Source organism: Cucurbita pepo, chromosome 5, assembly GCF_057944985.1.
Source record: "Cucurbita pepo subsp. pepo isolate OVF chromosome 5, ASM5794498v1, whole genome shotgun sequence".
NCBI classification, from domain to species: Eukaryota; Viridiplantae; Streptophyta; class Magnoliopsida; order Cucurbitales; family Cucurbitaceae; genus Cucurbita; species Cucurbita pepo.
In genome coordinates, this window is record NC_141802.1 from 2,464,026 (window position 1) to 2,533,534 (window position 69,509).

Sequence of the window (69,509 nt, forward strand, 5' to 3'; positions counted from 1 at the left end):
ATATATATATACACGACCATACCTTGTCGTCATTTCTATCGAGATTAAAATAATAATAATATATTATAGTATAATAAAATTGTCAGACCTATTTTGACTGACCAAGAAACACTTAACCGACAGTCTTTTTAGCTTTGCTTATGTATTAGGGTATAAAATTGTATATAATATAATTTAAACATCATTAGTCAACACAATTATAATATTAATCTGTTCGCTAATTTACTTAATCACTCCATTAACATAGGAATTAAAAAATTAGGATAATGATAGTGCAATCCACATGCGCCCGTAGCAGCAAAGCCACACGCTTACGCTTTTTTCTTTTTAAAAAAAACAAAAATTTGCATATATTCTTCCTATGCCCATTTGGGCTATCGAATAATTTATTTATAAATAATTATAATAAGAATTTTGGATTCCTCGAGTTGCTTTATAAATAGTTCATCCAGTTGTACTGCGATATAAATATACTCCAAAAATAAATTAATATGAATTAATACTTAATTTCCTAATTAATTAGTGACGTGGAGTCCTGAGGTTCTATCTTCAATTTGGATTGTAGGCTGTAACTCGCCTGTAGTGATAATTATTTAACGACTATAATTACTTTTTCATTTAAATGTAATGAATTGTAATTGTTGGTAAGCAAGTATTAATTAAATAAATTGAATTACTTAATCAAATATTAAAAATAAATAAATAATAAAATAAAATAGTGTTGTAGAGACCGTAGAATAGAGGACAGTGGATATTGTTTGTTGTGTCCGGTCTGCCACAACGTCTCTCTCTCCTCGAATTGCGCCAAACCCCTCAACCACATTTTATATTTAAAAAATTAAATATTTAAATATTTATTTTAAATTCCCTTTAATTTTTTAATTAATATCTTCCGTCTATTTTAAAAAGTTTAAAAATACTTTTATCGTTATTAATATATTTAAAAAAAATAGTTTTATCATTAACATATAGAAAAAAACGTGATGATTTTATAAATTATCTCTAAATTTTTTAATATTATTTTCGAAGGTTAAATATAAACCACGAATTATTTAATTAAATTCAAAGTTTAGGGTTTATAATTTAGAGGAGCTAATTATCGGTTTTTTTTTTTTTCTTTTTTTAGTTTTTTTTTCGAGAAAAATATTGCCATAAATTTTATGCTAAAAGACAAAGGGTAGATTGGTAATTTCACAACTGAGCTGGAACAATATTGACCATTTTAATTGTAATATTAAAATTATTATTATTATTATTAGACGGCTATACGCGTCCGTTAAATAATTATTGATGTCCAATAAAATATTATTCACATTTTAAATAATATTTATAAAAATAAATTACACAAAAATGGTAATATATATATATATATATATATAATATTCTTTTAATCTATATAGTTTTAGTTTTTAATTAAATAATTAAATTAAACCTTTTAATTAATTGAATTAGCTTGTATTTCTTTTCGAGATGTGTCGGTTCGTTAACTCCCGTGGAACTATGGTGTAGAAGAATTTTAAGGTTATCGAGTCAATTTTGAGTTCTAGTACTCGTCTGGTGGGGCAGCTAATCAACATCTAAATTAAGGGATCGGTGATCATAAGAATTGAAATTAAAGATGTCTATTTAATCTGTAATGGCGGGACCAAGTCGGGACCCACGAGCACCGAGGATGCTGGAAGTCATTTTTTTCCCCTACAAATACCCTCTTCCCCGTCCTCTACTCTTTGCTAAGCCTCCTCTGCTTCAGCCTTCATTTTTTTGTTTTATTTATCGTCTCATCTTCTTCTTCCTCTGTTTCGAACAATGGCGGACTCTGTTCCATTGATGAACTCCTTCAACCATTGCAAGTCCTTTCAGAAACAGGGCATCCTTACCATTCTCCCCTCCCATAATACTCAGTTACCCATTGACCCACCTCCTTCCCTGAGGAGAACTCTCTCCGCCGACATGTCTTCTGCTAAGTGGATCACTCGCCATGGATCTCCGGCGATCAGCAAAACTGCCTCTTTTCAAGCTTTGTCGGCTGCTCATTCCTCTTCTTTTGAACAGAGAGTTGGGTTTTCGTGTTCTGTTCCACAAGATTATAAGAACAACGTGGAGTCTCGAAAACAAGAGGATTTGGATTCTTGGAGGTCGATTCTGTTTCAGAAGTCTGTTTCTGATGCTCCTAAATCCCCTGTTCTTCCTTATGTTCATCCTCTTGTTAAGAAATCAACTAACTCTCTTGGTGAAAATAGTCTTTTAATTTGTACTGAGAGTCTCGGGTCTGAGTCTGGCTCCGATGGGTTTTCGTCGTACTCGTCGTCGGAGGCTGGAGATTTTGACGGCGAGATGATGAAAACAGAGTACCCATTTCAATGGAAGCCGGTTAAATTTGGCCGGAAGAAAACGCCGCCGAGGTCTTTTCCTCCGATGATTTCTTCTCTCACTTCCTCTGACGGCGGCTCTGTTTCCATTCAGTCCCGCCGGGAAAATGGTCGGTTAATTCTCGACGCCTGCTCTGTTCCGTCTCAGAAAAACTTCCGAGCAGAACGCCGGGATGGGCGTCTGATTCTCTCTTTTGTTACTACTCCGGCGAAATTAAACGTTCAAGAGGAAGAAGACGAGTTTGAAGAATTAATTGCTGGGGATTTTGAGGAAGTGAAAGAATCGGAAGACGAGGAGAACGATTTGGAAGCCGAGGAATTGGAAATTCCGATGGAGAAGACTCCGATACTGTCGAGCTCTGTTATGAACTTCCACCGATTAGCAATGATGATGAAGAAACCTAATGGGTTGATCAATCGGAATCCGGCGTGGCCGGAGGAAAAAGATGCTCCACTGTCACAGTCACTCCCAACGCGTCCTCCGTCGCTTGCGGCGGCTTCTCTGAATCCATACGAGTACTACTGGCAATCAAAACCCACCGAAATTAAAAACCCAATTGGCCGACAAGAAAATCAGGTGATAGATGTTAGATTGAATGGCACGATGACCCATGGGTCACGACCTCATGTATTTATAGATGCGTATAATGAAGATTACATTCCAAATCTATGATTTGGTAACAAACCATAAAATCATAGATTTGGTAACAAACCATAAAATCATAGATTTGGTAACAAACCCTTCAAATCATAAACTAGTAAATCTTAGACTATTTTAGTATATAGAGTTATGATCTATTTTAGGTTTAACACCCCCCCTCAATCTGGACGATGTACTACTAAGTTCAGATTGCGCCTAAAATAGCTAAAAGAAGGAGCTGGCAGTGGCTTTGTCATGATATCGGCGAGCTGATCCTTGGAAGATATGAGTCGAACATCAAGCTGACGAGTCGATACTCGTTCACGAACGAAGTGATAATCAACCTCAACATGCTTCGTCCGTCGATGAAAGATTGGATTGGCGGATAGGTAGGTGGCACCAATGTTGTCACACCATAGGCTAGGCGCTCGCGCTTGCGAGATCCCGAGCTCACGCAAGAGAACTTGGATCCAAATTAATTCGGCAGTGGCATCAGCAACCGCCTTATATTCGGCTTCCGTACTAGAACGAGAAACTGTCGATTGTTTCCTCGAACTCCAAGAGATAAGATTGCCACCAAAGAAGATCACATAGCCTCCAGTGCTTCGACGATCATCAGGATTCCCAGCCCAATCAGCATCTGAAAAGGCACTCAACAAATCAGTGCTGGACTTTGTAAGACACAAACCCATATCAATAGTGTCATGTAGATAACGGAGAATTCGTTTGACTGCCGCCCAATGTATAGAAGTCGGAGAGGACATGAACTGACACACTCTGTTGACACAGAAGGATATATCAGGACGTGTCAGAGACAAATATTGGAGAGCACCAACGACACTTCGATAGCGAGTAGTATCCTCAGGTGAGAGCTTTTCACCACCATTCAATAACAACTTCTCACTGGGAAGCATAGGTGTGGGCACACCTTTGGAGGTGAGCATATTGGTTCTGGCTAATAAATCTCGAATGTATTTATGTTGTGTCAGAATAAGTCCACTAGAAGTATGGCGGACCTCAATCCCAAGAAAATAACTCAAAATACCAAGATCCTTGACGGCAAAATCATCCTGAAGCTGTGTAAGAAGTTTCTCAGTAGCCGTAGAAGATGAGCTGATGATAATAATATCATCAACGTAGATGAGAATATACATCTGAATGCCCGTTTTGTTAAAAATAAAAAGAGAGACATCAGCCTTTGAAGGTGTAAAATCCAGCTGTAATAGTTTGGAGCTAAGGCGAGAAAACCAGGCACGCGGAGCTTGTTTAAGGCCATAAAGCGACTTATCCAGCTTGCAGAGATAACCAGGGTGTTGAGAATCCACAAATCCAGGGGGCTGCTTCATATAAACATCTTCATTAAGAAGGCCATGAAGAAAAGCATTTTGAATATCAATCTGCCGAATAGCCCAACCACGAGAAATAGCAAGAGATAATAAGAGCCGAATGGTAGTGGGCTTAACAACTGGACTAAAGGTATCATCATAATCGACGCCATACTGCTGTTTAAAACCTTTAGCAACCAGGCGTGCTTTGTAGCGATCAATAGAGCCATCTGGCTTTTGTTTGAGTTTGAAAACCCATTTGCAATCAATAACGTTAAGACCAGCACGAGGAGGAACTAAGTGCCATGTCTTATTTTTTTGAAGTGCCTGAAATTCATCATTCATTGCCTGACGCCAGAGGGGATGCTCCATAGCAGTAATATGTGAAGTAGGTTCAGAGGCAGAAGACCGAGCTACAAGATATGTTACTGTTCCATCTGTACGCACCTTGGGTTTCTTGATATTGTGCTTCAATCGAGTACCATACGGATGAGTAGTAGGTGCAGAATCCACATTTGAGGGGACGGCCGTATCAGCCGTTGCGAGGGGAGCAACCGATGCTACAGCAGTTGGTTGACCAACGGCCGAGGATTCGACCGGGCATTGCGCAATATCATCTGCTGGCGGAGAAGCCGATGCCTCAATCATTGGCGGAACAACCAACGCCGATTCGAATGGCAGCGACGCGGAGGATTGTTGCGGCAATTCCGAAGCTGATGTAGACACCAAATTTTCTGCATCCAAAGAGTTAGTAGGCCCAGACATATGCATGTGATCATTCTCCAAATTAGTACTGCTATTACCCAAATGCAAGGTGCACAAATCAGGGGCATTATGCGTCGACTGCATGATTGGGGAAGAATTAGGTGAGGCTCTCTTGAATGGAAAAACATTTTCATCAAATATGACATCTCTAGACATATAGACACGACCAGAATCGGTGTCAAGACACTTATACCCTTTATGTGAAGAACTGTAGCCTAGAAAGACACATTCCTTTGATCGAAAAGAGAGCTTTTGTTTGTTATAAGGACGAAGATGAGGCCAACAAGCACACCCAAAAATTTTTAATAAGGAGTAATTTGGTGGGGTATGAAAAAGAAGCTCTAAGGGGCATTTTTTATCGATGACACGAGTAGGAAGACGATTGATGAGATATGTGGCTGTAAGAAACGCGTCGTCCCAAAATTTAATAGGTACATGAGCATGAGCTAGAAGGGCTAGGCCAGTTTCAACAATATGACGATGCTTGCGTTCAGCAGACCCATTTTGTTGATGTGTGTGAGGGCACGAAACACGATGACCAATTCCAAGGGAACGAAAAAATGTGTTGTGAATTTTCTGATATTCCCCACCCCAATCAGATTGAACCCACTTGATTTTAGTATCTAGGAGGCGCTCAACATGAGCTTGGAATTGCAAAAATATACGAGGAGCTTCTGTACGATCATGCATCAAATAGATCCACGAAAATTTACTGAAATCATCAATGAAACTAATATAATATTTAAAACCCCCAACAGATGGAGGTGCAGGGCCCCAAACATCCGAAAAAATAAGTTCCAAAGGTGACGAAGACCTATGGGAAAAAACTAGTATATGGTAATCGATGACTCTTTGCTAACTGACACGCATTACAAACTGACAAAGATGACTCACTAGCACACGAAATATTATTTAGACGCAAAATGGATTTTATTACTTGAGATGAAGGATGTCCAAGACGAGCATGCCATTGGGCGTGAGTAGTAGATCTGCTCACCAAGGCGTGCTTGAGATTATCGACATCGGATGGCTTAATAGGATAAAGACCAGATTCACACCTCCCATTTAGGAGACTTTTCCTCGACTGTCGATCCTTTATAGAAAAATGCCAAGGATGGAATTCAAAAAATACGTCATTATCACGAGAAAATTTATGAACAGAAAGAAGATGTTTGGAAATTTCAGGCACATGCAAAATATTACGCAACGCAAGAGGACGAGTAGCAGTATTAATTAGAGAATGACCAGTATGCAAAACACGCAAACCTGCTCCATTGCCGACTTGAACTTGTTCACCTCCATGATAACGTTCACGCACAGCGAGACGATCCAGGTCACTGGTGATATGGTCCGTAGCGCCTGTGTCGCTGTACCAATTTGGGTCAATCTTGTAAGAGGAAGTAGCCGCCAGTGCCGTAGGAGGAGCAGAAGAAGGTTCATCTTGATAGGACTCATCCATCCTATGCCAGCAGCGGATAGCAGTATGCCCCACTTTGCCGCAGATCTGGCAGGAAGGACGAGCAGAAGGGCCACGACGATCACCAGCAGGACGAGAGGGTGCATAACCTTGAGAACGACCACGACCGCGATCCCTACGCCCACGATTCTTCTGCTGACCACCACGACTAGCATAATTGGCAGAAGATCCAAGATTTAACTGAAGTTCAGCCTGGTGTTGTAGTTGGCGAGCTTCATACGTCATTAGATGTGCAAACACATCATCAAGGGTGAGGGCTTCACTCTTGGTAGTCATTGAGGTGACGAAGGGATCATAGTCAGGGCCAAGACCAGCGAGAAGATACGCGATCACATCATCATCCTGCAAGGCAGAGCCGGCGGCGGCCAGCTCGGTGGCTAGCCCTTTGATCTTGCAAAAATAATTTGCAGCAGATTGATCTCGTTTCTTGGACGTGGCAAGCTCAACACGAATCTGAGTAGTGCGAGCACGAGTTGACGATGAAAACATCCGCTGCAGGGTATCCCACGCCTCCTTGGACGTAGTAGCGGCAACCACATCATGAAGAATCTCCTCAGACATGGAGGAGAGAAGGCCGCTAAGGACTTGTTGATCCTGATCATACCACTGATTATAGGCCGGATTAGAGACCAGCTCAGCACCAGCAGCAGTTGAGGAAGGGATCAGCTTGGCAGGTGCAACATTGGTGCCATCGAGGTAGCCCATAAGCTTCGTACTCCGTAGGTAGGGGAGGAGCTGGGCACGCCATATGATGAAGTTGTTTTTGGTTAGACGAATTGTGACAACATGGTGTAGAGGGATTGGATATTGTTTAAGGCCAAAAGTCGCCATGGTAGTTGAGACGGTGTTGGAGATGGTGGATGGAGAGGAGGAAGAAGACATGGCGAGGAGTTTAAAAAATAAACCTTGGCTCTGATACCATGTTAGATTGAATGGCACGATGACCTATATGGGTCACGACCTCATGTATTTATAGATGCGTATAATGAAGATTACATTCCAAATCTATGATTTGGTAACAAACCATAAAATCATAGATTTGGTAACAAACCCTTCAAATCATAAACTAGTAAATCTTAGACTATTTTAGTATATACAGTTATGATCTATTTTAGGTTTAACAATAGACAATGAAACAGCGAATGAGAAACAGCAAATTAAGGTTGTGAGAGGGAACAGAGGAGAGTGTTTGGTTCCATTATCGAATTGCTGTAAAGTGCCAAGAAGGTCTCTTGTTCTTCTCCGGGAGCACTGCTGCATTGCCACCACTTGATCCACCGCCGCCGCCGCCGCCGCCGCAAATCTCCATACAAATTTATTTTGAATTGTTAAATCTCAGGCACCCAATAAGGAATAAGAGAGAGGGCCATCGAAGAAGACGATGGAAAATGAACTAAAATTAGGAATTCTAGAATTAAAAAAAATCAAAGGAGACTGATGTTGACCCATACATTTTCATGGGTTTTTTTGTCTTCTTTTAATAATTGATATAAATATTTTTTGGCCAATGGGGTTTGAATATGCGTCCAGTCTGTACGAATTGGTCTTCCATTTTTGCAACATCATAATCCAACACTCATTTGGAGTTTTTTTTTTTTTTTTTTTTTTTTTTTTTTTTTTTTTTTGCATTTATGGTGTTCATAGTTCATATATTTTTATTTTTATTAGCGATATCACGACGTCAATGTTGAAAAAACGAGAGAATATGGTAAATAGAGAGTTGAAGTTTAATTATGAATTTTCATAGCAAATAAAGCTTTGTTCATCGAGTCACAATAAGATTGTATCACTTGAATTAGCAATCTGTATGACTGTAATGACTTGAACGGATCGCTAGTAAATATTGTCTTCTTTGAGCTTTCACTTTCAAGAAGGGAAAAACGTGTTTCCTAGGAGGAGGTTTCCACACCTTTATAAAAACGCGTATGCTAGGAAGAGGTTTCCACACTCTTATAAAGAATGTTTTGTTCTTCCGAGCCCAACGTTCTCGCTGACACTCGATCCCTTCTCCAATTGATATGGGTCCCCTAATCCACCCTCATCTGATCTCAGCGTCCTTGTTGATACACTGTCACCCCATTTGGGACTTAGCCTCCTCGTTGTCACATCGCCCAATATCTGGCTCACAAATATTCTCCTTATGGACTTTCCCTTTCAAATTTTCCCTCAAGCTTTTTAAAATGCGTCTGAGAAGTTTTCACACTCTCATTAAAATGTTTCGATCTCCATCTGGGATCTCGCAATAACCCTTTTATAATATAATATATAAAATATAAAACGATACCTTTCACCTACGACTATTTTATAACATGATTTAATAAAATGTATAAATTGGGAGAAAAATAGAGTATTAATTGAGAACAAAACTTCCCATCTCTTGACATGACAACTCCACACAATTACATTGTACAAAGAAACAAAACAACAACCTCTATGATACAAGCAAAACCACACCCCACCACCATATCTAAACTTAAAATCTGCCCTCTAAAAATGGGGGAAAATAATAGACACCATAAAAAAAATTGTAATATTACCATTGGTAAAACCTATTGGAGCAAAAAACCACCTGCTTGTGATCCGATATCGAACGGTACGTGATGCACTACGTCTTGTAGCGTATCAAGCATTTTGAACACTGCCACCAGAAACCTGGTTCTCCAACCTATACAATCAATTTCATGGCTTATTGAAGATGTGTGAATATTGGAACTCCAGCCTTTGTGTATCCATTAGAGCAACGAACACAAGCTCTGGTACTCCGAGATGGGGGCGTCTGTTCTATACATTACACCAGAACAGCCATAGTGGTAGCAGCATGAGGCAAGACTTGATATAAATTAAGAGACGTGTCAGGCGATGCTCTATATCCATGCAAGGGAACCCCGGTCGTTGGTTACTTGAGGGCGGCCTCGAGTTGGTGTTGGAGGTCTGTTGGCATTCAGCTCCTGATCTCACAGAATACCAATATAATGGAATCAATATTGACAATGTACACATATAGGAGAAGAAGAAAATCGTTATGAATGAACATATCAACAGCACCTGCATCCAAGTATCTTCTAAATGACGTTCTGGTGATGCCTCTGGGGAAGTCATTGCAGGTGGTAAAGGATGAATTAACTTCGGTACAACAACAAGATCTCGACCGAGAACTAAAATAGCTCCAGCGTTATTTGCAGTGCCTGTAAGCGTGAACCGAAATAGTATCAACAAAATGTCCACAGATCCAAGAAATAAGATGGGTAGAGCAAGAAGAATACCGCAGTAATTTGTAGCCGAGAAAAGTGTAATCAAATGCCCCTGAGCAAAACGTTCAAAACCGTCCATGACGCATTCGTGAGCACGAACTATCAGCTGAAGATCATTATTGTTGCAAAATTCCATGACACGATCAGGCTGCAGTAACAATTCCATGAGAGCATTTTACAGTAATGATCAATTCATCCGTTGTAGTTCAAAAGAGATTCAATCAACATTTGTTAACAGAATTCCAAACTAAAGTGAATAGATATGTAGTTAAATTAGACATTAAGAAACTACTTCAAGTGACCTTAAAGCTGCAAATTTTCAAAAATAAATAATTAGCCGATGTGCTAACAAGTCAAACGATGATCCAGATGAGTTTCCTCCATATTAAGAACATTTAACACTCACCCCAAAAGTGACTAAACCTGGGCCTCTAGCATTTGGCCGCAGTCCTTCCACACTGTCATTTTCTGTAGGGTCAGACCTGTAGATTGTCATATTAATACATGAAATGAGTATACTAGCGTGTCCAAAGAGTTAAACAGAACAGCATTCCAGAGATATATTAGATCACTACTCAGCTAGTCAAAAGAGTTGAAAACAACTGCTTAGACAAGCACTAACCACAACAAATCCATGAGGACAATTGAACCTGCTTCCATTGTAATTGGGCGTTGAATATTCTCAATCTGCTCCACATGATTTATGGACCGACCGATACCACCATGCATACAAATTATCTTCTTTTCAATTAAAGCTGCTAGAGGAAGCCAGTTAAATAACCGGTTAATCCGATGCCATGCCCAGATTCCATCCCTCTCTCCCTGTTCAGTAAGAATGAAATTAATCGATATAAACAGTTTATATAATGAAACATTAAAGCATGCGGGTGTACGACGATAGTACCATCCGCTCAATACACTCAATCCGGAAGCCAAAAAGAGCATTGATATCTGCAGCTTCATGGTTCCCACGTATCAAATGCACATTTTGCTGATACTCAACCTGCAGTAAAAGTGTATAAAAAATCAGTCTATCAAGGTACAGTATGTGACAGATTGGTATTTGACTAACATAAGTGACATCACTGGAGTACCTTTAAAGCAAGTAGGAGGGTAATAGTTTCAAGGCTGTGTTGACCTCTGTCAACATAATCTCCTAAGAAGAGATAATCGATATATCTGACAGTTGTTCATCAAAGATATCACGAAAATAGATTGAATAAAAGATTATTGAAGATTCAAATTTGTCTTTACAGAATATTCCAAACAATCCTTTACTTACGCAATATCCCCAGCAGTTGAAGGTGCACCATACTCATCAAAGAGGCGCATTAGGTCCCCAAATTGACCGTGTAGATCACCAAATATTTTTATAGGAGCCCTAAGCTGTAGAACGCTAGGTTCACTTGAAAATATTTTCTCAGCACTATCGCAAAGATCAGCTATTTCATTGCAGTCTAAGAAAAATTGCCGGCGGACAGGAGGTTTCCAACCACGAGGCTTTAGAAGGTGCTCTATCACCTGGAAAAAGATAAGAGAAGAAAGCAAGCTATATTAAACCAAGAAGATCATATTAGGTCAAAAATGCATAATGGAGCTCTAGCAATTAAGTGAAAGTATAATCTTCTTCAACTAAAGGCTAAAAACAGCTATAGGCCTTTCTTGTAAGGAGACGAGGGGTTGAGAGTGTGAACTTTTCTCCCCTTTTCTCATTGAGATTGTGGGATACATGTTGAGTGGATGGAGTAGGATGTTGGATAAAGGAGATTTCAAGTTGTAGGAGAGGCTACTTATACAATTTACAGATGACAATTCATTATTTTGTAAAGATCATAAGTGAGCGATTGATAACCTAATTTAAAATTATGAAAATTTTCTAAACTGCATCGAGTTGAAAGATAAATATATAGAATCAAGTGGCATCGCAAGTTCACATTTAAGAGCAAAATTCACCATAAGCTCATAGCAAAGCTCTTCTACAAGTTATAGCAAATATGCTTGGAAGATATTAAATGTTTCACTGTAGCTATAATGCACACTCAACACAGAATAATTCAGTAATAATTTCAACAGGACCTAAATTATAATGAACCAATGCTTGAATACCTTCTTGGGCACGCTGTTGATGGACATCTGACGATCTAATAGTTTCCTTGCTGCAGTTGCATTCTCAGGTGTGCCATAGCTTACTCTCCGACCTTCATTTTCAAACTGATCGATTGAAAGTTGCCTGACCATGCCACCTAGTGCTCCACCAGTCTCAGCAGCAACAACCACCTAATAACACAAGTGATAAAATATATAGCACAGCATCTTTAGCTCACTACCACTTATATATCAAAAAAGACCGTCTAATATCCAGAGTAGTAATTGTAGTATATACTAACAGCTCTATGATGCAACCTAACTCCAGCAGGAACAATGCTATTTGATCCAATAGAATCAGGCTTTATCAAGCTAGAAATCTGTTTCCCACTTGGAGTAGCCTCAGCCCCTCGATCCCTATCAGGAAGTTCAACTTCCCCATTGACTTGCCTTGCCTTAGCTGCAGCAAATGTAGCACTGATAGCCTCAGCTTCTGCTGCTGCTGCCTCAACCAAATATTCAACACCTTTACTCGTTTGCCTGTGCAGTATTATTGTACTTCCAGTTTCAGGATTCTGAGTAGAGACATTTCGATATAAATTTAGAATTGAGAATCTCATCTAGAGAAGATTTACTAACCGCTGGCCTTGGAGCATTGCATTTTCAGTACTTATATCAGTGTACATGTCACCATTTACAGGGGGAGCGACAGGATTTCCCAGCACCACTGAACCATCAGAAGTAGCTTCTGGCATCGTCTGTCTAGCTCTTTCATCAGTGAACCCATACCTGGATGGTAACTGCCCAGATGCAGCTGCTGCTGCTGCTGCCGCTGCCTGTGAAGCTGCGCTTGTTGTTTCAGCAGCAGCAAGATCTTCAGCAACTAGAAGGTCGTCTAATAATACTCCTGTGGGATATGTGAAAAATATTACATGCCATGCATTAAGAATTTTGAGGTACAGAACCTCTGTGAAATCTCATGAACAAAATACTATATCAGTGTTCCAGCCCTTCAGACATTCGGAATCTACTGCTTCTATGAACAAATCGTTAACATGACAAATATTAAAAAGTTATAACCTTTTATAGAATAACACTCATAACAGTTTTTGCATCCAAAGCTAGAATCTCATCGGTCATCTCAGTGTCGATGGATGTGCAATAAGTGAACTCATAATGATGCATGTTACCAGATTTTCTGAGTCGCTGAGATCATGTCGCCCATTGGACTCATACTAAACCTATTCTTGCCGCTATGATCATCATAATTACATTATAATCCACTTTTTGTGTCAGTAAATCCTAATGACAAAATGCTAATGACAAAATGCACAACTGGAAAAATAATCTAGCTTAGGTTTCCATAAACATAAATATGTGAAATATTGAAGTTCAGCTCAGGAGACTTCTACATTCCTGATAGCATGTTTTGCCTCACTGCAACACTATTTAGTTGCTTTTTATTTTAAATAGTAATCAGCAAACTGTAAGTATTATACTTCTTTATCAGAAGAAGAAGGGTGTGTAAAATTTTCATTTATTTCATATCTTCCCTGGCTACGCCATTCGTCTTTCTATGAAAACCCTTATATGTTATCAATTTGAAAAACAAGAAGAATATGCATATGCAAATGGATAAATAAAAAGCTCCTATAACTTACCACCGCGTAAACCACCATAAATGAAAATTAGGTCACCCACAGCAGCAGCTGCATGCCTGCAACGCCTAGTTAATTCTACAGAAGCATCACCACCTGCTGCGTCAGCACTATATCTCCCTGTCCTGGGAGAGGTAACAACAGATTTTATGTCACACCAAACACCTGCTGCAGTGTCCAATACTGTAAACAGAATAAAATGAGAACCTTGTAAGACTTCCGAAGGCAAGAGGTCCTAGGACTAAAAGACACACATAAATAATCATGTTAACATAGAGAAGGAAGCAACAACAGTATGCCATGAAGAAAGGCCTAAACAACTTCAAAAAAGAAAGAGAGAAAAAAAAAACCAATGCTAACACGATTTAAATATAATAGAAACTTCTTTTTTTAAGCCAACATAAACCAAATTCTATTAAGATCTGTGGAAATGGAAGGCATTTGAACACAATTAAGTCAAAGATAAACAAAAGAATGACCTAAGCAATGAAGAAACTCTCCATGGAACATCATCATTAACAGAATCAGTATCTTCTTGAACCTCCCATTGTCGGTAAAACATTTCATGGACCAAAGCTTACTTGGATACAACCACAATAGAAGAGCAAGAATTCTTGGGAGACAGACAGAAGAAACAGTAAAGTATTCAAAGATGCCCAGAGGGAGAATGTTCAATGTTTTGAAATGGTTGTCTATACTACTTCCATCTGGACTGCTAACGCACCTTCTTTGTAAATTAGCTTCAGGTTTATAAAAATAGAAGCTCTTTTAGTAATCTCTAGTACCCTTAAGGGCACCTCTTTTGCTTTTTTGGATGATGAAAAGTCTTGTCATTGTTCCAAAAAAAAAAAAAAAAAACAGAAGCCTCCGACAATCAATTTGTAATAACTTAGGTAAATTAGATATAAAAAACGAACAAAGACAACAGCAGTAACTGCAGCTCATTTTTAATCAAGTCCAAATTTGAAGTGACGATAACACAACCACTCATGATGCTTTAGCTTCTCAACTAGAGCCCAATGTCAAGTAGTCTTCCCAACCTAGGTAGATTAATAAAGGCCGCTATTCATGCTAACATATCTTGCAATGGTAACAACAACCTCACAGTATACTTGCGGAAAGGGAAAAATACCTCATACTTAATACTACTGATTTACCTGCCACACTTGATGAGTCTTCTACCATGCGCCCACCACCAAGGGCCCCTCCAGACACATGGAGTCGTGCATTGACAAATACCTAAATAAGAGGAAGAGCAGAAAGTGAATTGAAATAGAGAGAGAGAGAGAGCAAGATGGAAAATAATAAATGATTGAACGCACAGCAGCATGCTGATATCTAGGAGATGGCGAGACACCAGGAGCAATTGCCCATTCCCAACGACCATCTCTGTGTTTAGCAAGTCCATATGCACTTGCCAATGGCTGCAGGAACGGAGACCAGAAGTAAGATGAAAGTTACCCACATTCAATACAAGTTCAAAATATTTTAAGAATAAAATAGCTTTAGCTAAGGCAAAGACTTCTTTCCCCTTTTCTTTCTTTAGAGAATCAAATAAACAAATGTCTCATACGAATTCCTTGCAGTGATATGAGTCTTCCAAGTCAAATAAAATAAATCGAGGCATTCTATGTCAAAGAAAATGCAACTCTGAGGTTGTGCTGGTGAAATATTTTATCCATTTCTGATAGCATCTAGCTTGCAAGTCAAACCTCTTTCTATTATAACCATGAATATTTGTGTCAACTTGTGCATACCTCAACTAATTTTATAAACAACATAAATGTAAATCATAGATATTAATAAGTAAAAGAATTTGATAAGAGATTACTAATAAATATTTTTGGTAAGAAAGGAAAACCTTTTATGATTTTAGGATCTTGTGATTTATGCATATTGATTAATTACATTAGGATTCACATCATAATATCTTGGCACCTTTAGTAAATACTTATCTTTAATGTATTTTTACCAGAGTTCCGAGTAATTTGGGATTTTCTATCTATTGATAGGTGCCAATGCTCTTATCTATTTTACCCACTGACTATGCTCTCTTCTGTTCCATCTATTTTTAGGTTTATCTTCTCTTGACCCATCGTATAGCAGGAGTTACAACCTAAACAAACCATGATATCAACTAATAATATTAATTTCAACCACTCACCCACAAGGAAAAGTTATTGCAAATTCAACCACATGAATCAATATTCAACTTAAATCTACAACTCCGTTACCACAGAAGAAGAATAGCATGGTAACAAGTGCTAAGGATCTACTCAAGACAAGACCAAATTGAAACCAAGAATAGGGATCTTTGACGAACGGGATCCATTTAACAAAGTCAAGTGCCACGCAACAAAGATTTTTTTTTCACTCACCACACTATTAGCATCTCTCCCTCCACATAGCAGAAGAAGACCATCAGACCGCGCACTAGCAGTTGCATACCTAGTGATATCGGAAGTGTCAAATGAGGGCCAAAACTAATAATGTTCCAAAACAGCGAACTACAGTTCAGCAAGGAAATAACATGATCCAGAGAAGAAAATGATGTATCTTGTGAGATTTAATAAATTTTTTTAAAAAAATTTAGATTATTGATGAATTTAATAACATGAATGTCCACACATTCTCTGTCGATATAAAGGCAATTGCTTCAGAACAAAAAAAAATAATAATGAGGAAATACACAACCAAAGCATGATCATGGAAAACTTGGAAACATCAACTATCATCAAAGAGCCTTCATGCTTCCTAGCAAGAGGATATAAAATCGGATAATGATATATCAGAACATCATATACAATTACAAACACACATCACACTCCAATAAAAGGTTATCACGCGTGATAACATAAAGAAGTAGAAATGTTGGGAAAAGCACACAATGAAAGAAGACAGACCACAACAAAGCCAAGAGGAAGGGGATTTACATGCACGGAGGTGGACCCTCTCCTTCTGGTTCCAACTTGCGCCATTCATAAGGTTTAGCAGCAGTGTCCAGTGCCCACACATCAGCCAAAGGCCGCTTTCCTAAAACACAGACCAATGTGTCGTTGAAAATTAAAATAGTAATATATATATTCAGAAAAATCAACAATTGGTTGCGTTAAATGAATATACAAAAAGTTACAAAGAAGTACGGCTTACCATCATTACCACCAATTGCCATCAGGTACCTCTGCCCCACTAGAGCCATTACATGTCCATAGCGTGGTCCTGGACCAGGGCCTTGCACAACTACTCTATAGGAAAATAGTCATACAAGGCATGTCATATAAAAATATCTAAAATTAAATAAAGCACATCATCAAAGTCTAACCTATGCCATCGTGGGCGCTGCTGTGTAAGGTCAAGAACATGAAGATCCTCAGCAGACAAACCAGCTGGTCCAATTCCACCCTGCATCATAACAAAGTTAAGAAATACATAATGAAGAACTAACAGAACCATGACCACGTAAATTATGCAAAATTAAATCAGAAACTTCATAATGCTAACCTGAATGACTACCATAGTTCCCACAGCAGTAGCCACATGTGCAGCCCTTGGCGTAGGTGGTTCTCCAAGTGGAGTAATTCTACAAGATATTTGACAAGGAAAGTTTTGTTAAATGAAGATAAGGGAGATGGAAGGATCGAAAGGATGAAGTCTGGACTTACCTGGACCATTTATTAGTTAAAACATCGTAACAATGCACATCAGCGGTGGCTCCTGCAAGCCCTGCAACACAGGAAATACAAAATAAGCATAGTTCACAGCGTTAAACATAAGCAAATTTCTGGTTCAAAACCCATGTGCAGAGTTGTTATACATTTGACCCCATGAGATCCAACTGCAGCTTAAAGAACTGAAGTGGAATTAAAGCTGCCTGCTCTGCTAACATAATTTATTGACCAAAAAACAGTTTGAATATCTTGAGCTGTACCTAGTCAAACATTGAATTCTTTGGCAAGCAGATAGCATACTTGCGAGACAAATTAGTTTCACTAGATTAAAGTATTTATCAGAGATTTAGACAACAGAATATTGGCCATAAGTGAAAAGAAACAACTTAAGCGCAACATGAACTAGTGTGTGTTAAAGAAAAGTCACAGAATGGCAGCATTGATCAATTTTCCGAAATAAGGTGAGGCAGCATTAGGTTTTATCCACTCTATTTGATACCCTAAACACAGGGAAATTACATGGTACGCACAGCATTAAAAAGTGACAAGCTTTGCCTCTTATGTAAACTACAAACTTGCTGAAACATATCAGTTGCACAACCAAGTCCAATAAGATCCAAAAGAACCACCGAAGCATCACTAACTCACATGGAAACTTATATCCTTAATTATATCCATCCTTGTGAACAAGAAACTTAGCACACTAAACCAACAGGAATTAAAATTCAACAATTACTTGGACGATAACTTCCCCATTGGGTCACAATTTTTTTTTATTTCTTTTTTGTATTTTGAATAATCACAAAGAAATTTTACAAAAGATTAAATTACAGGAAGAATGGATCAGAAATTCAAACATAACCAGCAACCTCACGCCCTTAATAAAACAGAAGGGTTTAACTTCCCGATTAGATATGTTTGAAATGGGAATTAGATTGCAAATTGCCCATATGCCAATGCAGATTTGAATTTCAAGAAACCACATCATTTAAATTCCAGAAGAATGCAACTCCAGTACAGGTGTGCTTCAAACGATAGACTCCTTGCGATACACCAATACACTAAATCTGGTTGGGGGAATGGTGAAACTAGGGTTTTAACAGAACAATCAACAAGGCAGCAACCCCCACCAACGCTACCAGTAGCTAGGAGAAATTTGAGCTTAAAAGACTCAGTGATATAATACATACCGACAAAAACCACTTTCCGAACATAACTTCAACAATTGAAGAGTATAATTAAGAGGAAAGAAAACGTACGGATTCCCGCACTTCCAGCTGATGATGGAGTTCCTGAGGCAGCAGAGTTGCCCTCGAGCGCAGTGGCACCACCAAACAATATTAACCTCGGTCCAACGTATCCCGGAGTCCCCTCCTCGCCAACAGACCCCACAGCCGTCAAGGTGTGGCCGCACCGGGGCCCCGGCCCGTCTTCCTTCTTTTCAATTATCGCGTTCACTACTGAGTACATAGGCGCAAGCCTTGGCCCTACAACCGTGCTCTGCTGTATCTGCACGGCGGTCTGTTGCTGCTGAAGCGATGACATAGACTGCGGCGGAGTTCCACCGCCAGCTTGAGGTTGCTCCCTAAGCTGATCCCTATCCACTCCAGCAGCAGCAGAAACAGTGGTGTGATTCTGCCCCGCCGGATCGTGATCGGCCTCCGGAACCATCGACGAATCAACGTCCATTTATTCAGCACTTCAATTGAAAGATGAAACCAAAAACTTCAAGATCGGAGTTAAATTTCCGACGAATTACACTTCCAAACAGGCATTTCAATTCGCTACAGAAGTCCAATACCAGACTTTCAAAAGTAGTCCGCAACACAACAATACCCAAAACCCTAGCAGAGATTCTCGATTCCTCGATTCTAAAAATAACTAAAAAGAAATTCCGAACAAAAAATTCACCAGTAGAAAGAAAAACTTCCTTTACCCAAACCAAAAACAACAACTTTTAGCCTTCTTTCCCTCAAAAAAGAAAAGAAAAGTATGAACAGTTCGAGACAATCTTCAAAGCTCCCTTAACAATCAAACAAAGCTCGAGGAGGAAAAAAACAAACCAGAAATAAAACTCCGCCCTCTCTCTCTCTACAAAAAAATCCAATCTCTCTCTAACAATGTAAAGCGATTTACGCGAAATGATATCTGAACGTTTATCTGTCTCTCTCCGACGAGCTTTTCTTTTCCCTCTTTTGTTTCAGTCTTTGAAGTTTGACGGCCCGGTTAAGCGTGTACGGATAATGCACGCTGGACCGTTAGATCTAAGTTCTGGCGGCGCATTGTAGAACATTGACACCGGGTTTACCGGCATTACCGGGAATATAGGTTTACCTATAAACGGTGATTCCCGGTTTTTTTTTTTTTCCCTCTAAAAGTTGAAGGAAACGCGCGATGGCGCGTGGATTGTGCCGTCCGGGATCCGAGCCGGCGGTTCGGTTGATGGGTAGGGATAGATTCACCAATGAATAATAATAATAATAATACAATCATTAGTTCCGTACTAATACAATTTTTATTATTATTATTTCCAAATTTTTATCTCTCTTAAAATCTATTTTAAAGTTTAAATATTATTAATTTATTTTAGTATTTGAAATTTTAATTCTAATTAATTGATCAATAAATGTAGATTATGAGTTAAAGTTAGTATAATTATTATAACTTATTTTATTTAAAAAAGTTTTTAAAAAATAAAGAAAAATTGGCGCGTGATGTCATGGATTGGAACGTGAGAGTGACCCTTGTTTGTCTAACACGTGAGGTTAGAGCTGGCTTTTACAAGATATTATATATTTATATATAAATATTTATTTATTTTTTTAATATTAAGATATTTAAAAATTAAATGTATTATTATTATTTTTTTTTTCAAACGAGGCAGTTTGAAAATTAGTGATTGGTTGAAGAAGGGACCATTTTCCATGAAATTAATTTAAATTCCAAAACGCGAACAAAAAACCTAGATATTATTTTTCGTAAAATAAATTAAAAATTATTCAATATTAAATACAGCTACTGTTGGAGATTCTTTTAAAAAAAGAGACCTATATATATATATATATATATAATTTCTTGATCCACTTTTTGTCTGGGCCAAATTACATATATACCCCTTCCTGCTACATTTTTCTTTTATTTCTTAGGAAGTGCATTTATGGAACAAATATTTAAAGCATTAATCTGATTAAATTTATCCTACCAATGTCTACGGTTGGATGATGAAAGTCCGATATTGGGTTAGACGAACACGACTCTCCACAATAGTATGATATTGTCCACTTTGAGCATAAGCTCTCACCCTAATGGAGATAGTATTCTTTGTTTATAAACCCATGATCATTCCCTAAATTAGCTGATGTGGGACTTTCATCATCCAACACCTCACCTCGAACAAAGCACGCCTCCCCTTAATCGAGGCTCTACTCCTTTGGAGTCTTGGTCCTTTTTTACTGCCTTCGAGGAGGTTCGACTCCTTTTTCTTTTGGAGTCATTTGTTCGACATTTGAGGATTTACCAATCTATTGGCACGACTAAGTATAGGGCATGGCTCTGAATACTATGTTAGACTAATTTGGACAATGATCATATGTTTATAATCAAATAATATTCTCTCTATTAATGAGGCATTTTAGAGAAGTCCAAAGTAAAGCCATGAGAGAGAACTTATGCTCAAAGTGGACAATATCATACTATTATGGAGAGTCGTGTTCATCTAACATGGTATCAGACGTTAAATATAATCTTCATCATCAATTGAGAAAGAAAAAAGTGGGAGATAAAAAAAATAATAATAAATAAATAAATAAAGGCCGGCGGACAGATAAATTGCCATAATTATTACCAAAATGTGATCTTAAAGAAGTGTTATGGGGTCCATGCATGCATTGCCATGCATGCCACCCATCTGTCCCCATGTCGTTCAACTTTTTTAAAGGGTTAATTTCGTAAATATGCGTAATGACATCGAATTTTTTTTTTTTTTTCTTAAAATTTGCATTTTGAAAAATAATTTCTATTATTTTTTTAGTTAAAAAAATGGTATATATTTAATTTATTATGAGAGCTTATGTACGGTGTACTTTAATCATAATATATTAACATCTTTAAAATTTGTAGAATTTATACTTGTATTATAACTATCATTAAATTAAATACATGTGAGTTAGGAAAATTATAACATAAAGCAATATGCTTCATATAGTAGCTTTATTAAATGCAAATGACAATATATAATGAAAAGTATGATATAAGTGTGACAATTTATGATTTAAATATTTCCATTCTTGAAAAGGTAGGCAGAGCAAATTATTTAATGAAAATAATAAGCTTGATGACAAATGTAACAATGTAGTATTTAATATTGTCATAAGAGTGAGAATCTTGCCATTTATTTTGGAAAATAGCATGAGAATCAATGTTTTATTTTTTGGTGCTTTATAGGTTGAACTGTCAGTTTTTATATTAATTAAAAATTATATTTTCAATCAAATAGATATTAAAATACATCTTAATACAATGGGTCGTATTTTAATGAACAAGGTTATCTTATATGAACTTTATAAATAAACAAAATAACAGATTTTTTCCTAATAAAATTAATCAATTTACGTGGATATAAAAATAAGTATTGAACAAAACAGAAGAAAGAAGAAGATACTAGCAGTTAGGCGCATATACTTTACTCTGCAGATACCGGAAAATTTGGGGAATGGAGAATCTTGGCTTTTCTCTGGACTTTATGCACAACTTTGCTACTGATAGAAGGTTTCTTGCATCTTTGTAGTCGAAACTGTTTCCGAGATCGGGGTCGATCATCTTGTTCATTGACATGGCAAAGTTCGTCCCTTCGATCCAGTTGATAAGGTCGGCGCTTGTTCCATCTAATGATTGTCCGGTAACGAGTTCCAGGATTAGAGCTCCAAGCTGGTAGATAAGGTTTCCACATTTCTGATCTTTAAAATCTGCAGTAATGGAAAGATAAGGAACAGTTATAATCTGGAGAGTGATGATGCCAATCTTGAGCAGTTCTTGTATTGGCTACACTAACCATCTGAATTTGATGCATCCGGACAGTCACTAATGTTTGCGGGGGTGCAGTGAAAGCCAATATCAGATATCTGAGCAAGTAAAAGGAAGAAAAACATTTTATGCTTCAAGTTCTACTTCGGTTTTACTGAAAATTGCGCGAAGGAAACTCGAAAAGATCATTTTGGTACCTTTGCAGTGAAATTTTCGTCTAAAATGATAGTGCTTGAACTGATGGATACGTGACACATTGGGGGATTGGTGAAAAGAAGCAAGTATTCCTGCATCAAAGATAATTTAACTGTCTTTTTGTAAATGTTTTGAGTGTGCGTAAACAAGAGGTTCTGAGGAGCTTGTGATATATCAAGTGACAATGTTGTTAAAGTTAGAGAACTCACCAGTGCAGCAGCTACACCTGCGGCTATTTGTAGCCTCAGCCTCCAACTCAAGGGAGTCCTGAGAGGATCTGTCACAGAAGACCATCGTGATTCAATCACATAAGACAAACGTGCACAAAGTATGCATTCAATCAACTCAGTTCTCGATGATACCATTAAGATGATCCCTCAAGCTTCCATGTCCAATCTCGTCAAACACGAGCAATCTGCATAGAATCAAAAGGGAAAAATGGAAATTTTGAAATGTCAAACGACAGGTATGAATTGTATTATATAATAGACGCACATGATAACTGAGACAGAACAAGTCCATATAAAAAATGCTTAAAGACTGCTTCCTGTATGTAGTAATGTTTTGATTAGACTAACTTTATTTGAGCCTTTGACAAATTCTTAAGTGGGGTTACTCTTCTTCTTCTTGATGATCGGACTTTGCACTTGCTCTACTCCGTACAACCTATCTTATGGCTCGAATTCTTTCACTTGATCAAAATATCCCAACATTTATTCAAATAATCCAACCTTCAGAATGATAGATTTATGTCATCGAGGCTTATTCTACTACATTGCATCCGGGTATGCATAAAGTAATAATGTCAGGTACGGGTAAACAATCATGTAACAAAGTGTCAAGATTATTGGCATCTGACACACTTTAAGCTGCATTGGGAATAGCAACACTATAATCGACACTTCTGCTCAAACTCTACAGACTTCTAGGGAAATGCAAGGTGACAGTCCATATACTCGGATGGTTGCATGGGCATTGGAGCCCCAATGTGACTAGCCAAAGTCAGTGTAAAGGTAGCCATATATACGAACAATGCGATGCTAAAGAGAGCACTATCCACTACTGCACGCTGCATTTGTTTTATTCAGTGTTATGTTCCTCAAACCATCCATGTCAGGGACAAGTCTCTGACAAACACAGTTGAAGCCAAGACTGTCCTCATTCAATTGAGGCTGTCAAGGCAACATCACCATATAATGCAAGAGGAGGGCGAGTGGAGGTTTCTCTAAATGGCCTAATGTGCATTATTTTTATATTACAGGATTCAAAACACAAATGCTTCTTCCAAAACTAGTTTAATGATACCAGTAACTTCTACAATTATGGGTAAAATTACGATTATATCAAGAGTCATCAAACCTTTTATGCCCTGTGGAGAAGCCTCTCAATGTAAGAAGATGGCGGTGGTGCAAGCGTCCAAGGAGCTGCACTTCTGTGATGAAGCCATTGCCACTCAAAGATCTCAATTCTTTTACCAACGCTACTCTGCCATCTTGAAATTTAGCATTATAAGCAGAACTCCGAGAATTGCTGTAGACAACTCTGTTGAACCCACTGGTTGCCCTCTTTATTTCCTTGTACCGAAAACGCTTCACATTTAATACTGGCACTGAAATGGAAAGCCAAAGAGAGTTATATTTAGGTACTTGTTTTCACATAGAAAAATAAGAGATCTTCACTGCAGAAAAACAGATGATAATGATATGATGATGATCTAAAGCAGAAGGATTTTAGAGAGCCGAAAAATGCAGAAAGGGACAAACATACCATCACAAAAAACATAAAGAAAAACGCCTATTGTATAATGCTTCTATGTGTATGATTGGATATGTAATATGACTCGAATCAACTAAGAGCAGCTTGTCAACGCGTTTAGCCAACTCCAATTGGACTAACATTAGAAAACGAGGCAAGGAAAATACCGTGCACAATTACTCGAGATTTAAAAACATTTGAACGATGAATTCCTCAAGTGAAATGCGTTCTCCGATAATTCATACGATTATTGTTGCATAAATTTTAGGCTAAGCAAAAATCCTTTAGTAATTTCGCTCAGAAAAATATCATAAGAAAATGCAGTCAACGTTCAGTACCACATCACGTCAAATTTCCAAATTACATTACAGTACAGAGCCAATCGACAGACAGGCCTCGTAATTCAGCCACAAACATCAATGTTTGAAAGCCTCACAGAATACAATCGATCAAATATAAAATTCGCTTACAAATCACCAACTCGTTAAAAATCGAAGATAACAAACACAGAAAAAGCAGGAATCGAAGCGGAAAAGTGAGGTACCAGAACGAGATCGATGCAGCCAAGCGAGGAGGCGATGCCTGAACCTGAGAATTGAGCGATCCATAGCAAGCAAAATTGACGATCCTGGTGCATAAAACTCAATGATGAGACTTCTCCAGCATAATGAAGATTGCTACCTTCCATTTTGTCGGACGTTTCTCTTATATACGTCTGCCCAAATTGCTCGCTTTATCGCCTGACCTGGGAATTAACAGAAAAGGGAAGATAGAGAAATAGAAAAACCTCTCTGTGTTGTAAGTTGAATTTACAGCTCGTTTGTTCGCTAAAGTTTACAGAAACTGTATTTTTTCGTTATTTCAATTATTTATTTAAATTAAATATGGAATAAATGTTTCTCTTGTATTTTATTAAAAAAAAAAGAAAAAAAAACCCTAACAAAAATTATTCTCAATAATTCGTCGTAAAATTTATTGTAATTTACGAGGTTTATTGAGTACGATAGACAAACAAGGTTGGATTGTTACTCGCTCAACTATTTCTCAAATGGATATCGCTAACTGTGTTGAGACTCGAGTCATACGAGAATGACTCGAATCGATAACAACCCTTCTGCTCAATCCCACACGAGGGTCAACCTATGATCGAGAAGATCATTACACTTAAGTCTTTACCACGGTCCATCAAGATCCATTTAAGAAATAGGGCTGACCCGATCAAAGAGTTCCAACTTGTTAGGGTTGACCTCAAAAGCAATATGATCAATCATACTGGAGGCAACCAATGGTCGAGAAGACATTGACTCGAGCCTCGACCACGATCAATCAAGATCCATTTAAGAAATAGGGCTAACCCGATCAAAGAGTTCTAACTTGTTAGGGTTGACCCCAAAAGCAATATGACCGATCATACTGGAGGCAACCAATGGTCGAGAAAACATTGGCTCGAGCCTCGACCACGATCAATCAAGATCCATTTAAGAAATAGGGCTAACCCGATCAAAGAGTTCTAACTTGTTAGGGTTGACCCCAAAAGTAATATGACCGATCATACTGGAGGCAACCAATGGTCGAGAAGACATTGACTCGAGCCTCGACCACGATCAATCAAGATCCATTTAAGAAATAGGGCTAACCCGATCAAAGAGTTCTAACTTGTTAGGGTTGACCCCAAAAGTAATATGACCGATCATACTGGAGGCAACCAATGGTCGAGAAAACATTGGCTCGAGCCTCGACCACGATCAATCAAGATCCATTTAAGAAATAGGGCTAACCCGATCAAAGAGTTCTAACTTGTTAGGGTTGACCCCAAAAGTAATATGACCGATCATACTGGAGGTAACCAATGGTCGAGAAGACATTGACTCGAGCCTCGACCACGATCAATCAAGATCCATTTGAGAAACAATTCAAACGAGTAACGGCTAAAACTCGTTGGGGTCAACTCATGTGAGTTTCACTAAATGCAGTATAATTGGTCCAACAGGGTTAGAGTCGATGATCGAGAAGACAATGACTTGAGTCTCAGGCATAATCAATTTGAGAAATAGTTTGATTAGAATAACGACCCAACTTTATGGAAGATGACCTCATGATGACATCATGACGAAGATCCTTATAATGATATTGAAATGAAATTGATCTGTAATGACATAATCCATCGCGACCGAGAGAAAAAATAAAAGGAAAAAAAAAGGAAAAAAATAGAAATTAAAAAAGTAATTATTTTTTAATTAATCAACTAAGACCATAAATTTGTTAAAATTATATTTATTTTTTTTAAATTAGTGACTAAATTATAAAATTAGAGAGTAAATAAACATTACAGGCGGGATCTCCAACAAATCAAGGGCTGCGAGGGTTTTGTATTAGCGGGTCATTATTACGGGCGCGCTCCGGATCTGACACGACCCGAATTGGATTGTTCTCATCTGCCACCTCCACTTTGCTGAGACGCTGCGAACTCCGATTTCAGCATTGAGAAGATAGGCTGACTATTGTAGAAAAGATCATATTAGGTACAACGACGTTCTGTTCTTGAAATTTTTATGCGTTCGATCGAAATTCTGCTATGTCTGCAATAATTGCTACTCTATCGTATCATTCTACATGCGTTGCCTTCGGTCTTGAGTAATGATTAGGGTTCATAATTGCGCATCTGCTGCTTCTTGGTCCATGAATTCGTGTTTCTTGTAGTTGTTTTTATCTGTCGAGGTATTGAAAATGGTGTTATTGCAAGTGTTCGTGTGTATATTCATCGGAAAGTGAGCTAGCTTTGAAGTATTTGAATACGACGTCATGGCCACTTCAGTTTCAAAAATATCTTAAATATTGGGCTGTTAGTTACTTTGATTCGGTTTAAATGATTTGAGTTTGAGGATTATGTTCCCGAAGTATTTAGGTTGCGTGGGAGCTTGGAAAGGAATAACGTTTTATCCTAATGTCGGGGAGCTAATTCATTGGAGAGTGCTTGAAGACACAGAATGACCTAAATATGTGTTTATGCCTGTTCACTGTCTGGAACTGTGTATTTTCACATATAGTCAGCTAGAATTAGTCATTTTGCTATCAAATTATGGAGGAAAAAAAGGCGTTTTTCTTGATATTTTACAGAACTTACTCAAACCTTTCTACTTTCTTCATTTTGATCACCCCCACGATACATTCGGTTGTTATAATTCATTCAGCTCCAGCATTTTTGTTTGTTCGTTTGAGGTAGGGGTCGGTTTGGAATTGGGGATAGTTGGTTTCAAATTTTTATTGATCGATTGATAGATCTCCTTGAAAATGTGACTTGAACTGAATTTTTTGTTGTTTTACAGGTGTTCTTAACAATGAGGCAGCAGGGGCAATATTCTGATTCAGGACTAAACTCATATTCTGGTTCTCAAATGCATCACGTTCCTAGTCAAAGGGTGGAACAAAGCCACCCTGATCCTTTTGAAGGACGGTTGGAAGCCTTCACTCCCGAAAGAGAGAATTCATTTGTAGCTTCAAAAAATGAGGATCAATGGAGATGGGAAAGAGATGAGTCGAAGATGCCAAACTCTATGGCCTCTCACATGTTCAATGAAGGCAAGCATTAATAGTGTGTGTATTGTTACTCCTGTCACTAATAGTTGCTTGCACTTGTTTTCTTCAGAAGTCGTTTTTGCACTTATGCATTACAATATCCTTCTTCAAGAGAATGAAAAACAAACAATCCTACGTGCTTGTTTATTGAATCAATTTCAACATTCTTTGATTCCCACCTGTGCTTGCTATTCTATGTGGAGTTTTTTCCTTGGGAAAATGAAAAGTGAAGTTAACAACATGGCTAGCTACCTTATGGCTTATATACTTATAAAGTTTACTTTTAAATGATATAATTCTTGGATATAAGATGAATTATCAGATTGTTATTGAATAAGAAATGTAACCACTAATGTTTTTAGATTCATCATTCTCTTCTAAAAAACTATCAAGAATTGTTTTTCATTTTCAAACCCGTGCATTGAATGCTTTTAATGTCTGTCAGCTATACTTGGAGAGCATATGAATTTGATCTGTTGTTTCATTTCCTCCCCTTTTTCCAATGTTAGCTTGAAATGAAAATCTTAGACTCCAAGTATTGTGGGGCTTATCCAAAAAATACATTTATAGCCAAGGTCAGATGATAGTATGTAGATAATTCAATTAGCTAGGGTTCCATACATGTGGTTAACAATAATAAAATGATTCATTGATGCCAAATCAATGTACCTACCTTTCATAATGGTTGAATGGTGTGATATTCCTCATAGTATCAGGCTGTTAACTTTTTATTGGTAGAGCTGATTTTTGGTCATTGTTTATCCTAAATTCTTTACTACCTTACCCCCACTTAGATATTTTCGTTTTCATTGCTAAATTCGTCATTATATTATTTAGATGGTTGTATCAATTCTCCATGGCATGGGCAGGATTTTGCCTTTTCTTGTCAAACAAAGTTTTTGTAATTCCTGTAGTGAGAAATATGTTTGTTTAACATAGGTCAAGGGGGTGATGCCACAAGATCATACTTTCAAGGACAGAGACCTAATTCAAAATTGGTTCTTGAGAAAGGAAGCAATAGCGACCCCAGATCTCAATCCCATGGAAAAAACATGGAAAATAGGTTTGGGGATGGTCTGCTGCCACAGAATTTTGACGGTCTTGAGCAGAAATTTATCGATGACATAATCAAATTGGCCAAGGAACAAAATGATGCAGAGGATGAGGAAAATGCTCGACATAGAGAGGTATATTTGTATATTCCCATTTCACTTTCGTTATTATGAGCTGCATTCTTGTTTTTTCTTATCGTCTTTATCTAACATACTTCATTTTGATGCACATCTTCAGAGAATTATGGCAATCAATGCTCAGTATGAGGAACAATTGGCAGCACTTCGAGCTCGGCATGCTGGTCGTCGGGACGAGTTGCTTCAAAGGGAATCAAGTGCACGACAACATCAGTACCAGAAAGGAATAATGGATCATTACATGAATGGGGGCATTGGCCCCGGTGATCCTCGTGGCAATAGTGGAGTTACAAACTTACCTGCGGCTGGACAAGCACATCAAAATTATGAATCTGAACATTTCGATTCCTTCAGAGAACGAGCTCGGTTTCTTGGGAATTCTGGATGGGATCCTAATTTGGATGCTAGAGGGGCATATCCCGGGGGACGAGTTTATGACACTGGCTCACGGTACTACTAAACAACGTTGCATACATAAGATATGCTTGCTGCTTTATTATCCTCCGTGTGGAATAGGCTCCATAACTAGTGATAGTGCTGTAATTTCACTATAGTTCTGCATTTTTACATTTGTCCGATTAGGCTTCCTTATCTAACATATTAGTTCTGTATTTTTATCCTAAAGTTCTGCATTTTTATGTTGCATGTTTTTTCTCCCTATAAAAGCTCATGATCTATGACATCTCTGGATCTCCATTTTTGTCGACTGGAACAAATCCATATTCAAATTGTAGCTTCCTCGAGCTTTTAAGTTGGAAATAGTAGCTTCCCTAGATCTGATTGATGAGCTTTTATTGGGATTACGTTGCCGCTTTATATAAAAGTTTGCTTATATATATATATATATACACATATTATTTTATGTGAATGTGCATGGTCCTCTCCTCACCTCCTCACCTGGTATATTCTCTATTCATTTGCTAACACGAAGCTTGGACTGTTCAGTTGTTGGTTAGAAAGTTTGTCTCTCTTATGTGAATGTGCATGAGTTCCTCTCCTCACCTGGTATATTCTCTATTCATTTGCGAACATGAAGCTTGGGCAGTTGTTAGTTAAAATGTTTATCTCTCTTATGTGAATGTGCATGAGTCCCTCTCCTCACCTGGTATATTCTCTATTCATTTGCGAACACGAAGCTTGGACTGTTCAGTTGTTATTTAGAAAGTTTCTCTCTTATGTGAATGTGCATGAGTTCCTCTCCTCACCTGATATATTCTCTATTCATTTGCGAACACGAAGCTTGGACTCTTAATACAATTGTTAGTTAGAAAGTCTGTCTCTCTTACGTGAATGTGCATGGTTTCCTCTCCTCATCTGGTATATTCTCTATTCATTTACGAACACGAAGCTTGAACTCTTAGTTCTATTGTCAGCCAGAAAGTTGGTCTCTTTTGATTGGTGCACATCAAGAACATAAATTTTAATACATTGTTCATTCAAATTCTGGTTTACGTGAAATTCATAGTACTTTATATTTTTTTCCGTGTCAATTTCCAATTCATGGTCATTGAGATTCATGGATAATTTGGATGTTTATATTGATTTGAACTCTCCTTTTTCCCCATTTCAAACAAATCTCACTAATTTTCAGTTTTTATATAATTTCTATGTCAACTCGAGAGTACAATCTCCCCTATGTCCAGACCTATTAGTATAATATAAAGTTGCATTCTAATCCTCGTTAAAGACTATTTTCAACGTCTTTAAGTGATAAAAATTTACCTAGCAACGACACGTTTGAAATGACTAATTAAAAAGTTATTCCAAACACGACCAAAATTCGGAAGAACTACTAAGATTTGGGTTTTGTTTTCAATGTATAATAGGTTGGTTTTGGTTGTGAACATTCTTTGGTGGTTAGGGTTAGGGCTACTTTAGGTTAGGTTCCAATGGGAGCATCACGTGGCGCGTGGGTGCATTTCCGTTACATCCAGATCTTGACCAACCATACGGTGCTCGCCCTTTTCTGTCCCTCTTCTTTTCCGTTATTATTGGGTCCCCCTCTCAAATTTCCTGCACATTATTTACCTTCATACAGATTTTACACCTTAAAAATAAATAAATAAATAAATAAATTATATCTTATTTATTGATTGAGTTATATCTAATTTAATAAATTTTATTACGTCATAATATTAGATTTAATACATATATAGTTGAATTTTAAATTTCTCATTTTTTTTTTCATTTTTGGTATTTATTTTCTTAATGGTAAAAAAATTAATTGAAGTTCAAATTAGAAAGATTTTATTTATTTTAATATTGTAATGAAAGATTTTATATATAAAAATAAAAATAAAAATATAAAGCTCATAATTTGGCACCACAAGTTTGGAATTTGCATTTCTGGGAGGAGAAATATATATAAAAAAAAATTTAAGTTTTTCCTTCACCAATCCTCTTCACACAAAAGCTCTCCACTTGTTTCTCTGCAAATCCGCCATTTTCTCTCGTTCTGTCTGTGTGCGTCTCTCTCTTTCTCTCTCTGTCTGCAATGATCTACGTTTCCTCAAGTAATTTCTGAGCTCTTCTTCTCTTCACCGTTTTGCTATCTCTTCTATGGGCGGCCTATCCGAAGATCTATCTTCAACAACCTTGCATCTCGATTCGGATAACAATCAGCGAGTTTACTTTGTTCCATACAGGTAGATTCATTGTTGGATACTTAGATTTCGTGTCTTTTGGTATGACATTTACGAATCTGAATTAGAGATTTTATTGGAAACTTGAATTGCGGAAACTGGATTGTCTAATCTATATGTTTAGTTGTGAAATTTTGTGAGGGAAGATTGAAAATGGAAACCAAAATGTGTCTTGTGATGGTGATAATAGTTGGATACTCAGTGCGTTTTGACCTTTTATGTTATGCTTAGAAAGCTTAGATGAAGCAGCTTTTTTCCACTTTTGAGCTGTTGTTAGGGTGCCTTGCAGTGGAGAGATCATAACAAAAATGCGAAGGCAGTGTGTGTTTAAGAGAATTTTATGATTTGAATTTCAGGTGGTGGAAGGACGCGCACGATTCTTTAACAGGAGATGCCGATGGGGAGAGAGGACTTCCCTTCCTGGCATCGCCAGGTTCGTCGTATGCCGGACCAATGAAGATCATCAACAATATTTTCAACTCGGATCTCGTTTTTAATCTGAAAAGAGAAGAGGATTCTTCGCAGAATAGTGAAAATGGTGAAGTGGGCATTTCAGGGAGGGACTATGCCTTGGTCTCCGGAGAAATGTGGGTGCAGGCACTTAAATGGTTAGTGCTATGCCTCGGCTTATTTCATCAACATATATGATATATATTAAACTATTGGATTATTTCTGATTTTGTTTATTAACTGACCGAAGACTGATGGCGCCGGGGTATTGACAGGGAAGTTGCGTTGATTACATTGCATATCTTGAGAAGGGAATAGTCGATTTCTTATGTTCAATCATCACAATTCATGATTCCACATTACTTCTTGAAGAGAAAAAAATTTATATCATTGCAAATGTAATATGCTATCGTCTCTTCAAACTGGATTTCTGCTGCATGTCTATGTCAATCGTATGCTATGAAATAATTCCAATGAAATCCCTCCAATGAAATCCCTCCTAGTTCATCATTCCACCAATATTTTAGAGGTACTTAACTTGTATGCCACGAGGTGATTTTACCATATTTAAGACTGCAATTTTAAATTTCAGGGCCATGGTCTATAGGTATCACAAAAATGGGCCATGGTTTTTAGGTGCCTGTGATCTATTAGCCCCATGATCCCCATATAACTAGATTATCTGCTGCTGTTCCTGTTTACCATTTTTACTAAATCTGCTCGGAGAGTTTCTGAATCAGAAAAGGAAATAGCTCGAACCACTGACATGATAATATTCACATTAATTTTTTTTTTTTTGGACTTCATGCCTCCCACTTTAGTTTAGAAATGATATAAATTAATTTGCACACTTCACTTGAACTTTTTATAATGTTACAACTTATAAGTTAATTCAATAAAGTACAAAATATCACCGTTCGGAACTGAGTTTTGTATTGAGCTCCTACACTTCTAGTAATTTCATTCATCAACACAATTGTTTCCTATAAAAAAAATGAAGCTTTCATCAGCACTTTAGGTACCTGTCTTTGCCTAATATATTGAACTACAAACACCTCAGATTCCTGTGAACTTTCTGTCTACGTGGCTTTTCCTTCTCTTTCTTTTCTTTCCCTAACATAATTTTCCTTACTTACGTATAATAGTTAGTTAATCAATTATAGGAGTATCCTGTTAGTCGATCATGTTATTAAAAAATGCATGTGCTCTTCCTTGCAACCATAAATCTTATTAAGGCTGAGTTTCATCATATAAGGTCATTTATGTTCCTTACGGTTTCTGTTGTAGGCATATTGACTCCAAGTCTTCAACGAGGAATGGTGGTAGCTTTTCCGTTGCAGAAGATAATATAGCAGATGTTTATCCTTTGCAACTAAGGCTTTCTATCCAACGCGAGGCAAATTTATTGGGAGTGAGAATAAGTAAAAAGGTCACTCCATTACCATGTCAAAGTTTATTAATCTTAGATTCTATGACTTGAATGGTATTTTGCAGACCGTTTAGCGTTGACAACTATTTGTTGAATTAGTAGTCAAAAAACAAACTCTAATCTCAATATTTTAAGGTCTTTAATTTAAATCTTAGCGGCGACCTGCCTATTACTATGAGTTCATTCACTCATAAACATTATCGAGCCAAAAGTAGAGTAGTCCCATGAGAATTCTTGGTGCATGTAAACCAGTTTGGATTCTTGGTCATGCTTGGACCATTTAAACTTATTTAAATGCATAGTTTGTTACAAGTAGCACCATAGCAGGTGGACTTTGGAGGGGGGAGTGAGTCTGACTGGTAACCTCTGTTCGAAATTCTCTGCTTCCATGTACAAAGTGGAGCAACTTGGGCTTGAAACTACGGCTAGAATTCTGATAGGAACTAGAAATTGAAATGTAAATTTGCAGAAAATAGTAGTGATGTTATGAAAGAAATTACTAGTTTCCCCAGCACTTCGAGAGGCATGGATTTAGCCACAACCTATTTCTAAAATCTGCGTGCTTAAACCTTCTTACTCTATTTATAATAGTGAACGCAGACAAATTTTTATGTAATTTCAAATATACCGCCACTAGTGTTTCCACTATTTTCGAACTAATGTTCTAACTCGTTCTTTGCTGTTTCCCAACGGAGTTAATAACCCTGACATTATGTCCAAATTAGGAATTTTTACCTTCTTGGGACATCACATATTCCAGTAGTGAGCCCGTGATAACTCTTTGCTTCCCTAATCTGATGAAGCAATTAACTCAGAGGACAAGGACTTAATGAATGTACTCAAAGAAGTACCTAGCCTCCACACTCTCTCGTTTTCCCTCCTACATGGTTGTATTCTAGTTAGCACATTGATTTGCTTCCTAACATCTGTCTCTACCTCTAATAAGTTTCTTCTGGCAGGCCCTCCTTCAACCTCTATCCTTCTAGTCATTTTAGATATTTACATTTTTAAGCTAGGACACTATGAATGAATCTTGGAAATTTTAGCATAATGGTTGATCTACCACCAAAATATAATTCTGAAAGATGTTCTTCATTCTTAGCTTAATTGTTAAGAATTTTATGTTGAGGGAAGTGGCATTTTCATTTCACTATATTCCGCCAAGAGCCTTGCACACGGTTGGCTTTCCTTTATTTATTTATTCATATAGCGAGCCATCTATGCATTTCCCTCATGTGGCTACGACCATTTTATCCCATAGTTTGTATTTCTCTTTAGGAAGTCTTGATAGCCATTTGATGAAAGGGCATTGTTTCTCTTCCTTAGGTTGATGATTCTCAAACCTCAGTCCTCCAAATGCCTCGTAAGCCGTAAATATTTCAGCTAACTAAAAAAAAAAAAGAAAAAAGACTTGGACTCCCCAGTTCCCTATCCATAGAAACTTATTGTTTCTCTCTCAAAAGTCAGGGCCAGCTTCCTCAGTAGTAGACAGAGAAGTGCTGTAAATTGGTAGATACACTAATTCTCTTCGCAAGCACCTTTGCTAGCATCTTATAAATTGGAGATGTCAAACTAAACAGTCTATTTACTTTTATTTACTTATAATTTTATTATGGCTTCACTAGTGATCAGATTCAAATCTTTTCATTTCAGTCTTATGTTCTTAAAAAAAGTTAATTTCACCTAGCGTATTATTGCCAAATCTTAATATTTTTTTTTGTATATTGGCAGGATAATGTAGTCGAGTTATTTAGAAGAGCATGCAAAATTTTCAATATTGAGTCGGAGTTGGTATTGATCTTTCCTCTTTTAGCATCACTTTCTTTCTTTAGCACAAAAAAAGCAATATTTACGATCAAGATATCTTATGATATGGTGCATGCAGTTGCGAATCTGGGACTTTTCTGGCCAAACAATTTCCTTTTTTAGTAACAGTAATATGCAACGACAGTCAGATCAAGAGGTTAGTCATTATTCGTTTGTCCTCTGTCTGTTTGGCTAAGAACTCCAAGTATGTTTGCATTGTTTTAATATTTTTAATACAAGAGTACAATACAATATAATATCTACTTCATTTTTTATAATGATTTATGAGATGGTTAACATTATTATTCTTCTTATTGCTGTATTTATTTCATAATCATGTCTACATGAGCGTGAACTTCCTTGCGCACAGAGTAACAAGGTGATTGGAAAGAAAATAATTAAAAATGGCATCAAATATAGAGAATGGTTTTCTAGGAGACGAGAGTTATTGATTTTTGTACATTTAACCCATTGGGTTTCATGGTTAGGGTACGACAAAAGAAATTTAAAAGAAAACAATTTAAAATTTTCATATTATTATGATGCGATGCAGGCAACTTTTTACTGTCTTTTACCAGGAGCATCCGTTCTCTATAGTGAGCAAATGATTACATGTAACTAATCTAGCATTGGTATTCTTTAGACGTGACTAGGAGCAGCCTTTTTTTTATTGTTTAAATGAATTAAATTAGAGAATGATGATTATTCAAATTTGATTTTTTTTCCTTTCCTCCATCCAGTCCCTAATAATATGTAGCGAAATTTTGATAAGCCTGCCTTGTGACCATAAGGCAGTAATCGACTTGATGATAATAAAAATGTTTTTTTTTCTTGAAATGCTGTTTCCTGTATTTTCTTTTTGGCGCAGGTACTACTTGAATTACAAGTTTATGGGTTGTCAGATTTCATAAAGTGCAAAGAGGGGAAAAAGGATGAATTGGCAAATTCTATCCTCGGAAATTCATCTGGTACTTCACTTGCAATGAATGGTGCTTCTGGAACTGGGAGTTCTGGCTGCTTCTTTGTAAATTCTTCAGTTTTTTCTGGAAGCTCTCGTGAAGCTGGTTCTTTAGGATTGACAGGCTTGCAAAATCTTGGGAACACCTGCTTCATGAACAGTGCTCTGCAGTGTTTAGTGCACACTCCGAAACTTGTTGACTACTTTCTTGGTGACTATGATAAAGAAATAAATTATGACAACCCATTGGGCATGAATGTATGCTTTCTATGATTTTAATTCTTCATGGATCCTTTTGTCTCAGTGAATCCCTTTCTTTTTAATAATTTTATTCACATGATCATTTCTTCGGCCTATGCTAGCGAACAGCAGATAAATAGACTGCGCGGAAGTTACTAAGTATAACAACTAACTGAATTAAGTTTAGGGCAACCGATTCATAACAGATAGCAATAATCAAAATTACATCTACCTAACTATTTGAGTTGTTCATTATCATTTCATTAGTTTGAAACAAATGTTCTTCTAAGAAACTTCTCAGTTTAAAAGAACTGTCTGTAACGATCGTAACTTCTCAGGGGGAGATTGCTTTGGCATTTGGAGATCTGTTGAGGAAACTCTGGGCACCTGGCGCAAGTCCTGTGGCACCAAGAACGTTCAAGTCTAAGCTTGCTAGATTTGCTCCTCAATTCAGTGGCTTTAATCAACATGATTCTCAAGTCAGTGAAGTTTCTTGCTATCAGAAGTAGGGTTTTAGATTTCCTTTGTTTAGGCGATGGGGTTCTGGGTACAGGATTGCGTCCATTGTTTTGTAGTTTGATTTAATTTAATTTTTATAGGAGCTCCTTGCTTTTTTGTTGGATGGGCTCCACGAAGATCTTAACCGTGTGAAGAAGAAGCCTTATGTAGAAGCCAAGGATGGAGATGGACGACCCGATAATGACATAGCAGATGAATACTGGCAAAACCATTTGGCTCGCAGTGACTCCATCATTGTTGATGTGTGCCAAGTATGTACCTTCTCTTCATTTTCCTTGTTTAACCTACATGACTTTCCTTTGAGCTTTGACGTATGGAAATAGCATTTGCTTTTTGTGACCTGCATGTTAATGAATCACTTCTGTTCTTGGCTAAATCAAATCTACTTTTTCATGGTATTAGTACCTTCATTGAGTTATAAGGCTTGTTTATGAATTTTACCCTTTTCTCTATTTGCATGCCTAAGTTTTTTTCAATTTAATTTGTCTCCTCAAGGCTTCCGTTATTTGGTTTCATCCTTGCAGGGTCAATATAAGTCAACATTAGTTTGTCCCGTTTGCAAAAAGGTCTCTACTACCTTTGATCCATTCATGTATTTATCGCTACCTCTACCTTCAACAACAATGCGAACAATGACTTTAACCGTTGTCAACACTGATGGAAGTACTCCGACTCCATATACCATTACAGTTCCCAAGTCTGGAAAATGGGAAGACCTCATAAAAGCCCTTAGTATTAAATGCTCTCTAAGAGAAGATGAGACTTTATTAGTTGCTGAGGTATATCATTGCGATTGCAATACTTTTCAATTGGCTGCATGATGGATTAATTTCTTCATCATAGGGCATTATTTTATTCCCAATTGTCTCTGATCTCATGAATTCGTATGCAGGTATACAACTACCGCATCATTCGGTATCTTGAGGAGCCAGCTGATTCTTTATCCTTGATAAGAGATGGTGACAGATTGGTTGCTTATCGCCTGGCAAAAGATGATGAACAAGTACCCTTGGTTGTGTTCATGCATCAAAGGATCGAGGAGTAAGTGCATTATATTTCTAAACTGATGGATCTTGTTTTCCCGTAACTTCATATTTATTATTTAAAATTTATATGCATTTTGTTCATTGTAAACTAATTTTTGCCTCCAAGGGAAGGTATCTTTTTCACTTAATGTGGAAGGGGAGATGGGGGAAACCGAGAGTGCATTACACTGATTGCAATAATTTTGGAGTTCGAAATTACATCTATATTGGATCATTTAATATCTAGAAGAATGTTGTTATTTCCCATCTAGATGTAGAAGTTCTAACAATGATTTTCTAAGAATTCATTTATTGATCGGTGAAAATAAAATTTATTCTTAGTGATGAGTTTTTTTTTTTCTCTCTCTTGTTTCTGCCTTTTCTTTCCTTGAACCACGATGCATATTGTTTTATTTTGTTACCTCTACTTTTTTACTCGTTGATGTCAACTCTTATTTGACCATTGTTATTTTCAACATTTTGTCACTGTCCGTGGTTGGTGGAATTCTAGATGCATAGGTGATAGTAGGAATAGAAGTATGATCGACAGACTTACTTACATCCTAGTCATTATGCACATTAGCAAGCTTAATATCAGGTCATTTACTTATCACATAAGGATAGCTGATTGACAATGCTACAAGTCGAACATGCCTTGAAAGCAGGGAAACGGAAAATAGATGCAGACGCTAAAATTTCCTATCAGATAAAAAATTCCAATTGTCCTTACCATGAAGAATCGAATTTTGGGGAAATATTACAGCCTAATAAGATCACCTACCAAGTCAAGGATTATCTCTGAGTTTTAAAATTTGACACAGCAATGTATTTACTAGATATGCCCGGTCAAATAAGAGCTTCTATTGTTCTACTGTAACTTAACTCTTGGATACAATTACCTTGACCGATTAAGTTGATTCTCCCCCTTCAATGTAGACTGGAAATTAAACAATAATTATAATAATAATAAAATCTTCTGGGATGTACATATATGGTTTGTCTCCTATAAATGTATGTAATTGCACTTGGATTTACTGGATAGCAGTCAAGTAGATGAGAAACTAGTTTTTCGATTGCTCATAACAATTTTGTTAGTAAACAATTAATAGACCGGTGGCAGCTGGCGTAGATGAATGCTAGTAACATATTGCATTTTTTGCCACACTTACATGGAATCTAATTTTTCTTGTTTGGTCAGGCAGTACATCAATGGGAAACATTCTACAATTCCTAAGGCATTTGGATTTCCTCTGTTGGCTAAGCTGCCTAGTGCCTTTAATGGATCTGATATCCAAGACATATACAAAAAATTGCTTAGTCCCTTTCAGGTTTCTACTCAATATGCTTTGGAAGAAAACCATACTTCCGACATTGATACAATTGATAAAACCAGGGAGGAGGAGAATGGAACTAATTCCCCATCAGCTTGTGTAATTGATCCCTTAAGAAGTGAAGATGGAGTTAGTTCACCGTCAGATGCTGATTTCCAATTTTACACCACAGATGAGAAGGGAACCATTAAGGGCTCTGAAATTGAAGTTGGTGAATCTCTCGTGGGGTCAGAAAAGAGTAAGCGGCTATATGTGCTTGTTTCCTGGCCGGAAAAGCAGATTGAGCGTTATGACACTCGCCTTCTTACCTCTTTACCTGAGGTTTTCAAATCCAGCTTTTTCACAAAGAGACCTCAAGAATCTGTTTCTCTATATAAGTGCCTTGAAGGTTTCTTGCAAGAGGAGCCTCTTGGACCCGAAGACATGTGGTCAGTGCATTTGTATTTTTAGTGTTCTATTTATTAAAAAAGAAAAAAAGAAAAATTGAATCTGCACAACGAACTTTATAGATTTGGAATTCGGAAAATGAAGCATTCTGATATGAAAATCCTTTCGCTGCATAATTTAATTAGCCTCCTCGTAGTTGCATTTGCTAATTGCTGATTTCCTAATATCATGCCGTCATGTATTATTCAGGTTTTGTCCTAGCTGCAAAAGGCACTGTCAAGCCAGTAAAAAGTTAGATCTTTGGAGATTACCAGAGATTTTGGTTATTCATTTGAAGAGGTTCTCTTATAGCCGTTTCCTGAAGAACAAGCTAGAGACATACGTTGACTTTCCTGTTGATGATCTGGATTTATCAATGTATGTTGCCTATAAGAATGACCAGACTTGTACTCGCTATGTGCTTTATGCAATCAGTAATCACTACGGGAGCATGGGAGGTGGCCATTACACAGCATTTGTCCATGTAAGTGATGTTACCTCGCCATTTCTTACTTCTCTGTAGGTTAATGGAAGCTATGAATAAACCTGCAATTTAGACTCTGTTTTTCAACCATTTAGTTTTTGGTTATTGAAAATTAAGTTTGTTTTCACCCAATTTCTCTACAATGAGTTTCATCTTTCTTGATGAAACATTTGAATTCTTAGTCAAATTCCAAAAAGGAAAAAAAAAAAACTGATTGTTTTCACCCATGCACCCTACCATGACGAGTTACTGCTTGTTGTTGCCATTTCATCATCATGAACATGTCTTCATGGTGGCGAAGATGACTGCATTGCTTGTGAGAAGAAAATGATATCTATCTCGAAGTTAAAACCGACCCTTTTTCTCTTTTGACTACAACAGACTTTGATCTTTCCATTTTGGTTGAAGATTTCTGTCTAATTTCGGCCCGGACCCGTTTCCATCTTCTGATTTCAGTCCTGTTATCTCCTGCATCTATTTGCCATCATGTTGTCTTTTTATTGATTTAATTTTGTTTTAAATCTAAAACCACCTCAGTGGAGTACCATTATCAAACTACATTTCGAGGTTCATAATGCATCCTTATTATCAACTATCCCGATTATCACTTGTAGATTATAACCTTGAGTATTAATGTTATTTTATTTTTCATGCTTGAATTCTTCATGTACTCAGGTTTGTTCTGCAAGTGCTAATTATTCTCTCTTTTTTTCCCCCTTTCTCTTATCTAGCAAGGAGGCGACCAGTGGTATGACTTCGATGATAGCCATGTTAATCCCATTGGCCTGGATAAGATAAAATCTTCAGCTGCTTATGTTCTTTTCTACAGAAGAGTTGTTGCTTAGTAAACTGACAATTGGCTGAGGTTCCATTGAATTGAAGCAGATCATGATCATTTCTCCAAAAAGTTGATGCTAATTAGCTCTTACATGACGATCATCAGTCTTTCTCTGTCCTTATTAAACCATGCAAGTAGTTTTCAGTATGGATGAAAGATGAATGGAATTTCAAGCTTAAAGACGGCAAGGAAGAAGCCGATGCCACCGTGCTTATGCAAAGAAATCACAAAATGACAGGTCTTAGGGATACTAATTACATTCATTGGCGTTACCCCATCTTGAAAGAGGAGAGGCTTTTAGTATAATCTTCTGGTGAGTCTTAGACAATAGCATAGGGTTCAAGCCAAACTCTTTTGATGAGTTTTGGGGGGTTACCAAATAGGCTAGGATATTGAGTAATCTTTTTGATAGGAAATTCCTTAATACTTCATTGCGGTTATAAGGTTGATGTGTTGTTGATTCTTGTGTGAGAAAACAGTAGTAACTAATTCATAGATTTTGATCCATTTTTTTTAAAAAATCATTGTATTAAATTATAAACTGGGGCTGATAATTGGGTTCAAATGTGATTCTTGAAGTACGAAAATATGAATGAATGTCATGATATTGAAAAACAGGGTGCATACCACTTTTGACTCGGAAACTAATGATTTTCTGCTCCATTTGTCATCGTTTTTCTATCTCTCTCTCTCTACTGTTTTTTGTAGTCAGAAGAAGCATCACAGCTCTCTTCTGTTGTGGATTGATTCAGAAACAACTTGTGATGAGCAATGAGCATCGATTTTAGCATGTTCCTTATATGTTCCAGCAGGAAAAGGGATAGAACTGATATTCAAAGACATCCAGGTATGTTCATGTTTGAAACTAAGCCTTGAGTTCCTACTATTTTGAAACTAAGCCTTAAATTTTTCGTGGACTATTTATGAAAATTTTATCGAGGATGTTTATGATTTAAAATTTTTTTTACCATATGAACGTTGTGAAACCTGATTCGGAAATATTTTGAATTTTTTTAAGTTGCGTTTAAGAATTGTATTTTTTGAGTTTATTGGAGTTGGGTGTTTTAGTGCATCAATTTTCACCGAACCTTAAACTTGAACAAGCAAGATGAAATTTTCCTAAACCCAGGTTATAATTTTCTAATTGAAAATGTATGAAAAGGTAAAGAGTGTTTGGCTTATTCGAATTTGAGGTAATAATTGCTCAAATTATTAAGGGTAACTTTATAAAATTGAAAAGCTTAAAGCTTAGCATAAAACTTGATACAACTTTTCACGTTTATAGTAAAAATGCACTCGTTTTTAGATGAAATTAAAAAATAAACTTAGAATTCAAAAGACTCTCATTTTCTCTCCACTAAAAAATTTATTAACTTTTTCTATCGAACCCAATTCATATCCGAGTACAAGAAAATTGATCAATTTAACATTTATGATCATTCATCACCCATACAACCACATCTAAAAATAAAAAAACAACAAACATGTATAGAACCAATAATTTGAAAGATCTGACCAAATTGCAACTATGATAACATACAACCACTTAACCACTTGAATTAATAAGAACAGCTCAAAAGAACCCAAAACCCACCACCAAAAATGCATATCAAAATCAAACTCAAGAGCATGTGGGTTGGATGCACAAACCAGAGGGTCATAGATGAGAGTGATAGCCATTGACTTATTGCTGTCAAGATTGATAAAACAAATTAAAGACCAATTTAATCTTTTTCTTTAAAAAAAAAAAAAACGCTCAGCTAGAAAGATTAGTTGTGTTTCGAGGTATGATCCTTGTCATGTTCATGTTGAGTCATTTATGCACACTATGTCGAAGTCCAACCTTAGGATACAACCTTGGACTCATGAAAAGTGATGCAGTGTCGACATATTCGTGTCATCCAACATTGTCATTGGAATCTTATTTCTAAAGAAAGATAGCTCAAAAAAATTCGACTTGCAACGCTCGTCAACGCCATCACACAAGCATGTGTCGTGGAGTGACTCACATAAGCCTGAGGCTCAAAAGTGGTAGAGAGCCAACACCATATTTGATGTCAATATACTATAAGACATATTTGATATGACACTCAGTGCACATCAAAATGGTAAGGAGATCTATGTCAAACATATATCCTTCACTCATATGGACTTAACTCCAAAGCCACCTGTTAAACGTAACTCCAACTTTCAGGGTCATTTTTCGGCTTCCTATCTACCTCTGGTTAAACTTGTCTTTGACACCTCTAAAATATTGTCGCTTCTATTCTTACTTACACTTTAGCTCGGCACTTACCTACACTTCTTGGTGAATTAGATGATACATGGCCTGACGAGTGACGCGCGTGTACTACTATTACTCTTGTCTACAACATGAGATTCACGACACAGTCTCTTCTAATATTACGATTCTCTCCCTCACGACCCACTTCATCACACAATTAATTGCGACACTTATTTGGACCACAACTCTTTTTTCTTTCCTCTCTTTTGAGTGTGAGATGTGACAACTCCTCCATGGTTGTAACGCAGGTAACCCTTATCTCTTTGGACCACTCCTACTTGCCTTCTCCAATTTCCATCCATTCATTTTATCCTTTTTTTTTTTTTTTTTTTTTTGGCATAAAAATTTCCAACTTTTAAACTTTTAAATTTTGTACGTCATATATGTATTCGAATTTTTAAACGTTCTTAATAGCTTATTTTTGGACATCAATACGAACAAGCTTAGTTTCAAATTCAATTCCCGTAATTTTTTAAAAACCCTAATTTAGAGTGTTTATAGCTCGGTTAAAACTCACCTGTCACACCTATCCATCTTTTAACCAAGCTAAGCTCTATCTTTTTAATTCTTATTTTTTACTCAACCGTAAAGTCCAACACTAACATTATTATATCGTCAGATAGGTAAAAAATAGATGTATATATTAAATATTAGAGTAAGGACCAATTTTGTAATTTAACCCGAGTAAGGACCAATTTTCAATATTTTGTCCCCTAACCATTTTTTTTTTCCTTTACTTTTTCAAAGAACTTTACAAAAGAATTATTATTAAAGGAGCTTATAATAATTGTATGAAACGAAACAAAATGAAAAGTAGAAGGTTCTTTTCGTAATCTTCTCTTTGTTTTATTTAATTTTTAGATATGTAATATTAAAATAATAATAATAATAATTAAAATTAACTAAAAGTAAGTTTCATAAATTTTTGGTCGTTTAAATAGCGTAATTTAATGAACAAAAGACTCGTAACGTTCCAAGTTTCAGTACGTTGGCTCTTTGTTTATTGGACTAAAAAAAATCTAATCAGTATGGTAACAATCCAAACCCACGACTAATCAATACTGTTTATTTTAACCTGTATTATTGTGAACCTCGCTGTTTTCAAAACCTTCCACACACTTATAATGAATATTTCGTTCTCCTTATCAACTGAGGTGGAATTTCACAATTCACTCGTCCTTATAGCTCATCGTCCTCGTTGGCACACCGCCCGGTGCGTCTGTTAGGGAGGGGTTTACACACCTTTATAAAAAATATTTCGTTTCCATTTTTAATTAATACGACAACGAGCTTAAGTTGAAACTAAAAGAGAGATTGAATTTGAGGGAGAGTTAGAAAAAGACATGAAGAACTGACAGGACATATCCATTGAAAGAAAGACACAGACATTTATAAGAGACCCATCCATCTATCTTTCGGACAAGACCAATTCATGTGCCTCCAAACCTCCACCAACCACATGATTTGACGTTTCAGATTCTCTCTTCTTCTTCCCTTTTCATATTATTACTCCTTTTTTTCATTAAAAACTAACCAAAAACCGTGCATATACGAGACACCGAGCATAAAAACAGTCTAAGCCCACTACTAATAGATATTGTTTGTTAGGAGAAGTTTACACACTCTTATAAGGAATGTTTCGTTCTCTTCTCCAACCGATGTAGGATCTCACAATCCACCTCACTCAAGGGACCAGCGTCCTCGTTGGCATACCACCCAGTGTCTTAATTTGATATCATTTGTAATAGCTCAAGCCCACCGCTAGTAGATATTGTCTACTATGACCCGTTACGTATCGTCATCAGTCTTACGATTTTAAAATGCGTCTACTAAGGAGAGGTTTCCATATCTTTATAAGGAATACTTTGTTTCCCTTTCCAACCGATGTGGGATCTCACACGTTAGCTTCTAGATATCCAAAGAAGAAAATGTGCTCCAAACTTACATATACCCATCGGTTATGAAACAACGATATACATTTCAAAAGGGGTTTTAGAGAAACCCTAATTTAGATTTGTAAAGCTCGTATTGTTCGAGCTAGTAGAACAGACCCGTTCGTAATTTAATATGAATTTGCCTCGTAATCAACTCAAATTTTGGTAATTCTTTCTAACAAAAGGGTCACCCAACCAACCAATCGTTAAAAATTAGGGTTCGTATCGATGCATTTACGTGTTGTAATTCTTCATCAATATGATATCGATATCGTTGTCGATATCGCGTCGATAAATTTGTGAGAAAATAAGATATTTGATAGTGAGGAAAGTGAAATATTGAAATGATGAGTAAAAGAATATATGCAAAGAGATTTTGGTCGGCGAACCAAATTGGTTTCTTAAAAGCTGTCGTTTGTAACCCCAACGTAATACCTTTATTCATGTCTTTCTGTATGTCTTTTCGGTGCCAACAAAATCCCCTTGGTTGACGCCCACAACACACAGTACTCAACAACTGTGTGCGTGTATATATATATATATATATATATATATATATATAGGTCCACTCCACGGAATCACTGCCAATCTCGAGAAATCATCGCTAACTAGCTAGTTAGCTAGCTCGTTGGTCTTTGTCTCGTTTGAAACAAGCCAAAAGAATGAGGGAATAACTACGAATTGTGCTCGATTCTTGCTATTTATCTTAACTAGCTAGCTCGTTGATCTTCGTCTCGTTTGAAACAATACCAAGAGAATGAGCGAATAGCTACGGATCGTGCTTGATACTCGCTATTTATCTTAGCTACATAGCTCGTTGATCTTCATCTACATCTTGTTTGAAACAAGGCCAAAAGAACGAGTGAATAGCTATGAATCGTACTCGATTCCTACTATTTTATCTTAGCTAGCTAGCTCGTTGATCTTCGTCTTGTGTGAAACAAGGCAAAAAAAAAAAACGAGTGAATAGCTATAAATCGTGCTTGATTCCTGCTATTTCTCTTAGCTAACTAGCTCGTTGATCTTTGTCTCGTTTGAAACAAGGCAAAAAAAAACGAGTGAATAGCTATAAATCGTGCTCGATTCCTGCTATTTATCTTAGTTAGCTAGCTCATTGATCTTCGTCTCGTTTGAAACAAGGCAAAAAGAACAAGTGAATAGCTATAAATCGTACTCGATCCCTGCTATTAATCTTAGCTAGCTAGCTCATAGATCTTCATCTCGTTTGAAACAAGGCAAAAAAAAAAAAAAACAAGTGAATAACTATAAATCGTGCTTGATTCCTACTATTTATCTTACTTAGCTAGCTCGTCAATCTTTGTCTCATTTGAAACAAGGCCAAAAGAACGAGTGAATAGCTATAAATCATGCTCGATTCCTCCTATTTATCTTAGTTAGCAAGCTCGTTAATCTTCGTCTCGCTGAAACAAGGCCAAAGTAATGAGCAAATAGCTCTGAATCATGCTCGATCCTCACTATTTATCCAACACGAGATTCTAAAAATGAAAAATAAGAAAAGTTCGTTATAATAAATAGGTAATACCGTTAATCTCACATGTTCAAAGAACAAGAAGAGATGGGAATGAAATACACACATAAATTTAAAAGCCTAATTAAAAGGGTGTTTTTATTTAGTAATTTTATCAATTAATACACCATAATCTAGAATTAACACGTGGCAGAATCCCATTGGAGATTTAAATGGACTTAATTACTTTGCTTATTATTTCCATCCAGCATCTGCCCTAAGTGGATGTGAGGTAAATGTGCCCACTGCAAACCAAATACAATAAGCTCAATAATTAGATACATTAATCACTTAATTAATTACTTTAATTAACCAATGTTTTAATAATATTAAAAATATATATATATTAAATGTGACATTAATATTATATTGGCCATAAGTATAAAACATTATAATTAATTAAATAAGGAAGAGATATAAGAGCTTACATTTTTAGCTGCTGTGCTAAAGGCTTCTCTGTGGCTTATGTCAGGATTGTTAGCCTTAATCCTTTGGATTTCCGCTCTATAAAACAGGATTATTAGATCTTAATCATACTTAATTAACACACTAATCCTAAATTAAATAAGTAAATCAACTTACTTGATGAACCTGTTGTATGCAGAAGGAATTCGCTGTCTTTTCTCCGGTGCTGCCCACATTCAAAACCATTCTAAATTTACTCAAAAACCCACAAAAATATAAATAATTTGGACTACTCGACCCGAATTATAAAGGTTGAACCAAGTTGGGATAAGGGTTCGGTTGGGTTCGGTTAGATCTTTTTTCCAATGTGGCTTGAGCTTTGTAAGGATAAGAGTTGGGTTGGGTTCGGTTAGATCTTTTTTCCAATTTGGCTTAAGCTAGGTTGGGATAAAGGTTGGGTTCGGTTAGATTTTTTTCCAATGTGGCTTGAACTAGGTAAGGATAAGGGTTGGGTTTGGTTCGGTTAGATCTTTTTTCCAATGTAGCTTGAGCTTTGTAAGGATAAGGGTTGGGTTTGGTTCGGTTAGATCTTTTTTCCAATGTAGCTTGAGCTTTGTAAGGATAAGGGTTGGGTTGGGTTCGGTTAGATCTTTTTTCCAATGTGGCTTGAGCTTTGTAAGGATAAGGGTTGGGTTGGGTTCGGTTAGATCTTTTTTTCAATTTGGCTTAAGCTAGGTTGGGATAAGGGTTAGGTTGGGTTCGTTTAGATCTTTTTTTCAATTTGGGTTGAGCTAGGTTGAGTCAAGGGTTCAGTTCAGTCAGATTTTTTTCAGTTTGGGTTGGTTAAATTAAAAAAAAACTATAAAAAAAAAAAAAAAAACTAAAAAATCAGTTTAGTTCACGGGTTGGAACTTATCTTCATCAAGTCAATCTAAAAAGTACAGTTCACAACCCAATCTAACCCTACCCTTCTTTTCAAATATTTGACTTTTATAATAGATATCAATGATGTGATATTTAACTTTTATAAGATTTTCTTAAATAATAAAAAAAATGAACAACCCAACGACAACCCGACAACCCAATTGGACTGTCTGTAAACCCTATTCAGGTCATTCAGAACACCAACCTAACCTAACCCGAGTACAACCTAGGTTAAATCGACACGATAAAAAGGAATTAAATGAGAGAAAATATATATATATAGAATGAAAAAAGTGAAAAAGAGCAGAGGAATCAATGACATATCACAAATGAGTGAAAGGCAATTCAGAAAATAGCTTTTGATATTTTTGTGCAAAGTGTTAACCAAAATAACCCATACATAAAATATATATACATACATATACAAAGAGTAACACAAATATGCATAAACAATGGCCCATGATCTTGATGGGTCAGATTCTATTATGCATGAATGGTCACCATCCATCATGGGGCCATCCATCCATATGCATCATAACACATTAATCCCATTAATAATAATAATAATAATAATAATAATTGCATTATTAGTGAAGATCATAGCAAACAACAAACTCACGGCGAATTGGAGGGATTCTATGTTGGTCACGTTCAGCAGATTCAAGTGACCCAATTTTGCTGCATTTTGAAGATGATGAGCCTCTGTCCTTGCTTGAATCCTCCGGGCTCGTTAGTTGCAGCTGCTTATGACCCTAAAATATGAACCCGTGAGTACTCGACTCGACTTGACTCGACTCGTGGGTTTGAGTCTCAGGTGAGTGTTAGGTAGGTAGGGTTAAAAATTTGAACCTCTGATGTTTTGATTAGACAGACGAGGTTACCTCTTGAGGAGGAAGTACTTGGAGGGAAGCTCCCATGTTTACGGAGAGTAGATTTGTGCAATGGCCACATCTCACAGTTACGAGTGTGAACATGCTGTTGCATGGAACACTTACCTGCCAAACAAAACATGTACAAAAACATTTTCCTATATCCTTAATTACATCGAATTTTCACAACAATGGTAAAGGAAGAGGTTGAAGGAGAGAGAGAAGGAAGAGTTTGGGTTTGTTTTTGTGAAATCTCGAGAAACTAATCATTTTTTATAAGGACGTGGAACCTAACACGTTTTAAAACTTTGAGGAGAGCCTAGAAGGAAAAACTAAAAAATCATCATATCTGTTAGTAGTGGGCTTGTGTTGTACATATCTGTTGAAGGAAACGAAACATTTCTTATAAGGGTGTAGAACCTTTCCCTAAAGGGGTTTTAAAACCTTGAGGAGAAACTCAAGGAGGACAATATCCGTTAGTAGTAGGCTTGTGTTGTACACATCGGTTGAAGTGGGAAACGAAACATTTTCTTGTAAGGGTGTAGAACTTTTCCCTAAAACGCGTTTTAAAACCTTGAGGGAAGCCCAAAACAAAAAACTCAAAGAGGACGATATTTGTTAGTGGTGGGCTTGTGTTGTTACAAATGGTATCATTCCACATCGGTTGAAGAGGGAAACAAAAGCATTTCTTATAAGGGGTGGAAACTTTTCCCTAATAGACGCATTTCAAAGCCTTGAGGGGAGCCCGAAAGGAAAAGCTCAAAGAGGACAATATCTGTTAGCAATAGGCTTATACGGTTACAAATGGCATAATCCCACAACGGTTGGAGAAGGGAACGAACCATTTGTTACAAGGGTATGAAAACTTCTCCCTAGTAGACATTTCAAAGCTTAGAGAGACAATATCTGCTAAGGTTGGGCTTGAGCCGTTACAAATGATATCATCTCATATCAGTTGGAGAAGAGAACGAAACATTTCTTACCTTATCCCTAGTAAACGTGGTTACAAATGGTTGCCCAAAGGAGAGAATTTGAGAGGACAAATTTTTATGTATCTTTATCAATGGTGACTCTTAATGACTTCCAACCTGACACCACCGCAAGCAAGACGATAAAAGATAGGAAAAAGACATGACTGGAACGGAAACCATAGAGATGATGGCATTACACCAAAATCAAAAAACAAATCACCATGAACAAACATCGATCCATTGATCGACCCATCTCGTGATCATCTCTACTCCGTTCTCTAAGCACCTCTTTTAAATCTCAAATTCAAGATCGAGAAAAAACTACAAATCATACTTCAATTTAAGCATAATTCAACTGGGTACGATCTATTTCACAACCAAAGAAAGAGAGAAAAAAAAAAAAAAAAAATCAACTCATCGTTCATCGTTCATCGGAAAATTCAAGAACCCTAACTTTTGGAGTTAGATCCATTTAACAATGAATTTATGGAAATTGGTCATAAAATATAAAGAGAAAACAATATATGGAGAAATATGAAAAGATCTGGAGATTTGTAAGCAGTGTTTGAAGATTCCAACAGTAAAAAGAACAAGACATTGATTTGGTTTGAAACTGATAAAGTGAAACAAATGGTGTTTTCAGCTGAAAATGAGAGTAGTGTAACAAACACAGCGCCGTAAAACTCCATGGGGGGGAAAAGCAAAGAATTGGTATTAAAGATAGAAAGGTTGAGGTTTGTACCGCTAAAATGGTGTTGCAGAAGTTGCAGTGAACATAACAAACACGTTCTGATGCCATCATGTCCAGTGACATTTCCTTACTCAGGTTGCTTAATCCTTCTCTTCCACCACACAATATGTTGGAAAAAAAACAGCTCTTTTAATCAAATTCTTGTTCTTTTTTCTCTCTCTATGTCAGCTCTAAATGATCAAGAGAACTAAGAACAAGAGAGAGAGAGAGAGGGAAGAGTGGAGAATTTTTTTTTTTTTTTTTTTTTTTTTTTTTGGGAATGTGTACAAAAATCTGAAAGTTGAGATGAGGATGGGACTAGTCTGGTCGAGAGAGAGAGAGAGAGAGATGTACTGTAATGGAATGTAAGTGGGGAAGTTGTATGGAGCTAGTGGTTCTTTTGTGTGTTTGAAAGAGAGAATTGGAGGATTAAGAGGCGTCCGGGTGTGAGATTTACGTTGATTGGAGAGAGGAATATGAGTGTCGGCGAGGATGTTGGATTTTGAAGGTGGGTGGGTTGTAAGATTTCATGTCGATTGGAGAGGGGAACGAGTGGTAGTGAGGATGTTGGATTTTGAAGGTGGGTGGATTGTGAGATCTCACGTCGATTGGAGAAGGGAACGAGTATTAGTGAGGACGCTGGGTGACACAATCGCACTTTCGAAGGCAGCGGACTAGCGATTGTGCGGCACTCACTTTCCAGCGACAAGTGAGTTAAGCCAATTTGTTCTTGCGTCGCCTACGGCCAAGCGACGTACGGTCGAGCCTCTAGCCTCGGTTTTAAAAGAAGGTTTTAGAAAACGAGGAGAGAGAGAGATTTTTGAAAGAGAGATTTTAGAAAGAGACGTTATATAAGCAAGCAAGAGAAAGATAACAACGGCTTAGCATATATAACCTTGGGTAGGGAGAAGTTGACGACTAGTCATATCCCCCTATAGTACATTCTGGGCCATTTTAGTTCTGTCAGGCCTAGACATGATTTTCTTGAGGTGTCATACGCTCTAGAATTACAAAGGGAAAAACACTAGAATGAAAAGACATGACAAGGGTTTGGCTTGTCATGGGTATGCGGCCATGGGCAACAGGCCCTGGACAGGCATGACCGTGACATCCTCCCCCACCTAATTGGTTGACGTCCCCGTCAACCGACTACTTTCATACCTTGCGATGTGGGTGGCGGCGGAGTTCAGATCTTCGGCGCGTTCCCAGCTTGTTTCCTCTGTAGGGAGATTCTTCCATTTGACAAGGAATTCACGAATCGTCCGTACAGGTCTTCCTATCTTCCTAACCCTGTCGGCTAGGATCTCTTCCACTTCCTTTGTTTCTTTTTGTTTCAGATCGATGCTCGGTCTTGTGGTTGTATTTCGATGGTCGTCGTCTGGATCAGGGTGATAGGGCTTCAAGTTGCTCACATGAATGACGGGGTGAATTTTCATCCATGCGGGGAGTGCAACTCGGTAGGAGGTAGCCCCAATCTTTTTAAGGACTTCAACCGGGCCTTCGTATTTACGAACTAATCTCTGGTCCTTTCGGCTACGAAATCTGATCTGTTCTGGTCTCAGCTTGATAAGGACTTGATCTCCTGCACGGAAATGAAGGGGGCGACGCTTCTTGTCCGCCCATTTCTTCATATGCTTGGAAGCCTTCTCTAAATATGCTCGGGCTATATCTGTCGTCTGCTTCCATTCTCTTGTAAAGTTGTGAGCTTGAGGGTTTTTTCCTGCATAAGGATGATCAATAATATGGGGTAAGGCCGGTTGTCGTCCACTTACAATTTCAAAGGGACTCTTCCCTGTAGACGAGCTTGTTTGACAATTGAAGCAAAATTGGGCGACATCTAACAATTGTATCCAGTTCTTTTGGCGAGCGTCGACGAAGTGACGTAAGTATTCTTCGAGCAAGCAGTTGAACCGTTCTGTCTGTCCATCGGTTTGAGGGTGATAACTCGAGGAGATGTTCAAGGTTGTTCCCAAGAAAGCGAATAACTCAGTCCAGAATGTCCCAATGAATCTGCCATCCCTGTCACTGATGATGCTCGACGGAATGCCCCATAACTTTACAACGTGTTTGAAAAACAGTTGGGCTGTGAGTTCCGCCGAACATAATTTGGGAGTGGGGATGAACGTCGCATATTTTGAGAACCGGTCCACAATAACCAAGATGGCGTCATATTCCCCGACTTTTGGGAGGTGTGTTATGAAGTCCAGAGATACACTTTCCCAGGGTCTTGTTGGCACAGGTAGAGGTTCCAAGAGTCCAGAGACTTTGGCTTTCTCGACCTTATCCTGTTGGCAGATGAGGCACGTCTTGGTGTATTGCATGATGTCGTCTCGCATGTTTGGCCAGAAGTACCCCTTCTTTATTAGGGCGTATGTTCTTTGCCATCCCGGGTGTCCGGCCCATAAGGTGTCGTGACATTCTTGAATGAGCTTCTTCCTCAGTTCCCCCGTTCTTGGGACGTACAATCTGTTTCCTTTGGTTATCAGGAGGTCCCCCTCAACCCAAAACTGCCGTGTCTTTCCAGCCTTAGCTAGTTCGACAACGGCTTTGGCCGATGGGTCTTTGTGTAAATGTTCCTTGATGATGTCGCGCATCGATCCGTCGATCTTACTTGAATGAATATGGGCTAACATGCACAGGGCCGCATGTTCGCCCTTCCGACTCAGCGCGTCGGCTGCTTGATTACTCTTTCCCGCTTTGTGTTCAAACTTGAAGTCGAATTCAGCCAACGACTCCTGCCACCGGGCTTGTTTTGCTGTTAATTTTGGTTGATCAAAGAAGTGGCAAGTGGCGCTGTTATCCGTCTTCACTACGAACTGCGATCCTAAGAGGTACTGTCTCCAGACTCGAAGGCAATGGACTACAGCCAGCATTTCTTTCTCGGAGACAGTGTATCTTCGTTCGGCATCGTTGAGCTTTCGACTTTCGTAAGCGATGGGGTGACCTTCTTGAATAAGGACCCCACCGAGAGCAAAGTCGGAAGCATCGGTTTCCACTTCAAATGGCTTTGTGACGTCAACCAACCCGAGGACAGGACCCCTCGTCATGGTTGTTTTCAGATTTTCAAAGGCCATTTGACAATCCTTCGACCACGACCAAGGGTGGTCTTTCTTCAACAGCTCTGTCAATGGGGCGGCTCGTCGTGAAAACCCTTCGACGAACCGCCTATAGTAGTTGGCTAGTCCTAAGAAGGACCTCAACTCAGATACGGAAGTAGGAACCTTCCATTCTTGGATAGCTTTTATCTTGTCGCTATCCATACTGATTTGTCCACATCTGACGACATGTCCAAGGAAGTGGATGCATGTTTGTGCGAATGCACATTTCTCCTTCTTCACATACAGCTGGTTCTGCCGGAGCTTGTCAAACACTAACTTCAAGTGCACTTTGTGTTCCTCGAGGGTTGTGCTGTAAACAACAATGTCGTCGAGGTATACTATGACGAACTGATCCAGGTATTCGTAGAAAACCTGGTTCATCAACGTGCAGAACGTAGCTGGGGCGTTTGTCAAGCCAAAGGGCATTACTAGGAATTCGAAGGCCCCATATCTTGTTACGCACGTCGTCTTGGGTTCGTCCCCTTCGGCAATACGTACTTGATAATATCCCGATCGTAAGTCCAATTTCGTGAAGTACTTGGCCCCGTGAAGTTGGTCGAACAAATCAGATATTATCGGCAGAGGATATTTGTTGCGTACTGTCACCTTGTTTAAGGCTCTGTAGTCTATGCACAGACGCAACGTCCCATCCTTCTTCTTCTGGAATAGTACGGGGGCTCCATAAGGGGCCTTTGCCGGGCGAATGAATCCCGCCTTCAGCAACTCGTCTAGTTGTTTCCTCAATTCGGCTAGCTCGGGTGGAGCCATCCGGTATGCATTCTTTGCGGGCGGCTTAACCCCGGGGAGGAGTTCGATTTCGTGGTCAATGCCTCGACGAGGTGGTAGTGTTTGTGGTAGACTCTCTGGCATTATGTCGGTATAGCTGTCTAATACATCCTTGATTTCCTCTGGGACAGTCTCTTTGGTGGTTGCCTCTTCTATCAGTGGTATGGCCATGAAGGTAGGTTCCTCTCGTGCGAGTCCCCTTTTCAGCTGTATGGCCGAGATCATCCGAAGATTACCTGGTTGCTTGATGCTTGCAGGTATTACTGTGGGGTTACGGTCGGTGATCACCAAGCATTTTGCCAATGGCATTGGGATGACTTTGTGTTCTAGGAGGAACTCCATCCCAAGTACCACATCGAAGTCGTCCATGCGAACCACGACAAGGTCTAGCTCTCCAGTCCAATCCCCTATTTTGAAGGGGACTCCTTTGGAAACTCCCACAATAGGCAAGGCCTCGGAGTTGACAGCTTTCATTTTCCCCGGGTCTTTTCCTATGGTGAGTCCCAATCTTCTGGCTTCTTGATCAGCAATGAAGTTGTGGGTTGCTCCAGAGTCTATCAGAGTGCTCTTGCTCAGTCGAGAGTTTATGGTGGCATCTACGAACATAAGCCCTTTCTCTATTATCTCCTTCGGTTCGACTTTCCGTTGGAGGGCTGACAAGAATTTGAGTGCGCCCATTCGGGGGTTGTCGTGATCTTCTTTCTTGTCTAGCAAAGTCTCGACCCTTGCCTCATTGCTCTCTTGAATGGACACTTGGAGTGCAGTGAGAGAGGCCCGATGAGGACAGTAGGATACCTTGTGGGGGCCTTTACATAGCATGCATTGCAAAGGCGTCGTCGGGTGGTTCTTTTGGTGGTAAGGCCCTCGAGATGTCCCCGCTTGATTGTTCTGAGGAGGTCTATCCGTCCATCCATTCGATCTGTTGGGGCTTCCATTTCGATGGCCTGGTGGTCGGTATGGTTTGCCCCCATTGTTTGGGGCTGGTGTCGCTCTTCTTTGGGATCCTGCTTCGTTCCCACAGTCCACGAGTCTCTCGGCGCAGGCCATTGCGGCAGCTAGGGTTTGGACCCTGTTCTCATGTATCTTTGTTTTGGCCCACGGTTGTAGACCATTTATAAAGAAGAACACCTTGTCCTTCTCTGCTGTACCCCTGATATCCAGCATCAGGATTGAGAATTGTCTGACGTAGTCCCGTATGTTTCCAGTGTGTTTTAGGGCTACTATTTTCTCCATTGCTATGTGTCCTGCGTTTTCGGGGAGGAATTGTTCCCTCAACTCTCTCTTGAGGTCCTCCCATGAGTCAATGGTGCACAATCCATCCTCGATGTCTTGCACCTTCGTACGCCACCACAGTTTGGCGTCGTCTACGAGATACATCGCAGCTACAGTCACCTTCTTGTCGTCGGTACAAGCCGTTGTGGCTTTGAAGTACTGTTCGACGTCAAAGATGAAGTTCTCCAACTCTTTGGCGTCCCGATTCCCTTTGAAGGCTCTAGGGTCTGGGAACCTTAGTTTGTTGGATCCTGCATTAGTTTGTCCAGCCGTGACACCTTCCACGGCTTTCATGGTAACTTCAATTCGAGTGCTCATGGCGGTCATCCTTTCTTGGAGGTCGTCGACTGTTGATCTGAATTCATCAGCCAATCCATTGAACAAACTCATCATTGTGTTTTGTAGTACGTCGAACTCTTCGCCACGTCCCTCTTTGTGTGCGACAGAGCTATCCGGACTATCAGACGGTTTTGGGCTGCTCGTAGGAGCAACTCTTTCTTCGAGCGAGGTCACTCGAAACAACAGTTCTGCGATTGGCAACCCGTCTAGGCGGTTGCCCATTGCGTCGACTTGGACGACTTTCTCACTCAGTTCGGTCACCCGTGTTTCCAGGAAACGGAGGGTGTCAGGGACTTCTTTGAGGAACAGCATTTCCTCCTCTATTAGCGTAAGCCGATCGGCTTGTGCTTTGGGTGTCGACTTTGTCGTCGACATGATTTCGGTCTATATGACGTTACGGAGCTAACAAAGCTCTGATACCACTTGACACAATCGCACTTTCGAAGGCAGCGGACTAGCGATTGTGCGGCACTCACTTTCCAGCGACAAGTGAGTTAAGCCAATTTGTTCTTGCGTCGCCTACGGCCAAGCGACGTACGGTCGAGCCTCTAGCCTCGGTTTTAAAAGAAGGTTTTAGAAAACGAGGAGAGAGAGAGATTTTTGAAAGAGAGATTTTAGAAAGAGACGTTATATAAGCAAGCAAGAGAAAGATAACAACGGCTTAGCATATATAACCTTGGGTAGGGAGAAGTTGACGACTAGTCATATCCCCCTATAGTACATTCTGGGCCATTTTAGTTCTGTCAGGCCTAGACATGATTTTCTTGAGGTGTCATACGCTCTAGAATTACAAAGGGAAAAACACTAGAATGAAAAGACATGACAAGGGTTTGGCTTGTCATGGGTATGCGGCCATGGGCAACAGGCCCTGGACAGGCATGACCGTGACACTGGGCTCCTAAGGTGGGTGGATTGTGCGATCCCATGTTGATTGGTGAGGGGAACGGATGCTTGCTAGGACGTTGTATCTTGAAGGTGGGTAGCTTGTGAGATCCCACATCGGTTGGGGAGGAGAACGTGTGTCAGGGAGGATGTTGGGTCTCGTAGGTGGGGAGAACAAGTGTTAGTGAGGACGCTGGGTTTTGAAGATGGGTGAATTGTGAGATCCCACGTCGATTGGAGAAGGGAACTAAAGTGGGTGGATTGTGAGATCCCATGTTGATTGGTGAGGGGAACGGATGCTAGCTAGGACGTTGTACCCTGAAGGTGGGTGGCTTGTGAGATCCCACATCGGTTGGAGAGCAGAACGAGTGTTAGGGAGGATGTCGGGTCTCGTAGGTGGGGAGAACAAGTGTTAGTGAGGACGTTGGGCTTTGAAGATGGGTGGATTCTGAGACCCATATCGATTGAAGAGAGAAACGAGTGTCAGCTAGGATGCTAGACCTTGAAAGTGGGTAGACCGTGAGATCTTACATTGATTAGAGAGAGGGACGAGTATCAATGAGAACACTAGACTCCGAAAGAGGTGGATTATGAAATCCCACGTCAGTTACGTAAGACAATGAAACATTTTTTTATAAGGGTGTGGAAATCTCTCCCTAACATACGACGTTTTAAAGACTTTGAGAGAATATCTGAAGGAGAGGGAAATGAGTGGGGGCAAAGGAAGTGGGGTTATGTTATGATTGAAGGATTGAGTGGGTGAGAATCCGAGACTAGGAAGGCGGAAACCCCTTTCTTTCTTTAACCATCTCCGCTTTAGAAAGCGGACGAGGGGCGACATATTAATTGTGGAATGTTTAGGATCCCGTGGGAGTGCTGTCACAAACTTTCCAAAACTAAACTATTCTTAACGTTTTATATTAGAGATGTCTATTTTAAGATCAGGGTCTTGATGGGACTAGGTCGAAGATTGCATTCTTTGTTCTACCCCCGACCCAATCTCTGTCTCACCCCACTTACCGTGGAACTTCGATCTAACATTTTGTTTAAAATTAGAGATGTTCATTTAACTCATATGATCAGGGTCATACGAGCATCCACCTCGAATAGAGAGCTAAACAGGACTAGAACAAGGATTGCATTCTCCGTGCTGCCCTGACCCAATCCTTGTATATTTCATGTCGAGAATTCTCTCTCCGAAGATAATACCGCTAGGATGGGAACGAGCAAGTTCTCTCCCGCCTCACATTACCTCACCGTGCATTTTCGACGTCTTTAATTGGAATCAACACGTGCATTATTTAGAGTAACTATTTGAGCTAATGATGCTTAAATGATTTTAAAAGTGGATTATGGGATGAGCGCAGGGAGAGATGGGCCGCATGAGATGATAACTAAAAAGCGCCCCTTTATGAAGTTGGTTTGAAGTACCTATCATAGGTTTGGATCTCACCTTCCACTAGTGTTTTTTTACTATGACTCCATTCATTATTACTTTTACTTTTAACGGTTCAATTCATCATTTATTTTTACCGTTTTTACCTTTTCTTCTTGGATTCGGGTGAAATTTCAAATAAATAATTTTGTTTGTGAAAAAGTTAAAGCTGAAAATGTTCATAAAAAGAAGAACACTATAATTTAATTTCTTCCACCCCTTCGACTAATTATTATTATTATTTATTAAGCTCGTAAAAATAAAATGTAATAAAATATTTGAACGTAAATAATTGCATCGAGTATTATGCTAATTAAAGAAAAAAACACGAATTTATAAGTAAGAGAAGATACCTTTTAAAAAAATAAAAAAATAAAATCATAAAATTTTATATTTAAAGTAAATAATATAATATAATACGAAGATAAAGTAAATATTATCCTGACCATAAATATCAAAAAATTACTTTCCAAAATAATTAATTTAAAAAATGAAGTGTACACGTGGCTAGATATTATTGGTTGGAAACATGTGGTAGGCCCCACTAATTTATTTTTTATTTGATTTTCCAAATATATATATATAGATGTTGGAAAGAAACAAAAGGGATGGTTTCAACCTTTGTATCACTAATCACATCTTGTCTGGTTAGAGAGGTTCTAAAGTCACGATCCATCTGCAATTCAAACAGGGGAATGGACGGTCAGATCTTTCCCCCTTTTCAACTTTTTTTTAATTGATTTATTTATTTTTTATTATTATCGTAGTTTTGTAATCTGCAATGATTTTAGTGACTGTTCGACGTGTCGTATGTTATTGTATCTATTCACGTTGACGTCAATTCTTGGGTTTTGGCGTTTTTTAATTCTGATTTAGATACATGGACTGTGATGTCGTTTTACGTCAATTACACCTTCTTTTTGTATGGTTATTAGACAAATGGGGCCACGTTAATAAGGCCTCAATGTCTTAGTCACGTGTTTCGGTGGTCAAATAAGTATAAGCCAAGTATTTTATGTTGGGTTGATTTTTTGCTTTCTCGTGTTGAATTGGTGTGGATTATTAAGAGAAATAGTCGTACGTTAGCTAATTAAGAAAAAATATAACATTATTTCTATTGATACAAGGCATTCTGAGAAACAAAAAATACAGCAACGAGGGTTTATGCTCAACGAGATAATATCATACCATTATGGAGCTTCGTGATTACTAATATGATATCAGAGACATACCCTTATGGAGTCAAGCTATGAGAGCTTATGCTCAAAGTGGACAATATCATACCATTATGGAGAGTCGCGTTCGACTAACATGGTCTTAGAGCTATGCCCTAAACTTAGTCGTGCCAATAGATTGGTAAATCCTCAAATATCGAACAAAGAACTCCTCGAATGTAGTAAAAAATGACTAAGACTCCAAAGGAGTCGAGCCTCGATTAAGAGGAGGGTTGCTTTGTTCGAGGGGAGGTGTTGGATGATGAAAATCCCACATCGACTGATTTAGGGAATGATCATGGGTTTATAAATAAAGAATACTCTCTCCATTGGTATAAGGCATTTTGGGAAAACCCAAAGCAAAGCCATGAGAGCTTATGCTCAAATATAATATCATACCATTGTGTAGAGTGGTGTTGGTGTTTTTTTTTTTTACGTGTGAAATTGAGTAATTATATTTTTATTAATTTAGTTTTATGAGTAAGGGTATTTATGTCCCAAAAAAGTCTACAGGCGATTACAGGTTTGACGTGGCATCATATTTTTATTTACGATACTCACTCACCCGCCACAGTCTTCGAGCCATTGCAATCTCCCTCCAGCTTCCAAGGCACGGAAGCAGCCGGCGATCTTCGACTAAGACGAACTGAACGGTATGTTCGACTTCTTTTCGGTATTATTGCTCACCGGAACCTGATTTTCTTCGTTTTTGTTCATTTAATCGCCTTCTCTTCCATGTCAATTGAGTTTCATTCGGAGAAAAACTGATATGACGATTCGAATTTCTTCACATTCCCGGAAGTGAGCGGTGGAAATTTTTCTCGTGGTCTATTGTTCTTCTTCTTTTAAACGGTTGTTGAAAAACCCTAAATGTCGAGGACCGCTTGCTCCTCATTCTTGGAGACAGATGTTTCTGTTAACTTGCTAGTTTTGTTGATGATCATAGCGTAGTCGAGTTACTCGATTGTGATTATCGGGATACGGTATCAAGAATTAATGATTCTGATTTTTGATGAACTTTCAGAGCTCGGTCGAACGGTGAACTTGATAGTAGAGTGAGCGTTTTTGCCTGTTGCGCTCCCTCTTGAACTCCATAATGGTGAGTTAGGGTTTTTTATTCAATTTTAATTGCTGCGGTACTCGTTTCTTTCTTTAATAGTCATAATGAAGGAAGCCATTTCTTATATCTTTCTCCCCGACTGGAGTTTTCTTTTGAGTCTGGACTCGTTCGGGAATGACGTTTACATACCTCACATTTGATGATGCCTTTTCTGGTCTTCTTTACTACTAAAATTATGATGTGATGGACAGGCGGATATTAGAAAATGGTTCATGAAAGCGCACGATAAAGACAATGGCAGTGCGTCAAAGCATGCAAAACCTGATTCAAGCAGTAATGAGAAATCCGCCGCAGCTGAACTACAGTCCGGAAAAGCAGTGTGTTTTCTGACCCCTCTTCTTAGCGTTGAGATGGCATATGTTCCAAGTATCATTATATTCCTGATGCATTTCTAATTCTCTAGTTGCATATTTCGCCGGTCCTTATATTCTATAATAACTCATTTTTCTGTGCATATTATGAATGCCTGTTTCTGGAACCGTAATTCTTGTAAGTTGTGTATCTTGTATTTCTGAAAGAAATGGAGCTATATTTCAAACCTGGTCTTGAGATGAAATATAATAAAAAAACACATTATTGTGATGTTAATTGTCTCTAGTCTTACCTAGGATCCTGCAAAAAAAAAAAAAAAAAAAAAAAAAAAAAAAGTCAGAATAGGAAAACTATCGGTATTATGGCTGGTAAATAGAAAGGATGCACTTCAGTATGAATACAAGCAGCTAGATATGTTAGAAGAAAAGATGGCATGCTACAGGTGGACTTCACCTGGGTATTAAATCCTCGAAGTAGAGGTAGTTTTGATGAGGGAGGATGAATATTGGAGACAGAATTCTGGAAATAAATGCTCCAAGAGGGTTATAACCTACCTTTTTATGTAGAGTTGTTGATGCTAGGAGGGCACAGTAGACCATATCAATGGAAATTTAGGATGTTGATGATTGGAGTCTTGTTGCCAACCTGGAGGCATTGAATTTGAGGCTATTTATTTGGTTTCTTCAACAAGGTATTTTAACAAGAAAGTGGGAGAACATTGGCTTTCTCATACTAAGGGAGTGAAACCGTACTAGATTCTGGAAAAAATGGCAGAGTTATTTTTAGATTCAAATTTGAGAAAGCTGATGATCATGTAGGTTGGAACTTTGTAAGGTTCTCGAGAAGAAAGGTTTTGGTTACAAATGATGATCGTGGATTTGAAGTTGCTTTAGTCCAGTATTCTGTCCTCATTAATGGTATCCCCAAAGAGAGGATTCAAGCTAGGGTCTTAGACAAGGGGATCCTTTTTCTCCTTCTTGTTTATACCGGTGGGGGAGTTGAAGGGGATATTATTGAGGGTTTTGAAGTGGGCTTGGACAAAGTTTCCGTCTCATCTTTAATTTTCTGATGATACCATTTTCTTTTGCTCCGGTAAGTAGGAGTCTTTCCTTATTCTATTCCACATTCATAGTTTCTTCGAGGACTTATTTGGGTTTAAGATCAATAGGCGCAAGTGTCAAATCTTGGCTTTAATTGTGACACTGTGAAAGTGGATAAATGGGCAAACATGGTGGGCAATGAGGTTGGTTCCTTCCCTAATTTATTTAGGGCTTCCTCTTGGCGATAATTCAAGAACTATTCTCTTTTGGGAACCTGTCTTAGAGAAGGTTCGTAAATGACTTTTAACTTGGAAAATGTTTTTTCACCGAGGGTGGAAGATTGACCCTCATTCACTCCGTCCTTAGTGACATCCCTATTTACATTGTCTCCCTCTTCGAAGCTCCTAGGGATGCTTGCAATTCTTGAAAGAAGGGGAAAGGCGCGCACCTAGTGAGTTGGGAAATGGTGTGGAGGCTTGTGAACCTTGGGGGTTAAAGTTGGAAAATTTACAAACTTGTAAAAGAGCCTTACTAGTTAAATGATTTTGGTGGTTCCCTCTTGAGTTTGATACTCTTTGGCATAGGATTATTGTGAGTAAATACAATCCTCATCATTTTGAGTTGGGTCGGGTGATTTCAAAGGCGCTTATAGAAATCCTTGGAAACACATCTCTATTGAGCCCCTATTTTTCTTCCATGGTCCAACGTTATGTGGGTAATGAGAGGGATACTTATTTCTGGGAGAATAAGTGGGTGGAGGATAGTTCCCTATGCTCTCTACTCTCCCGCTTATGTTATATACTCTCCTTGAAAATGTGTTTTGTGCCTAGTATCTTTAAGTCCTTGGGGAGCTATTCTTGTCTTTGATTTTTGTTGTCTACTTTCCGGTAGGGAAACTACGAATATCTTGGCTAATCTATCTTTGATAGTGGGGGTTGACCTTGGACCGAAGATAAGAGATGTTTGCTTTTGGTGTTCAAACCCACTAAGGGCTTTTATTATAACTTGTTCTTTTAGTGGTTGCTAAATCATGTTCTGGTGAGTGGGTTTTTTAGTGTTTGTGGAAGGTGAAAATTCCTAAGAAGGTTCAATTTTTATGTCTGGCAAGTTATCCACATAAAGATTAATACTTTTGATAGGCTTTCTAGAAAGGTCCGTTGAATGTTTGAGTTGTTTTGTTACATTCTTTGTCGAAAGGTAAATAAGTATCTCGATCACTTGCTTTGGGGGTTTGATTTTGCTTGTTCCGTATGGTATCTCTTTTTTGACGTGTTTAACTTTCAGTTTGCCAGACACAAAAGTTGCTGGGAGATGATTGAGAAGTTCCTTCTCCATCCACCTTTTTGTTAGAAGGGGAGGCTTTTGTGGCATGCGGGGATTTGTGTTGTTTTATGGAGTGAGAGGAATAATAGAATCTTTAATGGGACCAAGGGAGCCCATAGTGGGACAAGGTTCTATGTTTTCCTTTGAGTGTCGGTTTCTAAAATCTTTTGTAGTGATCCACTTGGTCTTATTTTACTCGATTTGGAACTCCTTTCTTTTGTTGGGTTCCATTTGTGGGCTTGGTTTTTTGGATGTCCTTGTATTTTTTTCTATGAAAGCTTGGTTTCTTATATAATAAAAGATTTTCAGATGGATTGACTCTTTGGTTTTATGAAAATGCTAATTTTCATTGTTTTTTTATAGGTAACTATTTCATCATTGCATAAAATTTATGAAAAACGGAGAAAGGAGCCCCAATCCAAAGGAGTAACAATAACCTATTCTAATTGGACAAAAGTGTTCATTGAGTTCTTTGAACTCGTTGTTTTCAAATTTTCATAAATTCTATTTTTTTCGCACTTGTTGTTGTTTCTTGACTGGTCATGATGTATCTGGACTTCATTGGAATGGATTTTGTATGAATAGGCAGGCCTACTTTTATGAGTAAGAGTTCAAAATGCCTTGGGAAAGATAATGCCATGTGCAGTTAGATTTGTAATGTCTGTGTGTTAATTCTTGTTATGCTACTGTGATAACTTATTTGTTTGCTAACTAATGATACTGTAGGAGCTAAGTGGTGGGGAAAGTACTGGCAGAAGGATAACTAGCAAGTATTTTGCCTCAGAAAAGCAGAAGTCTAAGGATACAACAGAAACAGAGGAACTCCCTATCAAACGAAAGTCTCCACAGGATGCTAAGGAGTCACCAGCCAAAAGAAGGTCCCAAAAGGATAGTAAGGAATCATTGAAAGTTCCACCCCTACAAAAATTAAACAAAATTGATGACAATGATGATGATGCTGTTATTTCAAGTTCTAGAAAGAACTTGTCTGATGTCACTCCCAATAAAAAGTTGAAGAGTGGTTCTGGAAAGGGAATTACACAGAAACCGGTAAAAATTGAAGAGAGTGATGATGAGGAAGCTGAGGGCACTGAGTCTTCTCGGAAGCAGCCTAGTGGAAGGGGTAGGGGGGGCAGAGGTTCATCTGCTGCAACCGTTGGTGGTAGAGGCAGAGGTGGTGGGCGGGGTGGATTTATGAATTTTGGGGAAAGGAAAGATCCTCCACACAAAGGAGAAAAGGTGAAAATGTTTTGAAAATATTTGGACCGATTAAAGATCCCTGCAGCTATGTGCATTGTTGTCATATAGTGTTTTATTTTCTTCCTTGTTTCTCAGGAAGTCCCTGAAGGAGCTCCTGACTGTTTAGCCGGTTTAACTTTTGTAATCAGTGGAACCCTTGACAGGTTATTCCTCTGATTTTCTCAGTTACTATTATTGGACAAGGAATTGTGAAGCATACTGTTGAACTTCATTCTTTTATTTAACCGAAATGTAGATGCAACGATTTTTTTAATTTTTTTTTTAAATGTGGAATGCATCATTGTTCTCTTAAACTTTTTTAATTACTCATTCTCTTTCTTTTGATAGGAATTCATGATTCATGCTATTTGGTCACATTTTTAGACTTATATTTGTATTAGTATATCATGTTGCCTCCATCATGAACTGTGCTCCCCTTTCTTAACATCTTTTGTGTTTCATGGTATTGTTGTACATCCTATAACCATTGAAGTGAAAATTGTTGTGGTCCATATTACAGTTTGGAACGAGAAGAAGCAGAAGATTTGATTAAACGCCATGGTGGTAGAATAACTGGATCCATCAGCAAAAAAACAGTAATTCCTCATTATACTTATTTTACTTGAAAAATAAAAAAGTCCTTGCACACTTTTTATGATTTGGTTGGCCATTCACTATTCCTTGGGGAGGCAAATTACATATCTGTACGTCTGCAGAATTATCTACTATGTGATGAAGATATTGGTGGCCGAAAATCTTCCAAAGCGAAAGAGCTGGGGTATTTTTCCTTTTGGTTTATAATTGAAATGGAATGCTCTCATCCTGTATCTTCATTTACGCCTTTCTAATTTTCATTTTGCTTTCTCTCTCATGTAGAACTGCTTTTCTCACTGAGGATGGCTTATTTGACATTATCCGTGCATCAGGCACAAAAGCTCCTCCAAGGCAAGATTCTAAAAAATCTGTGGTTAAGTCCGTGGAATCTCCAACAGGGAAAAGTTCCCTGAAAGTACAAGCAAAGAGTAAGTTGCCAATAGTTTTGGCTCTTGCTCAATTTATCTAACTGAAATACCGAAGAAACTACAACTGTTGTTGACAAACTTTTGACAATCATTTATTTAGTGAGGGGAAACATCTAGTGTTAGTTTCCCTTATTTCTGTTTAGGTGATTCATCATTTATTTTTGCAATCATCTTTCTGGACATTAACCGGGGAAATAACTCTCCTTTGTTTTCTGAGTCCAAGCCAACCTTTTTCTCTTTACATACATTAACTTGATTGTCTGAATTCTGATCAGATTTATATTGAGCATCTCCTGTGGTACCATAGTTATCATTTCCATTAGTAGTTATCTGCATGTTTCATGTTAAAAGAAGTGGCAATATTGGTTTAATTGTTCCTGCCATTTTTTTCATGCATTTATATCTTCTCCAAATTCTTTGATATATTCTCTACATATGTAAGTTGTCAAGGCCAGAGGGTCTTTATAAGGAAAATGGAAGATTCTTTAGCCGTGAATAATATATCATATTTCTCGCCCTTAATTGCTTGTATATTGTTAGAAAAGTTTGTATATTCATTGTAAGTAGATTCCTAGATTTAACTATTTAATGTCAATGATCCAGGACTAAAACTTTCTCATTATTCTTGTACCCATGTTTTCTTTCGTTCCCTCAACTTCAATGAGAACTATTCCATTTATGCTAAATCTGTCAATGGTAGCTGAGCCACTGACATTCCTTGACTTCATTCATTCCTAGGATAGGAAGAATTTGTGGGCCTTCACTGGAATGCATTTGATCTGCTGCAGTTTTTATATTTGTTGTAATGTTGATAAGTGGTCTATTCTAGTGACAAGAGTTCCTTGATGCAGCATGCAAAGATTTGTCTGCTGGTGCTGGTGCTTCACCTGCTAAGCAAAAACGCCGAACAGTTGAATTTTCTTCCCTAACATGGACAGAAAAATATAAGCCAAAGGTTCCAAATGACATTATAGGGAATCAGTCGCTGGTATCTCAATCTCTCTCTCTCTCTCTCTCTCTCTCTTTCTTTTTACATATTGTCTTTTCAGTTTGTTTGTGCGCAAATCAAATATTAATGTCTTTGCAACTACGATTTGTTGCATTTTACAATTGTAGGTCAAACAACTTCATGATTGGTTGGCACATTGGAACGAGAACTTCCTTGATGGTGGAAGCAAAAAGAAGGGTAAAAAGCTCAATGATTCTGGTGCCAAAAAAGCAATCTTGTTATGTGGAGGTCCTGGCATAGGTAAAACTACATCGGCTAAGTTGGTCAGCCAGATGCTTGGTTATGAGGCTATAGAGGTACTTCATTTGTTTTAAACTACTTTTTGGGTTGCATTTGGATTATTTATTCATGGTAAGAATTCCCAATGCAACTTTCCTAACGTGTGCCAACTCTAGGTAAATGCCAGTGACAATCGGGGTAAATCAGATGCAAAAATTCAAAAGGGAATCAGCGGAAGCAATGCAAATACTATAAAGGAGCTTATCAGCAATTCATCTTTGCATTTCAGAACGAATCAGTTAGTTTGCATTTCCTGAACTCATTGTATTAAGTTAATATCACAGGTTTGTGTTCAGTATTTGGAACCTAACAACTTATGGTGGGATAATAGTTAAGTTAAATTACAGGCCAAAACATCCCAAAACTGTGTTGATTATGGATGAAGTAGATGGAATGTCTGCTGGAGATAGGGGTGGAGTCGCTGATCTTATTGCAAGCATTAAAAGCTCCAAAATTCCAATTATCTGCATCTGTAATGACCGCTACAGCCAGAAGTTGAAAAGCCTTGTGAACTATTGTCTGATTCTCAGTTTTAGAAAACCTACAAAACAACAGGTTTTATGAAGATCTTTCATGGTTTATTATCTATTACTCCTCCCTCGTTCATGGGTGACATCCTGTGTTTGAATTAAAGAACGACTCTGCATCATCAATTTCTCTGTTGTATTTTTCTGAGTTGCCCCAAAATATTGCAATAATTCACAAGTAAATAAAGTTTCTTCTAATGTTACAAAGACGTTTTCATTAAATTGGATTGGTGACTTTAAAAAAAAAAAAAAAAAAAAAAAAAAAAAAAAAAAAAAATTCATGTTTGGTCGGTAGTAAGTAGCTGTCTCATATACTTGCCTCTGCATGTTTTTTTTTTTAATAGATTTTCTCTCTCATCCAAAAAGAAAATAAAGAAACATTATATCATCACTTGTATAGTCTCAAGTATGGACAGTTTTTGATCCTTTACCTGTGCCCCTTCATGTCCTTCATGTCTTCTGGTAGATTACAGTTTATGATTTTAGCTCAACCATTTCTTTACATTCTTGGGCTAATATACAAAGCTCTGATCGAAGTTAGTTTGACCTGTTCTAGATGGCAAAAAGATTGAGTCAAGTTGCAAATGCAGAAGGACTTCAAGTTAATGAGGTAGACACTTCATATGTGACTTTGATTACGGCTGTTCATTTAGTTGGAGTGGGTTGTATGCATGCTTGGTTATAGCATCTTGATTCTTGATAATTACTACGGGTTCAGATTGCTCTTGAGGAACTTGCAGAAAGAGTGAATGGGGATATACGTATGGCACTAAATCAGTTGCAGTACCTGAGTCTGTCAATGTCTGTTATTAAATATGATGATATTCGCCAACGACTTCTGGGCAGTATGAAAGATGAAGACATCTCGCCGTTCACTGCTGTTGATAAGTATGCACATATCAATCCATCTTACCCCACTTCTATACTTTTATATGTGGCTAAGCCTTTCTGGATGCTGTATCTGGTCTGCTCTATTCGTGGAGCAATAATATATAATCCTTGCTATATCTTCTATATGAGCTGGTTGGTGTTGTCTTATGCTGTACGTGTGTTTTTCATAATCTTGACTCCCTTGCTTGCGGAAAAGCTGATATTGTGGTTACAGTTTTTCACGACTGGAAGGCATTCTATTTGCAGTTTTGTGGGTGGGATTCTGTCTTCTAACTTCCCGTAGGTTGTTTTGCCTCTGGTTTTAATTTATTTCTTGGTTGCATATTAAAAGGAAAAGGAAAAGAAGTATAATTCACGTTTTAGTTGTGAAGATATCATGACTATTTAGTACGAATTTGTTCCTCTTCCATGTGCAGGTTATCTTTTTATGTGGTTGGAAAGAAATTAGAGGATTTTTTCCAGAGAAGTTTGGGGTCAGTTATTTGTAGGGTTTTTTTTTATAAGAAACAAAACTTTTCTTTGAAAAGATGAAAATAGACCAATGCTCAAAATTCACAAGGGAGTGAATAGAAAATAAAACAACGAGAATTGCATAGGATAAGTAAAAGTGTGCCAAATTATATTAATATCATATAACGAAAATTCCGTGGAAGACTTGAAAAGAGTGCACCAAGCCTTTAAATGAGCAGAATCAAAACAATCAAACCATGATAAATGTTTGTCTTCATTTTTTTTTTAATAGTTCCGTTCAAATTTCCGAGAAGATGATGTTCACTCTCTGGTGTGCTAATTATGTCCTTTCAGTTGAAAAGTCTTTATTAATTCCTTGGAAGCTTTTGTATGGTTCACTTTTGCAATGGAATATAGTTACTTATCAAAAGAAAGATAAATCGTTCCTCTTGGATGTTAGATTTCAAGATCGGTTTTATTTTTTGGCTGCATTTATTTATTT

At 38.0% G+C, this 69,509-nt stretch overlaps 7 protein-coding genes and 1 non-coding gene across 10 annotated transcripts in view; 4 read left to right on the forward strand and 4 right to left on the reverse strand.

The window, feature by feature from the left end:
• Window positions 1–1,689: 1,689 nt before the first annotated feature.
• On the forward strand, window positions 1,690–8,171 carry LOC111794697 (protein FAF-like, chloroplastic). The gene is made up of 3 exons (XM_087123827.1): window positions 1,690–2,946; window positions 4,086–4,110; window positions 7,704–8,171. The coding sequence occupies exons 1-3, from the start codon at window positions 1,807–1,809 to the stop codon at window positions 7,847–7,849; spliced, it is 1,311 nt and encodes a 436-aa protein (XP_086979953.1). The 5' UTR covers window positions 1,690–1,806; the 3' UTR covers window positions 7,850–8,171.
• Window positions 6,788–6,927, reverse strand: LOC147792606 (small nucleolar RNA Z247). The gene has a single exon (XR_015421260.1). It is a non-coding gene; the product is annotated as a small nucleolar RNA Z247 (small nucleolar RNA).
• A 715-nt stretch (window positions 8,172–8,886) lies between the features above and the next one.
• LOC111795200 (serine/threonine-protein phosphatase BSL3) lies at window positions 8,887–19,430 on the reverse strand. The gene is made up of 21 exons (XM_023677490.2): window positions 18,498–19,430; window positions 17,233–17,293; window positions 17,072–17,150; window positions 16,893–16,972; window positions 16,721–16,815; window positions 16,504–16,603; window positions 15,949–16,018; window positions 14,893–14,994; window positions 14,728–14,809; window positions 13,574–13,753; window positions 12,552–12,819; window positions 12,215–12,452; window positions 11,934–12,104; window positions 11,110–11,348; window positions 10,922–11,006; window positions 10,732–10,830; window positions 10,450–10,649; window positions 10,234–10,309; window positions 9,840–9,975; window positions 9,622–9,761; window positions 8,887–9,524 (listed from the first exon to the last, which is right to left on the reverse strand). The coding sequence occupies exons 1-21, from the start codon at window positions 18,925–18,927 to the stop codon at window positions 9,441–9,443; spliced, it is 3,015 nt and encodes a 1,004-aa protein (XP_023533258.2). The 5' UTR covers window positions 18,928–19,430; the 3' UTR covers window positions 8,887–9,440.
• A 2,321-nt stretch (window positions 19,431–21,751) lies between these two features.
• LOC111794739 (putative receptor-like protein kinase At1g49730) lies at window positions 21,752–24,988 on the reverse strand. Its single transcript, XM_023676869.2, has 7 exons — window positions 24,755–24,988; window positions 23,815–24,064; window positions 22,818–22,870; window positions 22,665–22,732; window positions 22,458–22,547; window positions 22,289–22,358; window positions 21,752–22,202 (listed from the first exon to the last, which is right to left on the reverse strand). Exons 1-7 carry the CDS (start codon window positions 24,816–24,818, stop codon window positions 21,898–21,900), a joined length of 900 nt encoding a protein of 299 aa, XP_023532637.2. The 5' UTR covers window positions 24,819–24,988; the 3' UTR covers window positions 21,752–21,897.
• Window positions 24,989–26,563: 1,575 nt separating this feature from the next.
• Window positions 26,564–29,658, forward strand: LOC111794350 (ubiquitin carboxyl-terminal hydrolase). Of its 2 annotated transcripts, none has more exons than XM_023676308.2 (4): window positions 26,564–26,732; window positions 27,537–27,789; window positions 28,726–28,973; window positions 29,077–29,658. In XM_023676308.2, exons 2-4 carry the CDS (start codon window positions 27,549–27,551, stop codon window positions 29,434–29,436), a joined length of 849 nt encoding a protein of 282 aa, XP_023532076.1. In that variant the 5' UTR covers window positions 26,564–26,732; window positions 27,537–27,548; the 3' UTR covers window positions 29,437–29,658. The 2 variants fall into 2 exon arrangements, with proteins under 2 accessions (XP_023532076.1, XP_023532077.1); XM_023676309.2 differs by lacking the exon at window positions 26,564–26,732 and adding an exon at window positions 26,760–26,928.
• A 1,687-nt stretch (window positions 29,659–31,345) lies between these two features.
• LOC111795486 (ubiquitin carboxyl-terminal hydrolase 8) lies at window positions 31,346–41,741 on the forward strand. Its single transcript, XM_023677937.2, has 13 exons — window positions 31,346–31,621; window positions 31,975–32,226; window positions 33,356–33,497; window positions 35,229–35,288; window positions 35,383–35,460; window positions 36,172–36,519; window positions 36,840–36,980; window positions 37,101–37,271; window positions 37,545–37,799; window positions 37,913–38,061; window positions 39,244–39,804; window positions 40,013–40,286; window positions 41,018–41,741. Exons 1-13 carry the CDS (start codon window positions 31,536–31,538, stop codon window positions 41,129–41,131), a joined length of 2,631 nt encoding a protein of 876 aa, XP_023533705.2. The 5' UTR covers window positions 31,346–31,535; the 3' UTR covers window positions 41,132–41,741.
• A 5,104-nt stretch (window positions 41,742–46,845) lies between these two features.
• On the reverse strand, window positions 46,846–51,159 carry LOC111796197 (putative axial regulator YABBY 2). The gene is made up of 6 exons (XM_023678940.2): window positions 50,782–51,159; window positions 49,081–49,194; window positions 48,819–48,951; window positions 47,453–47,501; window positions 47,299–47,374; window positions 46,846–47,115 (listed from the first exon to the last, which is right to left on the reverse strand). Exons 1-6 carry the CDS (start codon window positions 50,851–50,853, stop codon window positions 47,050–47,052), a joined length of 510 nt encoding a protein of 169 aa, XP_023534708.2. The 5' UTR covers window positions 50,854–51,159; the 3' UTR covers window positions 46,846–47,049.
• A 9,140-nt stretch (window positions 51,160–60,299) lies between these two features.
• The window catches only part of RFC1 (replication factor C1), a 13,898-nt gene continuing 4,688 nt past the window's right edge, over window positions 60,300–69,509 (forward strand). For both annotated transcript variants that reach the window (XM_023676575.2, XM_023676576.2), the window contains exons 1-14: window positions 60,300–60,448; window positions 60,820–60,894; window positions 61,107–61,232; window positions 64,317–64,829; window positions 64,926–64,993; window positions 65,350–65,425; window positions 65,546–65,607; window positions 65,706–65,851; window positions 66,703–66,839; window positions 66,968–67,156; window positions 67,256–67,377; window positions 67,487–67,694; window positions 68,223–68,276; window positions 68,385–68,554. In XM_023676575.2, the coding sequence (XP_023532343.2) occupies window positions 60,892–60,894; window positions 61,107–61,232; window positions 64,317–64,829; window positions 64,926–64,993; window positions 65,350–65,425; window positions 65,546–65,607; window positions 65,706–65,851; window positions 66,703–66,839; window positions 66,968–67,156; window positions 67,256–67,377; window positions 67,487–67,694; window positions 68,223–68,276; window positions 68,385–68,554 (1,874 nt within the window). In that variant the 5' untranslated portion in view covers window positions 60,300–60,448; window positions 60,820–60,891. The remainder of the gene's footprint in view (window positions 60,449–60,819; window positions 60,895–61,106; window positions 61,233–64,316; window positions 64,830–64,925; window positions 64,994–65,349; window positions 65,426–65,545; window positions 65,608–65,705; window positions 65,852–66,702; window positions 66,840–66,967; window positions 67,157–67,255; window positions 67,378–67,486; window positions 67,695–68,222; window positions 68,277–68,384; window positions 68,555–69,509) is intronic.

Excerpts from the sequence above, each read along its gene's own strand:
- LOC111794697 (XM_087123827.1), top strand. The coding sequence starts at position 1,807 with ATGGCGGACTCTGTTCCATTGATGAACTCCTTCAACCATTGCAAGTCC. Across the intron at positions 2,947-4,085 it reads TTGGCCGACAAGAAAATCAG|CTGTGTAAGAAGTTTCTCAG; the intron begins GTGATAGATGTT and ends ATCATCCTGAAG. Across the intron at positions 4,111-7,703 it reads TAAGAAGTTTCTCAGTAGCC|ACAATGAAACAGCGAATGAG; the intron begins GTAGAAGATGAG and ends GTTTAACAATAG.
- LOC111795200 (XM_023677490.2), bottom strand. The coding sequence starts at position 18,927 with ATGGACGTTGATTCGTCGATGGTTCCGGAGGCCGATCACGATCCGGCG. Across the intron at positions 16,604-16,720 it reads GGCAATTGGTGGTAATGATG|GAAAGCGGCCTTTGGCTGAT; the intron begins GTAAGCCGTACT and ends TCTGTGTTTTAG. Across the intron at positions 16,019-16,503 it reads GAGGGTCCACCTCCGTGCAT|GTATGCAACTGCTAGTGCGC; the intron begins GTAAATCCCCTT and ends CGATATCACTAG.
- LOC111794739 (XM_023676869.2), bottom strand. The coding sequence starts at position 24,818 with ATGGATCGCTCAATTCTCAGGTTCAGGCATCGCCTCCTCGCTTGGCTG. Across the intron at positions 24,065-24,754 it reads GCTGCATCGATCTCGTTCTG|TGCCAGTATTAAATGTGAAG; the intron begins GTACCTCACTTT and ends TTTCCATTTCAG. Across the intron at positions 22,733-22,817 it reads CTTGAGGGATCATCTTAATG|ATCCTCTCAGGACTCCCTTG; the intron begins GTATCATCGAGA and ends CTTCTGTGACAG.
- LOC111794350 (XM_023676308.2), top strand. The coding sequence starts at position 27,549 with ATGAGGCAGCAGGGGCAATATTCTGATTCAGGACTAAACTCATATTCT. Across the intron at positions 27,790-28,725 it reads CTCTCACATGTTCAATGAAG|GTCAAGGGGGTGATGCCACA; the intron begins GCAAGCATTAAT and ends TGTTTAACATAG. Across the intron at positions 28,974-29,076 it reads AAAATGCTCGACATAGAGAG|AGAATTATGGCAATCAATGC; the intron begins GTATATTTGTAT and ends GCACATCTTCAG.
- LOC111795486 (XM_023677937.2), top strand. The coding sequence starts at position 31,536 with ATGGGCGGCCTATCCGAAGATCTATCTTCAACAACCTTGCATCTCGAT. Across the intron at positions 33,498-35,228 it reads GAGTGAGAATAAGTAAAAAG|GATAATGTAGTCGAGTTATT; the intron begins GTCACTCCATTA and ends GTATATTGGCAG. Across the intron at positions 39,805-40,012 it reads CTTGGACCCGAAGACATGTG|GTTTTGTCCTAGCTGCAAAA; the intron begins GTCAGTGCATTT and ends TGTATTATTCAG.
- LOC111796197 (XM_023678940.2), bottom strand. The coding sequence starts at position 50,853 with ATGTCACTGGACATGATGGCATCAGAACGTGTTTGTTATGTTCACTGC. Across the intron at positions 47,375-47,452 it reads GCATACAACAGGTTCATCAA|AGCGGAAATCCAAAGGATTA; the intron begins GTAAGTTGATTT and ends CCTGTTTTATAG. Across the intron at positions 47,116-47,298 it reads TTAGCACAGCAGCTAAAAAT|TGGGCACATTTACCTCACAT; the intron begins GTAAGCTCTTAT and ends TTTGGTTTGCAG.